Genomic DNA, 72,089 nt, shown 5'->3' with positions numbered 1-72,089 from the left:
CATTGCGTTTCCATACCTTGTAAAAGGGACAGCCCAGAAACAATCTATCCGGATTGCTCCGGGTCTTCGACATGAAAAGGACTGCGTTTTCTCCACAGAAGCACTTTGGTGAGACGCCATGTTTGCTGTCCTTCTCCTTAGGACGCGAGCTCGAGCCCACCTGACCTCCACCTCTTCTCCAGCTGGATGATACCCCTTCAGATGCCATGGAAGGAGAAATTTCCTTTCTGCCACAACTCTCCACTACACCCAGTGCGCCGTCACTGTGCAGACGAGGGATGAGGGAAGACGAATTTCAAAGATTGGGGGAGGAGACGAAACGGCGTCGTTTTCGTCTCCAGGGACTTATATGTCCTATAACTTTTTGCCCCAATGCCACGTTGCCTCCGTTACGTGCCACCTCAGTGCCACCTGTGCCACCTAAGCCTTTTCCGTCGAGTGGAAACAACAGAAATCAACGGAGGGACACAAATGTCCACGTTTTTCAACGGTCAGGGGCTTTAATGTATTTTTCATTGCTTGAGGACGAAAAAGTCCGTAAAAAAAAAGGCCAGGGACAAAAATGTCCTTTACTCTTTTTTTAAATACATGGACTAAATTTACTGTGTAAAACTAAAAAATATTAGTGATTTTTAAATTGTTTTTACTCATAAAAATTAAACGAACGACATATTAGTGTTAACGAGTCACATAAACATATTCTGGAGAGAGATCATTGACAGATGGACTAATCATCAATATCACAAAATTAATTATCAGGGCCAAAATGAGTATCTTTTTTCTTGAAGTCCTCATAGTCCTTCGAAAAAATTATCATTGGACGAAATGGGTTACGTATCCTTAATACATACTGACCCACCAATGATAAAATGATGAAAAAAAGTAAAATGAAAATAAATTTGTTAAAGATATATAATAATTTTTTTAAAGTAAGATTCAAATCCGAGATATTTAGGTGAAGATGGAGAGACTATGCTATTTGAGTTATAGCCCATTAGCATATAATAGGTTTTGTTATTATTTCAAATTTAAGTTCTTTTATTTATCTAGAGTTAGATATAAATTTTATCATTTGTTATTAAATTAAAATTATAATCGATTTATCCATATATAATAAATTCTAACATAACTTATATTTAAATCGGGTCAGTTTTTTTATTCAAAATGTCTTACTACAAAAAATTTGATAGATAACAGTAGTTTTTTTTACGATGATCAACCAGATTTGCCGCAAAAAGAAAACTAGCATCAATTTTGATGAGCACTGCAATTATGTTAGCATTTCGCGGCAATTCAACCTGAACCGCTACAAAAATGATATAGTAAAAAATTAAAACGAGCAATTCTCACCTTCTTTGAGTCATGAAAAATCTGCATAATTTACAGGTCCATTGCCAATTTATAAACAAGAAGAAATAAAAATAAAATCATAGAATATTTTAAAATATTTGACCATAAAGAAATTAAAGATTTGGTTCATCTTTTAAACTTTGCTTTGTCTCCTTAACGCTTTTTAACTGTTTGGATTAATTTCAATTTAAAAAAAAAAACTATGATAATTACTCAAGGTTTCATGTCTTAGGCTTTATTAAAATATTAACTAATTTATAATCCATGTCAAAAAGAATATTAAATTTTAATACTTTTATAGGAAAGAAAATTTCCATACAATGTATTGGAACAAGAGTGAGAACTAATAGTGAAAGACGATGAAAAAGGAGTGACGCTAATGAAATTAAATAAGATTTTTGACTATACCAAAAATTTGGTCCGATAATCTAATAATGGGTAGGGCTGGTAATATATACTCCCACGGATCAACCCGTTTGGATAAAGTTGTCTATCCTACCCGTAGCGAGTAGAGTAGGGTAGGGTACAAATTTGTCTGCAGATAGGGTCGGGTACGGGTTTAGGGTATACCATATTCTACCCTACCTACACTCTTAATATATTATATAATATATATGTAAAAGTTATGTATGTAGTGAAGAAAATGAGTCTTGTACTCACAATCTTTTTCTTATAAAAGCTTGAAATAATCACTAAGTTAGTTGATGATCATATTATTTGTAATTTTATGTTGGATTTCTTTAAGATTTTATTGTTTTTAATTTTAATTTAAACTTAGTTTTTTATTTTCTATTTTATTAATATGTATGAAATTTGGAATGGTTGAATTTTATATTTATTTGAAATTTTTTTTTGTTTCTACAGATAGGGTCAGGTAGGGTAGGGTTTAGAACTTTAGGGTGGGGGTAGGGTTAGGGTTGAGAAATTTTAACCCGCAGATAGGATAGGGTAGAGTTTTAAAAAATTTTTCAACCTGCGGGTAGGGTTAGAGTAGAGTCTAAATCCTACCCTACCCTACCCATTGACAGTCCTAATAATGGGAAAACAAAATGCATCACGAAAACAAAATGCATGTTCATATATATTTTTAGAGAATAGTATTTTAAAGGTTTAATTATTCTACAGGTCCTTGCAGTTTTATCGAATTTTTAGTTAAGTTCTTATACTTTTTTTCTTTTCAATTGAGTCTCTATACCATAAAGTTTTTTTCAATTTAATTCCTGTAGTGACAAAAACATTTAAAATAACAGAATATTTTATTAAAAAACGAATATTCTCACCATTAGAATAGAAGATCTAATTGAGAACACTTCCATATTTTTAAAATACTAAAAGAACCCTTGCCATTTTATTCCAAAGTCAAAGAGTCCTAGCTCTAATTCTTCTCGGAGCTCCCGTTGTCCCATCTAGCCGCATTTCCTATGCTCGTCATCCGTCACGTCTCGTGTCGTCGTCCGTCACATGCTCGTTGTCCCTCACATGCGCCATCGCCATCATTGCTCGCGTGTCTCGTCCACGGGTTGTCCGCCATTGCTGGTCGTCCGCCATTAGTGGACCCATCGCCTTGCTGCACCAGCCTTCGTCCCTCCCTTGCTGCCTGACTTGCTGGTCATCATCCCCATGTTTTTGCCTCTACAATAACAGGTGATAATTTCATTTTTTTTCAGTTTTTTCCAAGGTTGATTCCTTTAATTTAAGCATATGTGAATTTTTTTTATATAATGATTTATGAGCTTATTAGAAAAAAATATGGCACTGGTTGAATTGAAAACTTCAATAAAATGAATACAAACCATTATACTTACTTCTTGTTTTCTGACATTTTATTTTTTTTTATTGCAGATTTTTGTTGGCAATTTAGATGCAAATGTAATAGATGATCAGCTGTGACAAGTCTTTGGGCATTATGGAGAGTTAGTTCATGTGAAGATTCCATCCGACAAGAGATGTGGATTTGTGCAATTTACCGACAGATATTTGATGTTTGGTACTTTGGTATTTGTGTAGCGTTCAATTACTTTTTGCATAAGAAGGTCCTGCCTGTGATATGATTTTTAATGCATCAGGAATTGGGCTAAAGAGGCACTGAGTTTTGAATTGAACACTTTTAGGTGTGGAAAATGTTAGGCTTTCATGGGGACGGAGTCCTTCAAACAAACAGGTAATAAAACTTGCCTATAATTGTTGTCTTAGCTGTATGTGTCGTAATATCTTGCTGATTATTCATGAATTTTACATGATTTCAGACTCAAGCAGACCCAAACCAGTGGAATAGTAGTGGATATTATGGATATGCACAAGACAATGAAATTTATGGTTATTCTCCTGCTGAATAGGACCCCAACATATATGAAAGCTCTCCAGGGTATGCAAATTACCAACCTTCTCAATAGTAGCAACAAAGGGGATATATATAGTTAAGAAGCCAAAACCCGTTTTCCATTTTTTGTTACCATTATGTATTCCTTTGTACTTATTTTCAGTTGCTTCTATGTTCATGGAAAATTAGTCAACTCTATTCCCTTTTTTATTTTTCCTTCTTTTTTTTTGGTTAGTTATCTATGGTTGCTATATTAAGATTTATATTTGTTTTAAACATTTTGTATCAAATCATGCTTGTAGAGTACTTTGTTGATGTTCATATATTTGATGGATTGGTACATTAGATATGTATTTCTAATTAAAATTTGTTTTTCGCAGGTTACATTATTATGGATTTATTAAGTGCAGTAGACTGTTATTTGTTTCTCACTTTTTCTTCATCTTTTCACCTTTTAATTATGTTTATCATTACAATATTTTATTGTATTGTCATTTTATCATGTCTTTTATCTCCTTCGATTAATTTATGTTAAATTATTTAGAAAAAAAACTCGTGTAAATGTCCGTATATTTGAGAGAAGAAGGCATGTTAGAATAGGCAGGGACAGAGAAAGGGGTAGAGGAAGGACTGTTGTTGTTGCATCTTCTTATCCAACAACAACCTCTGTTGCTGCATCTTCACAACCACGTAATTTCTACCACACCTGCTGCTGCATCTTCACAATCACTACCCACCACATCTGCTGTTGCATCTTCTCAACCACCTCTCATAAAAGAGAAAAGAGAATAGAAGATGTACTGAGAAAAGAGAAATCTCAAAGAAATATGAACCTATTATAGGTGGAAGACAAATGTGTTGGGTATATGGTATGAGAAGATGACAAAATCTTATATTTGTGTAGTGGTTTCAAGGCACGATTAGATCGCTTTCTTTAGAGAGATATTTGTCCCCTCACTTAGTTGCTATAGGATTGATGACAATACTCTCCCAGGATACAATGAAACCTAAAAATTTCTTAATTAGCAATAGTAAGAAATTCTCAATTCTCTTGAACAAAGAAAATCTCTTAATAGTTGATTAAAATGTACACTTAGTACTTGTATTTCTGAAATAGTGGAAAATGACTTATTTATACATATTGCACGTAGCAATTATGATTAGTTATGTATACAAATGGTTGTGTCTTTTCTATTGCCAACAGATACAATATTTTGAACATACACAATTCTTAAAGAGTTGTGTTCTTTTAGCCAATAGACACAATGTTTTGAACATACACAATCCTTAAAAGGTTGTGTCCCTTCAACCAAATGGTACTAAACGGTTAGTAACTGTTTATTAATATTAATAATAATATCAATAATATTAATAATATTAATTAATCAAATTTGTAAATGCCCTTCAATCCCCCACTATTTACAAAATTTAACTGTCGTACAAGTATATGCATAAAGAATGTGTCACTAAGATTAAACATTCTTTTAATGTAAATTTTAAAGTTCTAACGAAGTAATAGGTGTCTAATCGATTAAACCTATACTCCATATGCTAGTACCAAAAATCACACACATTACTTATACCCTCCAAGTTCAAGAGTTTACAATTTTAAGCACTTATATGGCCTTGTGCTCATCCTGGTTTTATGAATATTTACGAGAATAAAACCTCTAAAATTCTCGATTAGAGTGGCACCACTCTTATATTCATATAGGTGGAATCTTTTGATAGATAATATTATCATTCCATTAAGAGTTTAAACTCACCCTCCTAATTTATTGTAAATAGCAATAAATCCTATACCTTAGTGCTCCAATGGCTAAATAACTTGTTATTACCCATTAAACCTTGAAACTAGTGGTCTACTAGAATAAGGTTGGGTTCCCATCATTTAGCAATAATAGGTTTTAATCCCATTTTAGCAGTAGTTTCTTTGATTTTATCCCTTAACAAATCTTTAATCAAAGGGTCTGCTAAATTTCCTTGAGATCTTACATAAGTGATGGTAATTACACCATCATCTATTAGTTGCCTCACAAACTCATGTCTCAAACTTATATGTCTAGACTTTCTATTATATACCTTATTATATGCTCGAGACATGGTTGATTCACTATCATAGAAGATTGAAATGACTGTCGTCTGCTGTGGCCACAGCTTTATATCATATAACAAATTTCTTAACCATTCCGCTTCTTTACCTGCGGCTGATAAAGCTACAAACTCAGCCTCCATAGTAGAATGTGTAATACATGTTTATTTCTTTGAGGCCCAACTTATTGCTCCACCACCTATGGTGAAAATCTATCCTGAAGTGGATTTGTTATCACTAAGATTTGTAATCTAACTTGCGTCGGAATAACCTTCTAAAACTGCGGGATAATCACTATAATGTAATCCCAAGTTTATGATTTTCTTGAGAAAACCAAGAACTCTTGTTATAGCTTTCCAATGTTGATTGCTAGGCTTTCCTGTAAACCTTGATAATTTGCACACAGCAAATGCTATATCAGGTCTAGTACAATACATTGCATACATTAAACTTCCTATAGCACTAGCATATTCTAATTGTGCTATAGGTCTTCCCATGTTTCCTTCTAATTTAAGATTAGGGTCATACGGCGTATTGGATTCTTTAATTGTTAGATGATCAAACTTTTCCAATACCTTTTTGATATAATGAGATTGACTTAAAGTAAAGCCAACTTCATTCTTATGCACCTTGAGATGATCAAACTTTTCCAATACCTTTTTGATATAATGAGATTGACTTAAAGTAAAGCCAACTTCATTCTTATGCACCTTTATGCCTAATATTGTATCAACTTTATTCAAATCCTTCATCTTGAATTTAGAAGTTAGATACTCCTTCGTTATACGAATTCCTTCTAAATTTGTTCCGATGATTAACATATCATCAACATATAAACAAATGATTACTCCATAATCTTTAGTAAATTTTGAGTAAATACATTTATCCGCACAATTATGTGAGAAGCCATTTGATAACACCAGTGAATCAAACTTCTCATGCCATTGTTTAGGTGCTTATTTTAGCCCATACAAAAACTTAATTAATTTGCAAACTTTCTTTTCATTTCTGGGTAGCACATAGCCTTCCGGTTGCTCCATATAAATTTCTTGTGAGACATTAGTATCATTTTGAGGATATTCTAAATTAGAAGTTGAATAATTGATAAATTTATTTTCAATAAATTCTACCTCTCTTGATTCAACAACTACATTACACACTAAGTCTAATATTTATATGCTTTAGAATTTTGAGCATATCCTATAAAAGTGCCTTTTATGGCTCTTGGCCCCAATTTGGTTCTCTTTTGATCAGGAATTCGATAAAAGGCTAAACACCCCCACACTTTAAGATAATTTAAATTAGGTTTCCTTCATTTCCAAATTTCAAAAGGAGAAACCTTTCTATGTCTTGATGGTATCCTATTATGGATATGACATGATGTCAATAATGCTTCATCCCACAAATTGTAAGGCAATTTTGCATTTAGTAACATTGAATTAACCATATCCACTAAGGTACGGTATTTTCTTTCCACCAAACCATTTTGTTGCGGAGTATATGGAGTGGAAGATTCATGAACAATACCACATAATTCACAAAAGTTATCAAATTCATTAAAAAAAATATTCTTCACTTTGTAATGATTCAAGGATCACCACTCGTAGATCACGAAGTCTACTTACAAGGATTTGTAATTCATGAATTTGATCCATAATATCATTCATAATAAATTCAAAAAATTTTATCATAATAAACTTATCTGTTCCTTGTCGTTTAGTATTGTACTTTTCTTCCAAAGACTTCTAAATCTCCAATGGTGATTGAATTAACATATGACCTCAACATGCAATAGTATCTGCATCACATTTCTTCTTCAATTGAATAATCTTTTCTTTCTCTTCCGGTGTGGAATTTTCAGCGGCATCGGCAATTGGTGTAGTCTTTGGGTCAATTACATATGCAAGATTGAGAATCGAAAGAAGAAACATCATCTTGTCCTTTCAACAGTTGAAGTTTGTTCCATCAAAGCGATCTAAGTTGACAAACTCTAGATTCGTGACCTTGAACGTGGTGTTTTGATCTTGTGCCATCTTCAACTAATATCTCTCTAAAATTGTTGGGTATATGGTATGAGAAGATGACAAAGTCTTATATTTGTGTATCGCTTTCTAGGCACGATTAGATCGCTTTCTTTAGAGAGATATTTGTCCCCACACTTAGTTGCTATATGGTTGATGACAATACTCTCCCAGGATACAATGAAACCTAAGAATTTCTTAATTAGTAATAGTAAGAAATTCTCAACTCTCTTGAACAAAAAAAATCTCTTAATAGTTGATTAAAATGTACACTTAGTACTTGTATTTCTGAAATAGTGTAAAAATGACTTATTTATACATATTGTACGTAGCAATTATGATTAGTTACGTATACAAATGGTTGTGTCTTTTCTATTGCCAATAGATACAATGTTTTGAACATACACAATTCTTAAAGAGTTGTATTCTTTTAGCCAATAAACACAATGTTTTGAACATACACAATCCTTAAAAGGTTGTGTCCTTTCAACCAAATGGTCACTACAAGAAAAAGCAATATTTATAATAAAAAAAATTGTTACAAAAAATTAAAATTTTGAAACAAAAGGATTTTGTAACAAAAAAAGGTGTCGTTGCAGTATGTCCCGTTACAAAAAGTTTTTGTAACAAAAAATAAAACTGTTACAATTCAAGGTAATATTTTGTAACAAATTTTTCTAATACAAAAAACCAAAAGTCGTTACAAAAGTGATAATAAATTTTGATCTTCAAAATATTTTTGGTGACAATATATTTTTTCTTATCATAAAATTTTGTTACCAAATGTAACTTGACTTTGTAACATTTTTTTTCTTTAGTTACAAAATACTATTTATTTTGTAATAATTTTTTAATACAAATTATACGCATAATTTGCCAAATTATATTATTTTTTAGTTAATTAATATATTAACTAATTTACTCAACAAGTCAACATTCATATATATATATATATATATATATATATATATATATATATATATATATATATATATATATATATATATATATATAAAACATAGATAGTTCAAATATCTTTCATTTAACTAAGATTATTTTATAAATCTTCAACATATAAACATTAAAGTACAAAATAACAAGACACATTGAAGAACCCTAATGAACTAGAAAGATACATAGGACAAGAAAAATAAGGAATTATAAATCTCCAAAATATAAACTACAAATTACAAACTCCATCATATTCATACATCTTCTTTCTCATGGAGAAGCTTCTAATAAGTGCCACACACCTAAAAAGACGACCAACAATAACAATATGATGTCAATTAATGCAATTCTAAAAAATTATCTAGAAAATTTGAGCTTTACTGTCTCTAGTACCTATAGTTTCAAATTGTTCAGTTAGCACAAACATGTGAGGAAATCACACAGTCAACATAACCAAACAGTTCAACTCAAATTAAATGAGACCTGCAACATTAAAAACAAGACACTTTGCAGAGCATGGTTCTTCACGTCCTGTCACCTAAGGTTTGAAACTCCATGAACAATGTCAGAATTTTGCCAATATCAACAATCTGCTGAAATTCAAAACCCTATTGCATTACCAACCAAAGGCATAAGCACATGCTTATCAAAGCATCAATATCATCATCACAGAAACTATACACCCATCCTAAATTTTCCATTCAACAAAAAAAAATCAACATACTTGGCAAAGGAACAAAAAAATTTATAGCAACAAAAGATTTAACTAAGTGATTTTTTAAGCAACACAGCAAATTCAACTATTCAAGTATTAAACTCAACCCAGTGATGTTATCCAGCAACAAAATTCAACCCCGTGATGTTATCCAGCAACAAAATTCAACTCAATGATATTATCAAGCAACAAAAAAATTTGCACAGGTTCAGCAATAGTTCTAAAATACCAAATACTACAACAACAACAACAACAACAACCACCAGTCCACCATCATAAAATTCTAATTTCAAACCCGTGAGAGTGGCATAATAAGTCATTACTTGAATACTTGTTATTAATTTGTCCCTCTATATATAGGAAAATATACTTTTCTTTACTATCTCTCTCTTGTCTGATTAAAGTCTTTACATACAAGTCTCACGTTTTTTTTTAAAAGAAAGCATTTCAATAACTAAATAATTCATTTTCATTATTTCATACACTATTAGTGAAAAAAAGAGATAATAATGCTATAAAATTAGTATAATTTATTATTTTTTAAAACAGAGAAGAGCGAGACAAGAAATTGCAAGGGACTAACAGAATTACTGTTCTCTATGAGTAAATTTTGAAAAAGACCCTTCCAAAACAAAATATATATGGATAATCTACTGTAATTTTCATATAACAATAATATGTGTGATATTTAAATAAAAAATAAAAATAAAAACCTTCATAATCATCCACATGCTATTTGAATGATAGTAATGTCCTTAGACTAACTATTAAGGCCATTAAAGCCATTCATCCTACCCAAAATTATTTATGCCTCTTAATTTGAAGAACGGTAAAACACACACTTATAGGTACACTTGTTACTGTAGAGAAAGATAAGCTGAAGGCAATTAAGTTTTAACTTCGTCCACTCTTTAATTCTTCTATCTTTGGATATCAACTGTATTGTTACATTATTAATTTAGTTTGGGCTTATTAAGTAAAAAACCAAACACAGCAGGTTTCACTATATATTAAAACCCCAGAAACTCTAAAGAACTCCAGCCGTTGGTTGCAGGTATAATTATATTCAACCAATTCAAACTTCAAAATTAATGCAAGGCAGGTAAACAATAGATTCTATCATAACTTACCTCACCAGCACCAACAAGGATATATGATCCTACAATTACATCATGCATAGGAACACTCTTGTACACCAAGTTGAATGTATTAGGAAGCTTATCATCACTGGTGTCAAGAACAAGTGCAAACTCAGGATGATTTTCTTTCAACTCTGAAATTGACACTGAAAGTCTGAAAGAACTGGGTCGAAGGGAGCTCACCTGGGAAGCTGACCAACTGAACTAATGGCCGAAACAAGAAGACCCCCACCACCACTACTCAAGGGAGTAGATGCTAGTTTCGTCTGCTTCTGCAATTCACCATAATGGTATAAAAATAGCAACAAATCAACCCCAAACACTAATAATCAGAAAAACAAAAGCATCAATCAACCACTAAACCTACATATATTACAATGTATCAACAAAATTTGAATGACCTGCCAACAAAATTTGGGAGGATAGTGTTTCTGATGGTATATTTGATGAAGCCATCTAGAACAACAATAATATAAAACAACAATATATTACACTATTGAATAATCTGCTTGAATCAACAAAATTACAATCAACCAAATATAATCAACAACAATAAAGAATCTGTTAGTACACGGCAGAATTGCTTGACTCCAAACAAGAAAAGTAAGGTTGATAAGTAGAAATTGGTTAGAAATTGATTTGATAAATTACAGGTCTGGTTAGTTCTCATCTCAACGTTTCTTATCATACATTATAAAACCTTTACAGAATCGACAGATTAATCAGTTCCTTAGTTAATCAAATTATAACCCAATGAGGCAATAAGTCAATAACTGAATAAATAAAAAAAAATACCTGAGAAGAGAGAGACCAAGCACGGCGAAGCAGAGTCTGGCAAGGGGAAGGCAGAAGCGACGGTGAGCCACGCCAGATGAGGGCGCGACGACAACGACGACGACACGAGACGCTGTCACGCAGAGGAGGCGACGAGCCAGGAAGGAGATGCACAAGGGCCGACGCGAGAGTCACAAGACAAAGCAGAGTATCCCAACGGCGACGCATCAGTGGTGAAGGAACAGCAATCTCCAACGGGGAGCTTGGTAGCGACCAGGGGCGACAGAGCTGGCAGCGTCCTCTCCTCCATTGCGTTTCCCGCAACAGCAGCTCTCTGTCTCAGCGTCTCACTCTCTCCCCTCTTCGTCAATGTCGACGGCGATGCGTGGCACAGTAGCTCCACAACGGTGAGGCGCGACGCCGGCGCGTTCTTCTTCTTCTCCTTCTCTTCTTCTTTGTTTCGCGTGTCTGTGTGTAAGGGTATGTTGTGTGTGTGTTTCTTATGTTGAAGGAGGGTTAGGCTGCGGCTGTTAGGGATAGAAATTGGGGAAATTAGGGTTTTGAATTAATTTAGGAATTAGAGTTAGAAATTAGGATTTTATAAAAGAATAAGGATAGTATGAATAGATATTTTGACAAAATTAGAGAGTAGAGTAATTTTAACATTAAATATATTCCATTCAAAATATTTAAGAACATTATTTATCAACATATTGCTAAATTTAATTAATTATTTCTAATTTAAAATATAAAATGAACATATTAATCACATTCTTATAAAATATAGTTTAAACTCAATATTAACTATTCAAATTAAATGATATAATTTTTCATTAGTTTTCTATTACCGAAACTTTAATTTCAATTTATAAAATAACTAATTATAATAAAAGTTGTACATAAATATTAACTCACTTAAACTTAAAGTATTTATAAAAATCAATCTAATCCTTTCTAATAAATTAATTTCTACGAGTTCAAATTAATAATGATAGAATTTATTTAAATTAAATTATATAATTCTTTCTTATTTTTCAACTACCAAAATTATAATTTCAATTATACCAAATATCTAATAAAGATTATATAAAAATTCTAATTAATTTAAACTCCAATTATTATAAAAATTACATATAATTCCTAATTATTTTTAAATTTAAAGTATCATAAAGCTTTATTTAATTTTTTTCAGTAAAATAATTTTCTTAAAATAAAATTCTCAACAAATATAATAAATTTAATTATTAAAAAACTTGGGATGTTATAGTTGGGTTATGGTGGATTTAGGACTAGTAGAGAGAGAAAAAAAAACCAGAACTCTATATTTTATTCTTAAGAGAATTTTTCAAAATTTTATTTAAATGGACGAGGACGGCAAACAGCAGAATGAAAAATAATGGTGAGGGGTAGAATTAGAATTTTTAATTTTTATATTTGTTTTTATTTTTAAATTTTAATTATTTTTATTTATGTTTAATAATTAATTTTTAATCAATATTTAAAACTTAATTATTAGTAAAATTATATATTAATTTTATAAAAAATATAAAATAATATATATCATTTTTAAAAATAAATCATTTAATCTTTTATTTTTTTATAAAAAATAATTAATTAACAAAAATAATATTTTAAAAAATAAAATTTTTAAAATAAAATAAAATTATCTTAAAGATTTTTATATTTTAAAATAATTCTTTTTTAGTTACAAAAATTCTTGTATTTTGTGACAAACAAATAACTTGTTACAAACAATATTGAATTTTGTGACAAATTAATTTTTTGTTACAAAATAATTGAAGTTTTTGAAACAAATAGATATTTTGTTATAAAATATTTTAAATTTTTGCAACAATTTCATTTTTTGTTACAAAATATTTTAAAATTTTACAACAAAATTCTAGTTCGTTACAAAAGCCAATATAATTTGTAACAAAAAAAATTAAGTCGTTACAAAATATCAAAACGTTTTGTAACAAATTGTATTGTTACAAAACATTATTATTATGTAACAATTACTATTTTTTTTTATAAAAAAATAATTTTTTGTAACAATTTTAAATTTGTTACAAAGTTTTTGTTACAAATATTCCATTTTCTTGTAACTAAACGGTTAGTAATCGTTTATTAATATTAATAATAATATTAATAATAATATCAATAATATTAATAATATTAATTAATCAAATTTGTAAATACCCTTCAAAATGTATATAAAATTTCACAATTCACTAACGTCTTTTTGACGTTTAACGTTAACAGTGATTAAATTGAAAAAAAAAAAAGAAAAAAAGTATAACGACCTAACTGAAAATTCGGTGAAATTATAGGGATTTACCGAAAAATTAAACCAATTTTAATTTCTAAAGAATAATTTTATCCATTAAATTTTTAAAAGTAAGAGAGAAAAAAAGAAAAAAAAATAAAAAATAAATAATTTGAAAGTAAATAAAATTTTTTAACATAATAATGATTAAAAAAATGAGAAGTCTCGCTAGTAAGAAGAATAACCTTCATCAGAAATGGTAAAATGTAATTGTTTTGCGGTTTTTGATACTTCGTTATTATAGTCTCGACCCCAAAACAGAGAAGAACAAAACAAAGAACCACATGACTCATAATACAATTCTCGCTCTTTGACATTGTTGCCTAGGATTAATGATGTTCACAACAGTACATTACATAAACAATAGCAATATACAAAAAAAATACAGCTATATATATTATCACGAGAAATGAAAACATACAAACAAATTCACCTACATACTGTGATCTCTAACATATACTCATTATTGATGCATGTGGTGCAACACCTTGTTACATATTGTTGCCTGCGTCTTTTGCCAGCCAATACCAATTTTTTTGTTTTATGCTTAATAATTCGTTTTGGTGTTAGATAGGTAGTCACAAATGTTGAAGTATGACTAAATCTCTTCGTACTAAAAGATTTCTTGAAGAGGTAAGGATAGATGTTGGCTTAAAACTACTTTCTATACATACTATCAGAATTTGAATTACAAACATTGGTCACCCGTGGCGTTAGAGGAAGAGTACTATATGTTGGCTTTAAAGTTTGCGTTTTGGTGTTAATGATTAATTTGTTGTAGATCTGAAATTCATTTAATGATTTATAACTAACCAATGATCAATAAGTTACTACATATACAAGTCGAAATTCAAACTTCTGACACTTATTTAAGTAGACAAGTAAATTAAACCATTCAACTAACCCAAATTAGTTCGTCTGTTGTTTTTAGGTTTTGCAAAGATAGTTATTCTCTACTAGAATTTTTCTTACTGTATTTTCGTCTACTGTCCTAATATGGGACCACTTATTCATGAATAACCATGTTAGATGTCCAACGAAAATTAGCTATTAAATTAATCATTTATATGAAATATATGTTAAAATATAAAATATATATTAAAAATAAATAAAAAATTAAAACATATGTATTTATACATAAATATAAGATAACTGATTTAGTGACTGATTTTTTATTTGTATATAGTATTTTTGTTTAATACTTAACAAATTTAATAATTGTGTCGTGATTATTTTCTAATCAACATTGTTATATATTATAGAATAAACAAATTTATTGATTAATTAATTTATTAAAAATATTAATTTAATCATAAAATAAAGTTTAATATTTAAGAATTCAAAAGATAATTATCATAGTTGTAATAGTTTCATCCTAATATATATAAATAAAGATTTATCATAATTCATAATTATTATTTTTATATACTTTGAACATCTATTCTTATGTGGATCAAACTTTTTTATAGTGAAAAAATTAGTAAAGTAAAAAATAAGAGATTAATTATTTTTAAATTAAGACATTAATGGGACTCACAAATATTTTAAAAATTATAAATTCAATAATAATTAAATTTTTGTTTTATTAATTTATCAATATTTTTAGGAATTTAATTTTGATGTACTGACATTGTAAAACGTTTTATATAATCGTGTAATTATATCTATTTTTTTGAATGATCATTCCTATAGTCGATATGAAAGATAATTATTTTTGCTATTTGACTTTACGTAATTGAATATACGTATAAAAATTACTTTACACTAACAATATATTAAAATTAAATCCATCTTTTTAGATCTAAATTCTTATTATATATTCTCATCATGCGTAATAACAACCCATGTGATAATTGTGAATACTAATCTAAATTAAATATAATGCCAGTAGTGGTGACACAAAAAGTCTTGTAACTATAATCAAAATGGTTAAACTATTATTTTATTTTGTTTTGACAAACTTAAGAGTGGTAAGTGATGATGAGAAAATTACGAGTGCAAAAAAACAAGCGTCGGCAAGCAGTAATCATCTATCATTTTTATTTCAAATTTTATGGCGATATATATCTCGGCACGTTACTCTTCTACTTGTAAGCAAAGTCAATAAATACAAAAAATCTTCTTACAAGAAAAAAAAAAAAAAATATCACATGATAGCACGACTTGGAGACATACATGAACTTTATGATCTGAAAACTTGGTTCTAATCCATAATATAATGTTTAGAAACTAGAGATAATGGATTAAATCATACTGAAAGCGTAATTTTAAGGGGTTTTTTACATGGTTGTGCTTTTATTCCTTTGTCAATTTTAAAACTCAAACTTTGAATCTAACTTGGCTTCTATTCTGATAATTAAGTAATTGATTTTAGTTGTTTTTATCTTTACTTATAGTTATTTTTGTATTTGTCCTTGCACTTTGCTCCTAGTTGAGCATGAATTAAACAATAAAAAAATAATTATAAAAATCGAAATACTAATATAAACAAAATTTTACGTACATTAAAAACTCATAAAACTAAGCAATCAAATGACCATATCATTAAAGATATAAAAATAACCCCTACCGTAAAGTTAAACACAATATTATTAAGAGTTTAACTATGATAAGTCCATCTATTTCATCCAATAATAATAAAATATGTCATAAAAAATAATTTATTTTTTATTTTAGAGAAGATTAAGTAGAATTCACCTAATCTATATGTATATCTATATCTATACTATATATAGTAAAAATATGAAATGGATTATATTTGTATTCAATTTTTTTCTAATATATATTTTGTTATTTATATAATTCATAAAAAATATTATTTTTAATATTTAAATTTAAAATCTTTTAGTTAAATTATAAACTATTTACTATCTGTTAATTTTTATTATATTTTTGTATACATTTAATAAATTTATATATAATTGTGATATTGAAAAAGTTGGTGTTCAACTTTTTAACTAAAATATTTTCCATTATATATAATTCATAAAAAATAATTATTTCTAAGATTTTGAATCCAAGATTTTTTAGTTAAATTATAAACCACTCGTATCATCTCAGCTAATTCAATTCAATCTTAATTATTTTTAAACATATTTAATAAGTAAAAGAATGAATTAGTCATACTTGTTGATACACTAGTTATATATGATAGGAAGATAAAAAGAATTAATATCTAATTTTCTTTCTTAAAATATTTTTTATTATATATAATTTATTAAAAATATATTTTTTTGTATTATTTTCATATCTTGAACTCAAAATTACTTAACAAAGTTATAAATTATCATCTCAACTAATTCTGTTTTTATTATTTTAATATATAAAAAAAATTATATTGGTAGATATGTTTATACGTACCTACTCATACACTAGTATTATTATGCTTAGTTGCATCATTTTTTGTCGCTACTTAATTGCATATAGTGATAGTCAATAATGACCTTTGTATAAAGATATTACAGTAACTTCTATTATGATAAACACTAAACATCATCAATCCAAATCACGTAAATGAAATTGAACTAATACAAGTCAATATTCTAATCATAAATCAGTCTAATAATATCTATTGTTTATTATCTCTTTGAGGTAGTTTTCAACATAACAATATAGATTATTTAAATATATAATATCATTGCTCAAAATAGACGCACTACAAAAAAAAAGTCTATGGCTACACTTTTTTTTGTCATGCTTTAAAAGCGTGGCCAAAAGTGGTCAATGGCCACGCTTTTGTGAGAGTGACAATTGAATAGAGATTTGGCCATGTTTTTTCTCGCCACGCTTCAAAAGCGTGGCGAAAAGGGTCAATAGTCACGCTTTTGTAAGAGTGGCAATTGATTAAAGATACGGCCACATTTTTTTGCCACGCTTCAAAAGCGTAGCCATAGAGAGAAACAGGGACGTTTTAAAAGCGTGGCGACAGGGTTTCATTACAGTAGCATTTATAAAGTGTGGCCATATCCTAGTACTCTTTTGGCACACTTTAAAAGCGTGGACAAAAGGTTTTTTTTTTAAAAAAAACCCTAATAACCCAGCCTTTAACACAATAACCCTCAAACTAGGCCAAAAGCTTCAATCGGGACTCTCTCACTCTCATCAATGGCAACCCTGGAAGAGCTCAGATCCCCGGCAATACTTCCCACCTATCGCCACGCTTTTAAGCATGGCAAGTTGTAAAAAGCGTGGCAAAAAAAAGCATGGTGATAGGCTGAAAAAAGCATGACGATAGAGCAACCGCCACACTTGCAGACGTTACCCTTTCAAAAACATGGCGGTAGCTCAAAAAGCGTGGCAAAAAGCTATCGCCACGCTTTTTTAGTTTTTCGCCACGCTTTAAAAGCGTGGCAATAGAGCTGTTTTCTTGTAGTGACGGCTACGAATTTCTTATTAACTTGTTATAATAATTTTTTATCAAGAGGAATGCTAGGGAGCCAGCAACTTTTGTCATTTGTAGCCATCAAATATCCATCAATGATGGTTTTAATGGTGTGAGATTAGTGTGAGATTTCATCCAATGGCTCACTTTTTTTTGCTGGTTACATGCTGGCCAGAATTTAACAAAGTTGCTGGCCCCCTAGACTTTTCCTTTTATCAAACTTCATGCAACAAACTAAATCACTAGAGTTGAATTACTCGCAATCGTTCTCACTCCTCCTCACGCTGTAAACCCTATCTCGCTCCTCCTCAGACCTCAATCATCTCTTGCTCTGCCTTCAGATTCAAATTCTCAATTTCATTCTCCACTGCGGTAAGCATTTTCTCTCTTTAATTTTTTTCTATTCACGGAGTTCTTCAATTTCTCAACTGTTGCTGATTTCGATCCAGATCTGAATTATTTGCTGCCTCTGCTTGCCGCGTTAGCTATCATCATTGTCACCGTCGATGTGCAGGTAGGCCATCCGTTGCTCCTGGCTTTGTAGTCATCGCAGAACCACCTTCGATATCGGTCACCGCCCTCATGCATTGTCTTTGTCACCACAAACGCGAACGTCGCTGCTGATGACCCCACGAGAAAAGCGGGTTTGCTGGACTCGTTGAAATATGTTCTGATTTCTCTATTATTGTTGCAATCTGCTACTTTCTTCTTAATTGTTTCTGAGAGTAAGTGATTTTCTGGATTTAGTGTTAAATTTGATTGAGTTTTGAAATTGGATACTGAAATCCTGCTTGATCTGACATTGCTGTTGATTCGTGTTGTTGTTCCGGTTGAAATTCAAATTTGAAATCTGAAATCCCTTTCATAGATCATATCTGTGTTACCATGGCAGTAATGTAAGTAAGCAAGAGTGTGATCCATAAACACTTAAGCTCATTTTTAACTTTTTTGCATCAAATTAAGAATAAAAAAACCAACATCATAAACATATAAATGTATTAATTAACAGTTAATTAAGAGAGCACCAGTGCAGAGCTTTATTTTATTTTCTAAAAATCTATTTTGATACTTATATCGTCATGCCTGTTCTTCTAAAAGCTTAATAGTTGGATAGATGCATTTTAATGATTTTATAACTAACATGCAGTTTCACAAATAGTCTATTGGAGTTGAAGCTAAAGCAATGCATATGTTCAGTTTACCTTCTTTGAAGTTTAATTTATATTTAATCTTTTTTCAAGAATGGTAGGCAACAATAATCGAGTTCAAGATTAATTGGTCAAAGAGACTTTGATACTATGTCATGAGTTATCTCTCGAAAAGGTTTATTGGTTTAAGCTGTAAGCTAAAGTCTCAAGAATGAATTTAATGTGTAATGAAGTTAGTATTGTTTGCATTCAGCCAGTAGACTATCTCCTATTGCATTTGGATTTTCTTTTTTTAGTTATCTCATGTCAGTAAAATTTTATATAAGTTATATTCTTTTTCTGTCGTGCACAAAGTAATTAAAAATTGCTATCCAAATAATGAAATAATATATTTTCTTGTTTAAGATTCTAGATTTTTGATCATGTTTCTGCAGTATGTGCCCCATGCAGAAGATTCTGTCCTTGGAATTGTTGTAGACTCTAGATCAGATGTAAGTTGACTTTCTGCTGTTATCTTCTAGCTTTTAAGTCTTTTAGTTTGCTAGTCAAACTGCATTTTTTTATGATTGCATATGCCCTCCCACCATCATTTTCCATGCTTCAAAGTTTAATGTGAGTCAATTCTTGAGCATTTGTTTCTAATTTCTGATTGCAAGTCTTTTTAATTAACTATTTGAAACTTTTTATTTGTTAATTAAGCATGCAAAAAATTAAGCATGCATTTCCTAATTAATTTCATTTCATTCCAACTGAACCTGTTGATTCTTCTACTAATTGTTTGGTAGAAACTTTTGGGAGGTACTTCTCCTATATTTAGCCTTGAGATTTTATCTTACGTACCTTTTATAGTTGTTATAGTGCTATGGAAAACAAGAAAGACAAAGCTTTAATGTCAATCAACTCAATGAGAGATATCATCTATGAACAAGAAGAGCAAATTGAATTAGGTCCTCGTCAATCCCAATTAATATCATCTGTGAAGAAAAGTAGAGGATTGGAAATGTGGTTCTATGGTTAATATCATTGGTGAGCTAGATGATACTGCATCAAACTCTTCACATATTTGGTGGTAGGCTACCAGTTATAGTTGTGTCATTGAGGACTTTTATGGTAACACATATTTGGCTTTATTATGTTAACATTCCAGAACTTAGAGTGCTTAGCTAGAGGTTAGCTGCGATCACCAAAAATGTTGATAACTATGAAACAAATCTAGAGCTGAAAAAGATTCGTGAAGAACACGGTTACTCTTACATGGTTTGTTATGCCAATGTTCATTTCCATAATTTCATGTGCCACACTCTCATTTAGAACTAACTCCTAAACTCAAAACTAATAACCATATGCAAATAATAATGAATAAAATGCAAAAACATGACTTTATGATCATCTAAATAATGCACGGGTCATGTCAAATATGTGCATCCTGAAATTCTTGCTGTATGTTAATGCCTCTTTTATAGATTGACTTGAGGCACATTTTCTGCAATATGTCTGTGAGGTCTGCCCAGAGAAATTTCCAAACTATGAAGAGAAGATCAAAAACTTCTTTGAAGAGCATCTTCACACCGATGAGGAGATCTGCTATTGTGTTGCTGGAAGTGGTAGGTGCAATTTTCTTTTGTTTTTCATTGTTCTCTGTCAATACCTAGTGACTTTCTTTACCATGTTGCATTGCTAAAGCCTAAATCTTTACTTCTTCACCTTAGGGTACTTTGATGTGAGGAATTGTAATGATGGTTGGATTCGTGTGTGGGTGAAGAAAGGAGGTCTGATCATCTTACCTGCTGGAATTTATCTGATTGCTAAACTTTTTGTTAGTTGTATTCTTGTACATCCCTTAAGAATTAAGGTGATGATTTGCTACTTTTCCGTTTCATGCTTGTTCCAATTTATTTTTACTTTTGTTCCACAAAATTGCTTGCAGAAGAAGAGTAGCATTATTTTAATATGATCATAGTGTGCGTTTCAATGTTTTAGACTTGTTTATAATAATAATAATAATAATAATAATAATAATAATAATAATAATAATAATAAAAAAGAACAAGAATTTCATTTTGTATAACTAAAATTTTCACACTTATGTGTTTGAAATGTTTAGGGTCTTAGAGAGAAAGTGCCAACAGCACCTAGTGCTCCACCTGCTACAACAACCCAGCCTGCCCAGTGAGTATTATAGCTTATGATTACGCCATAGTTGTAATTTGTGTATGATGTTTTTTTTTAATTAAATAGTCAAATGTATATCTTTTGTGTAGAGCAACAAAGAAATCCAAGAAGTAACAATTAGCATTTCCAGTAAACTAGAAAGATGGTGAATCTTTGATGGTTCTAAGTTCTAGAAGTATACACTCTCATATATTAATTGAATTTGATCATGTAAGTGCAATTTTCTTCTTCATATCTTGGTTATCATTTTTCAATGTTTCTTCCAATTCTCGCTTCTTTGTTGAAAGTTCTGTATTTTTATTTTCTTTCCTGACCCCCACACTCACTCACTCTCGGCTCGCAATCTTCATTGTCTTTTTCAGTAGTCTTCTAGTAGTCTTCTGGTCTCATTCTGCTTCCCCTCACTCCATTTCAGCCGTTCTAGTTTTGTTCTTCTCTTGCTTGCCCTCACCGCGCGCTACCCGTCACTGGTTGTTGTCAATTCTGGTAAGGTTTGTTCTGCTAGCTTTTTATCTTGTGATTTTCTAAATTTTCATATGTAATTTTCTTAAGTAATGACATTTGTGGTGTCTTGCTATTTGCTAAGATGTGGTTGTTAAATACTTAAACTGTGCAGTATCTTTAGTAAAATCTGCTAAAAAACGAAAGAACTATGAGAGAAAAAGGAATGTCTTGTTACAGTTGAAATTAGTTGTCTAACGGTTCTGAAAGTCAAGGTATTGATATTGTTTTCAATTTATTATTTTGAGTGTATTCTACTGAAGAGTTCTTCAAATTTGAGCAATATTGGAAAGGTGTGTGACTTTCCTCCGATAATGGAGAAACTGTCCTTCCAGCTCTACTATCTATTTATGATGATTACTTTTTTCTTCCTGTGATTTATTTGCAGTGAGGAGAATGTATATCTGCTTTGCAGGGTTGGGTTTGTTATTCTCTATATCTTAATAAGTGAATGCTTTTCTTGTCTATATCTTAATAAGAACATTCATTAGGACTTTCATCTCTGCTGTCAGATCCTAGTGCTAAGACACCAGAGGAGGCATTGGTATACATATTTAGCGAAGCTAGAAGAACCACGCTATCAATTTTCTATTTACCACAATTTGATGTTTGGTGGAAAGCTGTAAGTGCATATTTTAATTATTTGTATGTTAAATGGAAATTATCTCCCTGCCCAAAATTTATATTTTGTACGTATGTGTTCACTTATGTTGTGGGACTGCTTCAATGCTACCTGAGTTTGATTGGTTTTGTAATCCTAGAGGCTCATGAACAACTCAGAGCTGTTCTCCTGACTTTGCTAGCCGAATTGCCATCTGACATGCCTATCCTTCTACTGGAAACATCCTCAGTTGTGCTAGCTGAAGTTAAAGATGTACCACATTCAGTTTTCGCTCATCGTTCAGTGTATGTTTGATCTAATTCACAACAAAACACTGATTTTTTATATGGAATGTTAATAGAGTTTAAGTGCTATAAGTATTTTTTTTCTTTTCTCATTTTATTTGCATCACGAAGAAAATTTTTACAATGATTATTGATTAATGAAAGTTTGTGAATTTGTGAATTTAATGAAATATTTCATGTTGTAGTAATTAATATTAGTATATTTATATTGTGTATAATATAAAATAAAAAATAGTATAATATAATTAAAAAAATGTTACTAAATATCTTTTATAACATTTTTTAAGTGTTACAAAAAATATCTATGGTAACATTTTTTTAAGTTTTACAAAAAATATCTATAGTAACATTTTTCTAAGTGTTATATAAAATATCTATTGTAATATTTTTTAAGTATTACAAAAAGTATCTATGGTCACATTTTTTAAGTGTTACAAAATATATCTATTGTAACATTTCTTTAAGTGTTACCAAGAAAAGTCTATTGTAATATTTTTACTAAATGTTATTAAATCTTTAGAAAAATATTAGTAAAACTCTTTAGTAACGTAGGGTATATTTAACGTTTGTTAAAATGTTACTAATATACATAGGTAACATTTTAATATGATTTGGTAACATTTTTTAAAAGTTAGTAAAAGTCAAGTATGTAATAGTGCTCATTTGTCAATGTCAGGGTCTCACTTGCCACATAAGAATTAAGAAGTTTTATTTGCCACATTACTCTTTTTTATTAACATAAAACTTTTTAGTTCACATATGTATATTTTTGTAATATTTTTAAATTATTTAAAAATATTTTTATTGGTAACAAAATTTGAAAATATTTTTGTCAACAACAAATATTTCGAATGTATTTTTGGTGGTTTATCATTAAATATATTTTAGGAACATAAAGAGTTTATGAACACAAGGAGAACAAAAGAACAAACAAACAAAAGAATGAATGTAGTTTTCACCAATGGAAAGATGAAGGTATTGTCCCAGAATTATAGGAATCAGTTTTTATTCTATTTTCTTTGGTGACTGAAAGGAAAATAAACAACAACCAAAAGAAAAAACAAATAAGAAGCTGCTTAAGAAAGACAATTCCACTGAATACTACTCTTAAACTCTTTCCAAGGCAACAGAAGTTCTACTTAGGGAGAAAGGGTCCTCATTGCAGTCTTTGCCATGATGTCTGCTACTGTGTTTGCGTCTCTCAAGATCAACCGGAGATCAACACGCCATTTCCAAGACATGATATCTAGGATTTTCAACACCAAAGGATCAATAAAACCAGAGCAATCCTGTAAATTATTGACAATAATAAAGGCCTCCACACAGTCTGTCTCACATATAATATCTCTTTGTCCCGAGTTCCAGGCTAAAAGAAAGCTTCTCCAAACAGCAAACAATTCTCCTTGCAAAATACTATGACTCTCAATTATTCCCAGACAGTTTTGTTGCCACCTTTTCTTCCAATCTCTGCTAACACAGGTAAAACCAACCCGAGCACCATTGGCAGGATATATAGCATCACAATTAATCTTAAAGGTACCCACCGAGGGGGAATCCAAGAACCACTAATGGTGGAGGGGATAGACACTCGTTGCAATTCAAAAATATTCCGGAGCTCCTTTTCCAAGGACAAAACCATACCAGTCACGTTGTCCACGGTCCAAGGCTCATGGGGATGAAAGATCTCGTTATTCCTCGAACGCCAAATCCACCAGAGACCAGAAAAGAATCTAAAGCGGCGTTGTTTGCTATTATGTAAGAACCAACTCATCAAATCTAGTGGTTGACCGTAGATCCCCAAAGCTTGCCAAACTAGCTGGGCTTTTGGACAATCCCGAATGCAATGTAAAACTGATTCATGACCTGAGAAACATCGTGGAGAACTATCCGTGTGCGAAACGCGCCTCCTAAAATGAAATGCAGTAGTAGGAAGAGCCTCCGGAAGACATAGCCAGGCCAAGAATTTGTGCTTTTTCGAAACATGTTGATGCCAAAGCCAAACCAAATTCCCCCTATCCTCCCAACCAAATATCTTCTTACTGCGTCACAAATAACCAGTACAAACGTCATAAACCTTTGAAGCCACACCAGTCCAACACTAACCGACCTCTGAACCAGTTTTTATTTTATTTAAATATATGATAATAATTATGTAAGTAATTTCTCCTCAAATTATTAATAATTCAAAATATTTTAATTTTGTATTTTATGAATGCTTCGAAATTAAGCAATGTTTTGAATATTGTCTCTCATAGTAACTACTAAAAGGATAGAAAATATTGTGTGTGTCTCTCTCTATGTTAACATGATTATTTAGGTGTCATTAATATTTCATCTTTTTACCTATCTTGTGAAATATAAGGATGAAAATATTTTTTTAATTAAACTTTTTATACTAAAATAAATGTTTTTTTGCACTATTTTAATTTAGTATATGATATATTATTTATTTTATAATTTAAACCAAATCGAACATTTTATTGTCATAATTATATAACATGAGAATCAATTATGTTACAAATTTTTTTATTTAAATTAATTAAATATATTATTTACCAAAATTTATAATACATAAAATATTTATTGATTTACGCAATTATATATATATATATATCGGATACTGAACTCCAAATTTTTATTAAACAAATATTCCAAATACACAGTCACTAAAATATGATACAACAAAAATATGATATATTCCGAATATACCCGGGATATGATACAAAGAAAAAATCGGATGCTCGATACCCGGAATACGCCCGTAAAGAGAATGGGGTCATCCGAGATATAAATGCACAACTATATATAATAGGTACATCCCAGACATGTGAGTTATTTGTTAAATTTTTTAAACTAAAATTTTTTTCTACATCTTTAATGAAGTACTTGAAGTATAAATGGCTCTCTGAGAATATATGTGTGACAGGAACATCAATCGGTTAAATGCGATGTGGCACATAGTTGGAGTATTAGATTTTGAGGATGGTTTCGGTCTCTTTTATGTTAATACATATTTAGATTTTATTAAGTCAGTTTACATGTTAGGATACCTTGAATAAATTAATTAGAAGATATGTAAGAATAATGACAATTTATATTATTTTGATTTACATAATTTTATTCGACATGTTAGGATAATTCGATCTAAGTATAGATAACGTGTTAAAATATTGACATGTTAGATTAGATTGCTTTGCATTAATTAATTAGTATCATTGGATTTAAATTAGTTAGAAGATCATTAGTTAGTATAAAATATTCAAAGGAGAATAATTATTTTTTTAAAATTACATGATTTTTTTTATCGAATATTTAGGATATTACTAATTAATATTAATGTTGTTTTATGATCGTATTCATAAAGTAGAATATTTTATTAACGAAATTATTTATGTACTTAACTCTAATATTTAATTACAACAAACATTAGATATCCATGAGATATAGATAAGATTAATCTGGAAGATTAATGGTTGCTATTCTTGCAGAGGTCTTAGTTGCTTTTGCCATGTCGTGTGACATTGTCCATCCCCTCGCCCGATGTCCTATTGTCATACATTAGAGAGGCTAGATTTAGACATGTAGTAGAGTTAAGGAATTTTATATTTAACATGCCTTGCTCTTTGCATTTGTTGAGCGATGGAGGCCAAAGATTCATAATTTTCATTTTTCCTGGGGTGAGATCACCATTACACCGCAGGATATCACTTATCATCTTGGTTTGTGAACGGATGGTGAGCTGATCAGGAGTTGTACCAGAGATTTCCAACAATATCATTGGCACCCCACATGGCAGTGGGTTAAAGATTTGCTCAGCGACAAACCACCACTCCAGCCAAAGGACAGGAAGCAGACCTTTGCCTTTGAGGATGACCTGGCTGAGAAATAGAGTCTCACACATTTTGCCTTCCTAATCACCACTATAGTAAAAACGCCGAGTACCGTCGGATTTACCGACAGAAAAACGGAATTAATCCACCGATAATAAATTTGCCGTTGGATTTTGTGTCAGTTCTATCCGACGATGTAAACCTCACTGGTAAATGTTTATCATCGGGCTTTGTTGTCCGCCAGTAACTTACGGCGGATTTAGTTTTTAAGCTATGAATATCTGATGCTAGTTATCGACAGATTTTTTCGACGGTAAATTTGGCGCCGAACTGTTTTGTTCCTGCATTTTACCGTCAGATATTTCCGCAGGAGAATCCGACAGTAAGTTCAATTTTTTTAATAGTTTTTTATGACATTAGTGGTGAGGTTCTAAATCTTTTATTTAATTTTTTTTTGTAAAATTAGTAGCCAAATACTAAATGGGAGCCACTCAGATAAAGATGTTTAAAACGTCTTTTTTTAAAAATATTTTTTAGTAAATAAAATTTACTACATATAACTGATTAAACTGTATTATTTTATCAAAATTAGATCAAAACAAATTGATTTAGCCAAAAAATCGATGAATTAAATCTTGAACTGGTCTAAATAAATATTTTCTTATAAAAAGTAACTACAATACTCTTATTATAGAAAATGATAAAATACTCTTATATATATATATATATATATATATATATATATATATATATATATATATATATATATATATATATATTAATTTTTGAGAATCTTACATCCTAACTCTTTTCTTGTCTCTGTGTCGTTATGGGGTTATGATTCAAAATTTATATATATATGAGGATTTTAGTTATTTTTTATAATAGGGGTATTGTAGTCATGTTTTATATAACAAAAATTAATTTAGACTAGTTTAAAATTTGGTTCATCGATTTTTTTGTTAAATCTATTTGTCCGATCTAATTATGACATAAATAATATGGTTTAATCGATTACATATGTTAAATTTTAATTGTTAAAAAATATCTTTAAAAAAAGACGTTTTAAGCGTCTTTATCTGAGTGGCTCCCATACTAAATACTAGAAGTTAAATATGTTAAATTATTAAGTGCATAAATAAAATGAAAAGTCAAATAATAGAGGATATGATACAATCAAACAGTGTATCAAAAAATCCAAGCCACTAAAAGTCATCGTTGTCGTCTTCGTCGTCCACCTGGTCCTGTTGCTGAGGCAACGACCTAGGTGGAGATGTCTGTGCCCCTCCAGCAGTGCCGCTGCCACCAGTGCGCATCTGATCTTCGTATGGTGCCATGTTCCGCTCCATCTGTTGAAGCTGCTCCAGGTCCCGCCTCCACTTCATCCTAAGGTCATATGTGCTTGTCATGGGTGAGAGGATCGCTTGATACCTCTCCTTAGACTCCTGCAGCTGTTGAGCTTATTGGTGAAGGCACCGGGTGAGGAGCAACACCTGCTCCTGCAAATCGACGCCATCCTCAGGATCGACGGGCCGACTGGTGGCAGAGGCGAATGAATGTCTTAACGTGGATGTGCGGAGGTTGTCGGTAAAGAATGATCCGAGCCCGTACACGTGATTCTTGTACGGCTCGGATGTGGCCTCACGCCAAACCCTATCAGAATCGACGGTTGGTGTGACGAAATTGTTGCCATCGTTTCGAGTACGCTGAGATTGTTGGGTTGAGGCCTCCAATCTCTGCGTGTAGGAGTCCTGTGTAACACATTTTATGATTAGGGTTGCAGTTAATTTAAAAATGGTATATCACATGATGTTTACTCACATAATGATCCGCGGCCCGCTGATCGGCAAATCTCTCTGTGTTGTCCTTCAACGTGTGGGTATACTTGAAGGTCTCCCCCATCGTCGCCTCATGATCCAACGACTTGGACTACACATTTTGAAACCATATGTTAAGTCAAGTAATAATGACATTATATTAATACTAAACGAATTTAATAACAAAATGAAACAAGTTACTTACCAGCCTGGCCTTAGTCTTTAAGAATATTCTAATAAAAAAACGAATATTCTCACCATTAGAATAGAAGACCTAATTGAGAACACTACCATGTTTTCAAAATACCAAAATAATCCTTGCCATTTTATCCCAAAATCAAAGAGTCCTAACCCTAGTTCTTCTCGGAGCTCCCGTTGTCCCATCTAACCGCGTTTCTCATGCTCGTCATCTATTGCGTTCTCGTGTCGTTGTCCGTCGCGTGCTCGTCGCCCCTGACATGCACCATCGCAATCACTTCTCGTGTGCCTCGTCCATGGGTTATCCACCATTGCTGGTCGTCTGCCATCAGTGGACCCATCGCCTTGCCGCGCCAGCCTTTGTCCCTCCCCTGCTGCCTGAACTGTTGGTCATCGTCCCCATGTTTTGCCTCTACAATAACAGGTGATATTTTAATTTTTTCCCATTTGTTTTCAAGGTTGATCCCTTTAATTTAAGCATATGTAAATTTTTTTGATATAATGGTTTATGAGCTGAATAGAAAAAAATATGGCATTGGTTGAATTGAAATCTTGAATTGATTTATGAATATGAATATGAATATCAATTGTAATTTGAACATGAAGCTTCATACCAAAATCCTCAAGGGGCACAGAACGAAAATGATCCAAATAATACAACTGTGCGTTCTTCTTTGCAATATACAAACCATTCTACTTACTTCTTGTTTTCTGACTTTTTATTTTTTTTTATTGCAGAATTTTGTTGACAATTTAGATGCAAATGTTGCAGATGATCACTTGTGACAAGTCTTTGGGCATTATGGAGAGTTAGTTCATGTGAAGATTCCATCCAGCAAAAGATGTGGATTTGTGCAATTTGCCGACAGTTATTTGATGTTTGGTACTTTGGTATTTGTGTAGCGTTAAGATTTATATTTGTTGTAAACCTTTTGTATCAAATCATGCTTGCAAGTACTTTGTTGATGTTCATATATTTGATGGATTGTCCATTAGATATGTATTTCTAATTAAAATTTGTTTTTCGCAAGTTACGTTATTATGGATTTGTTGAATGCAGTAGACTGTTATTTGTTTCTCATTTTTTCTTCATCTTTTCACCTTTTAATTATGTTTATCATTACAATCTTTTGTTGTATTGTCATGTCTTTTATCTCCTTCAATTAATTTATGTTAAATTATTTTTAAAAAACTCGTGGAAATGTTCATATTTCTGAGAGAAGAAGGCAGGTTGAATAGGCAGGGACAAAAAAAAGGGATAGACGAAGGACTACTGCTGCTGCATCTTCACAACCACGTATTCTCTACCACACTTGCTACTGCATCTTCACAATCACTACCCACCACATGTGCTACTGCATCTTCTCAACCACCTCTCATAATTGCTATTTCAGATTCTCATATTGCAATTACAGCTACTGGTGCTGCAAATTTTGAGGTTCCTATAATAGCACTTCCTGGATCTTCACAAGTTGTATAAGAGGAAAGTAAAAGAGAGTAGAAGATGTATTGAGAAGAGAGAAATTTCAGAGAAATATGAACTTAATATAGGTGGAAGACAAAGGTATATAAGTAATTTCACAATTCACTAATGTTTTTTTGACGTTTAACGTTAACAAGGAGTAAATTGAAAAAAAAATTATGATATAAGGACTCAATTAAAAAGAAAAAAAGTATAGTGATTTAATTAAAAATTTGCACTACAACATTTTTGGCCTAAGGTAACCCTTATTCGAAGCAACATTTAACAAAAGTTGTCTTAGATAGACAAAGACAACATTTTTGACGAGTTACTTTTGAATAAGGCTAAGATAACCAAATTTTTGGCCACCCACAAAAATTGTTGTCTTTGATATCTAAAACAACGCTCAAAAAAGTTACAATATAAAATATTTAAGACAACATTTTTAAATAAAAATATAACATTTTATAAAAGTTATAAAAAAATTGAATAAATAACATTTATAAAAAGTTGCCTAAAATTATTCACAGTTACAAATTTTAGAGAGAAACTTTTCATATTCCCACCAATTATTTTCCAATCAAATAACTTAGAAAAAAAAAGAAAAGACATAATTGCTTCATCAGTTCATCACTTCCTTCATCACTTAGCTTCATCACACCATAACCCTAACATTTGAAAGGAACCACACAGACAGCCACACACCCTCCACCGATCGCGGCTCTCCTCCACAACGACCGCAGCTCTCAATCGCAGTGCTGTCCACTCCAAACAGCGACGGCGCGGTGCTCCCTTCCACGGTCGTCGGCACGTTGCTCTCTTCCACAGGCTTCTGTGCGGTGCTCTCCTCCACGGGTGTCGGCGCATGCTCTCCTCCACGGGCGTCGGCGCGGTGCTCTCCTCCACGCACGCTGCTCCACGACTCCTCCTCTTCCTGTCTCGGCTCCACGTACAGGGTCTTCTTCGAGAAACCCCTCTCCTTCTCCCACTTCCACTTCTTCCCCTGTCTCGCCTTCTTCTCTTCGCAAGGTCTCACAATACTACACGCAGCTGTAACCCCCCTCCTCCTCCTCTGTTTATTGGTAAGAAAGATTCTAAATTTTACTATGGAATGAAATTTCTGAATGCATTGATTATGAATCAAGATTGGGAATGTTCTGAATTTTAGTATGAAAATGGAATTTCTGAATGCATTGAATCTTAATTTTTGGGGCTTCTCAATAATTCTGATTTTGGGGGTTTCGTTTCAATTTTTCTGAAGTTTTCATGTGGATCAACATCTTCCTGGTGCTTTTTCAGTTCCATCTTTTTGACCCTGGTTAAACAAATTTCCACTATTATATTTTTCTTGCAGCTTCTGTTCTAAAAGCTGTGTTAAGGTACGGAAAGAAGTAGTTTGCGGTTGATGAGACCAGGCGTGATACTTACAATTATCCAGTGCCTTCACGAAATGAACCACCAGTATTGACTACAGTTGAAGATGAATTCAAGCAATTAACTACTTGCGGTATGAACTTTTCTTATTACTTTTTCTCTTTTTCTTGTTTTTGTGAACTAGATAAAACAAAATTGGAAGCATATATCAAGTATAGAGTCATCTTTTGCTTCTTACTTAGATTTTTTCAACATTAGGTTGGTAAGAAAGCTTCTAAATTTTACTATGGAATGAAATTTCTGAATGCATTAATTGTGAATAAAGATTGGGAATGTTATGAATTTTCGTATGAAAATGGAATTTCTGAATGCATTGAATCATAATTTTTGGGGCTTCTCAATAATTCTGATTTTAGGGGTTTTATTTCAATTTTTTTGAAGTTTTCATGGTTCTGATTGTTGCTTCTTATGGTTTTCTGAATTTTTCTACATTTTGATTATGAATTTCTGAATGCATTGAATCTTAATTTTTGGGGGCTTCTTAATAATTCTGATTTTAGGGGTTTTATTTCAATTTTTCTGAAGTTTTTATGGTTCTGATTGTTGCTTCTTAGGATTTTTTGAATTTTTCTGCATTTTGATTATAAATTTCTGAATGCATTGAATCTTAATTTTTGGGGCTTCTTAATAATTCTGATTTTACGGGTTTTATTTCAATTTTTTTGAAGTTTTCATAGTTCTGATTGTTGCTTCTTAGGATTTTCTGAATTTTTCTGCATTTTGATTATGAATTTCTGAATGCATTGAATCTTAATTTTTGGGGTTTTTTAATAATTCTTATTTTAGGAGTTTTATTTCAATTTTTTTGAAGTTTTCATGGTTCAGATTGTTGCTTCTTAGGGTTTTCTGAATTTTTCTGCATTTTGATTATAAATTTCTGAATGCATTGAATCTTAATTTTTGGGGCTTCTTAATAATTCTGATTTTAGGGGTTTTATTTTAATTTTTCTGAAGTTTTCATGGTTCTGATTGTTGTTTCTTAGGATTTTCTGAATTTTTCTGCATTTTGATTATGAATTTCTGAATGCATTGAATCTTAATTTTTGGGGCTTCTTAATAATTCTGATTTTTGAAGCTGTTTCCTGGAGAAAAATACGAGGATCTACAAAAACTGTTATGGTACATCCTCTATATGATTTCACAATTACTTTTCTTCTTGTCAAAATTCTCTAAATTGCTGCGGTGAATGCTATGGCTATAGTTTCATACTTTTGGGTTATTGTAGCCAGCTAATATCATCAATCATCATCCTGATTTAGAATATGACTAAAAATTCCAAGGTTTATCCAATTTTATATTATAAAATACAACCATGATTTCTACTAACATTAGTAGAATTGCAAAATATGCTGATGTCCATTGTTCTTGTTATATTTATTGGACTTCTAAAGATTTATGTAACGTAAGTCAGTATAATTTTATCTTTTTTCCAACTGATGGCCAAATTTCATGTTGGAGGAAAAGATATATCACAATTCAGACCTTATTTATTCTTCTGAATCATATTGCTGTGCCCGTACTTGTGTTCTTGATTGTATATATGGTTCTGAATAAAATATAATGATACAATGGTATTTTCTTTTACTTCATTTTAACCAAACGTTTAACAGTTTCTTCTTAACTCATTAGGTTAATAGCTTGCTGCTAGGTTAGTAGCATTAAATTTTGTTATGTAAATAAATATTGTGAAAATCTGGAAAAGATATATTGAAATTGATATGACCTTGTAATATGTGATGGTGAAAGTATATGAGAGAATTAATAAATTAGTAGTAAATATTGCAAAACTGATTTATGATGAATAGACCTTTTCTTTTCTTATGATTAGTTTGGATTTGCCGTATAACCTGCTTTAGAATCCTCCAACAAATACTAGTGCATGAGCAAAATTTATATTATATAGAGTTTAAAATTTTGGTATGAAAAATTGGTTAATTGTTATTATATAGAGTTTATAACTTTGTAATTATTATCTTGGTCTGTTGCGTGAGAAAAAAGAGAACAAAGAGGAACCAAATCAAGCTGAAATGTTTGTTGCAACTCGGAATGGACTAAAAAGAAAAACACTTGATGTAGAAACACAAGCTGTTATTGTAAGTTACTCTATAATTTTCTTGTTTTAGTTGCAGTTTTATGGCTGTCATGGATGCTATTTTTTTTTGTTGTTTTATGGCTATCGTGATTGTTGTTATGGTATCTATTTTGTGGATATTTTATGGCTGTTTTATGGCTGATTTAGTTGCTGTTTTATGGCTATTTTATGTCTATTTTATGGCTGTCATGGCAGCTATTTTATGGCTATCATGGATTGTTATTTTAATTGCTATTTTATGGCTGTTTTATGGCTATCGTGGTTGTTGTTTTAGTATCTACTTTATGGCTATTTTGTGGTTGTCATGGTTGCTGACTTGCTGTTTTCTTTTTTATGGCTGATTTAATTACTGTTCTATGGCTATTTTATGGCTATCGTGGTTGTTGTTTTAGTATCTACTTATGGCTATTTTATGGCTGTTTCATGGCTATTTTATGGCTGATTTATCTGCTGTTCTATGGCTATCATGGACTGCTATTTTATGGCTGATTTAATTGTTGTTCTATGACTATTTTATGCATGTTTTATGGCTATCATGGACTGCTATTTTATGGCTCTTTTATAGCTATTTTGGATTGTTGTCCCTATTAGTTATCAATAGGTTTTTGGATTCTTTCATTGAATTTTTATCACTAAAAATAGACATATAATATATTTGTGTGTATAGGATAAACTTGATGATCTCCAAGAAGCTGGAGAAACTCCTACTAATGCATTTCAAAAAATTTTTGGTAAAGAGAATCCAAGAAGAGTTTGATGTTATGGAAGAACTGTTACAAAAACTTCTCTTAAGAAAAATAAAGAAATAGATGAAATCAAAAAATTAACAAAGTGAAGAGAAGGTAACAACTTTAAAAACTGAATCAGACGACCATAAGCAACGACTGCAAGGATTGGAAGATATTGTGAAACTTATGTTGCAACAAACTTCTCCTGGTATGAATGTTGATGAAGCGCTTTCTCTCTTGCGATCTAAGCAATCGTCTGCAAATAGTGCACAAGATCCAAATTTAGTTCCTTGGCATTCTCCTCCATCGACTCATATACCAAATCATGATTAGGTATCTGTGTGCTAAATTGTTGTACCACTTGAGTATACATGTTATTGTATAGCTGATGTTTTGACTATAATTTTTTTGTTCATTTAAATTTGACTGCAGCTTTCTTATTGTTGGATGAAGTTTTCTGAAGACATAAAGGCAATTCTTGGCACAATGGTGAAGCACAAAGTCTTTTTGGTTTTAAGTGGATAACTTAGTTTCTTTTTTGTTTAAGTTCATTAGCAGAAAAACATGTATTTTGCTTACTTAGGTTTATTATTTATTTGACTTGGTAACTTATTAGCAAGTATATATGTTAATTGGTACTTGGAAGACCTTTCTATATATATATATATATATATATATATATATGCAATATATATTATTAGCTTATTCAAATGTGGGTGTTATATATTCTTCAAATGTCATATAAATATAACAAAGGTAAAAAAATATTATTTTAGATATTAAAAAAGAGAATCTAAGAAAAATTAAATAAGGTGTTGCTTTAGGTATTAAAAAAAGACAACTGCAAATAAACCTACATAAGTGTTGCATTAGGTCTATAAAAAAGACAACTTAAAAAAATCTGGACAAGTGTTGCTTTAGGTATATGAAAAGGCAACTTAAAAAAACCTGGACAAGTGTTGCTTTAGGTATATGAAAAAATAACTAGAAAGAACTTGCACAAGTGTTGCTTTAGGTATATGAAAAAGCAACTTAAAAAACTCTGGACAAGGGTTGCTTTATGTATTAGAAAATACAACTCGTAAAAAGTGTTGCCATAGCGTCTCATATAAAGCGTTGTGCTTGGGTGCTCTAAGGCAACCCTTTCACGGAGTTGCTTTATTTGTAGAAAAGGCAACGTTTTTTGAAGGTTGCCAAAAAAAGGGTTCCCTTTAATATATACAAAAGCATTGCCTTAAACCAAAGGTAACGCCCGTATAGCCAACCCCAAAAAGCGTTACTTTTTGTCGGAAAGTGTTGTCTTTTATCAAAGGCAACACTTTCTCTTATTATAAGCAACGTTTTCAAAGGGTTGCCTCAGCCCGAATTCGTTGTAGTGATTGGTGAAATTATAGAGACTTGCAAAATAATTAAACCTATTTTTAATTCTAAAGAATAAATTTATTCATTAAATTTTTAAAAGTAAAAGAGAGAAAAAAAGAGAAAAATAATAAATAAATAAATAATTCAAAATTAAAAAGTTTTGATAAAGTAAATAAATTTTTGTAACATAATAATGATTAAAAAAATGAGAAGTCTCGCTAGTAAGAAGAATATTAAAAAAATGAGACTTCTCTTGCTAGTAAGAACAATAACCTTCATCAGAAATGGTAAAATGTAATTGTTTTGTGGTTTTTGAAAGTTCGTTATTATAGTCTCGACCCCAAAACAGAGAAGAACAAAACAAAGAACCACATGACTCATAATACAATTCTCACTCTGACATTGTTGCCTAGGATTAATCATGGTCATAACATTACACAAACAATAGCAATATACAAAAAAAATACAGCTATATATATTATCACGAGAAATGAAAACATACAAACAAATTCACCTACTATGATCTCTTACATATACTCATTATTGGTGCATGTGGTGCAACACCTTGTTACATATTGTTGCCAGCGTCTTTTGCCAGCCAATACCGAATTTTTTGTTTTGGTGTTAGGTAAGTAGTCACAAATGTTGAAGTATGACTAAATCTCTTCGTACTAAAAGATTTCTTGAAGAGGTAAGGATAGATGTTGGCTTAAAACTACTTTCTATACATACTATCAGAATTTGAATTACAAACATTGGTCACCCGTGGCGTTAGAGGAAGAGTACTATACGTTGGCTTTAAAGTTTCCGTTTTTGTTGCCTTTATTCTTTTTTCATGGGATTTTCTATTTCGACAAGTTGATGATTAATTTATCGTAAATCTGATATTCATTTAATGATCTATCACTAACCAGTGACCAATAAATTACTACATAGACAAGTCGAAATTTAAACTTTTGACACTTATTTAAGTAGACGAGTGAACTGAACCACTCAACTAACATAAATTAGTTCGTTTGTTGTTTTTAGATTATGCAAAGATGGTTATGCTCTAATGGGATTTTTCTTACTGTATTTTCGCCTATTATCCTAATATGGGATCACTTACTCATGAATAACCATGTTAGGTGTCTAATGAAAATCACTATTAAATTAGTCATCTATATAAAATATATATATTGAAATTAGGGGTGTCCGCGGGTCGGATCGGATCGGATATGGCCGAAAATTCGATCCGATCCGCACAATTTCCATCGGATCGGATCGGATATGATATCCGCACTTTTTAGTGCCGGATCCGATCCGATCCGATCCGCACATTTGCGGATCAGATCGAATATCGGATATCGGATATATCCGCATAATTAAACCTTCTCTTTTTAATCATATTTCTATGTAAAAAAATCGATAAAAATATTTCTTTCATACTTTTAAACTTATTTATTCCTAAAATATTTTTAATCAAACTCTCTCTAAATAACAAAAATAAAATAATACAATATATGAATAATAATTACTAACTAAAACATACAACAAGTAAATATAATACCAAACATATATATATTTATTTATTTTTTAATTATTACAGTGCGGATCTGCGGATCGGATACGCGGATGTAGAGCAGATATCCGCGATCCGATTCGCAAAGGGTGCGGATCGGATCGGATCCGATCCGATCAATTTGCGAATATATTTATCGCGGATCTGCGGATACGATCCGATCCATGGACACCCCTAATTGAAATACAAAATATATATTAAAAATAAATTAAACAACACATATGTATATACATAGATATAAGAAAGTTGATCTAGTGACTTATTTTTTATTTGCATATAGTATTTTTGATAAATAAATACCTGGCTTGGGAAAAAAATGTCAAGCCTCTTGGTTTTTTTTTGTTTAATACTTAACAAATTTAATAATCGTGTCGTGATTATTTTCTAATAATCAACATTGTTATATATTATAGAATAAACAAATTTATTGATTAATTAATTTATTAAAGATATTAGTTTAATCATAAAATAAAGTTCAATATTTAAGAATTTCAAAAGATAATCATCATAGTTGTAATAGTTTCACCCTAATATAAATAAATAAAGATTTATCATAATTCATAATTATTTTTTTTATATACTTTGAACATCTATTCTTATGTGGATCAAACTCTTTTATAGTGAAAAAATTAGTAAAGTAAAAAATAAGAGATTAATTCTCTTAAATTAAGATATTAATGGGACTCCTAAATGTTAAAAATTATAAATTTAATGATGATTAAATTTTTATTTTATTAATTTATCAATATTTTTAGGAATTTAATTTTGATGCATTGACATTATAAAACGTGTTACACAGTCGTATAATTATATTTATTCTTTTGAATAACCATTCACGCTTACATTAAAATTAAATTCATCTTTTTAGATCTAAATTCTTATTATATATTCTCATCATGCGTAATAACAACCCTTGTGATAATTGTGAATACTAATCTAAATTAAATATAATGCCAGTGGTAACACAAAAAGTCTTATAACTATAATAAAAATGGTTAAATAAACTAGGGTAAAGTATATTTTTTGTCCTTAAAATTTTCGAAAAGTTTCAAAAATACCCTTAAGTTTTAATTTATTTCAATTTTATCCTTAATGTTTTAAATATGCTTTAATTATATCCTTTTTGTTAATTTTTTGATAGTCAACCAATAGTCAACTTTTTATTTTCAATTTTACTCTCTAATCCTGACAGTGTTTGGCACACTGCATAATCCCTTCCAAGGCCTCTCCCTGTTCTTCCCAGCTTCATTCCATTCCAACACCTCCACTTTTCTTCCGAACCATCGCTCATCCTCTCATCCATCTCTCTCGCTGCAACCACCGGCGCCACCACCAACCACCACCACCAATTTCTATCTCCGTCTCCCATTGTCTTTTCTCTCATGCTAACTCTCATTCTCCCTTGCTTCTCATTGTCTCACCAACCACCGTGCACAGCCACTGCCACTCATCCCTTCTTCTCTTCGTTGTGCCGCCGCACTTGGTAGGTTACAATTTTCAATTTTAACTATATTCTACAAGGCAATAGTTCAAAAAATTCAGCATAACCCTTTATTTTAGACAATAAGGCATTGACTATATATTCATGTTGCTAATCACAGCCACATATGTTAATTGTTTCAGTATCCTAAGTGTGGACAAACTTTATCAATTCACACATTTGGCTCAATTGCAAAATGAAGTACCAAAGCTACAGCAACAGCAACAAGTTGAAAATACCAAAATTGAATGTAAAAGGGTGATATTGACAAACTAATAGAAAATCATTTAGACAATTGAACCCTAATTGTAGATCTGAACAAGAAATTAAACCTCGTCACTTTCCATTGGGCTGTTTCTGAAACCAGTTAATGTTCAAGATCTGGACACGGGTAGAGGGAGAGGGGGAGTTAAGGCTGTCGGAGAGGGAAGCCATAACACACATAACGGCGGACCTCGAGGCACAGTGAAACGCGGACGGTGGAGCTCTGAGCGTGGTGAATCGTGAGCGATGGAGATCCAGGCGCAGTTAATCGTGGACGGTGGAGCACGAGCTTGAGGCGCCGTGAATGGTGATGTTGTATGAGACTTGAGTGTGTTGGATTGGGAGAAGAGAAACGTGATGCGGGATCGGTATTCGATCTCTGTCTTTTGCTGCTTATGATCATGAAAATGGAGATGGATGAGTAGTGAGGAAGTTGGATGAATGATGTTGGAGACGAAGATGGAGATTGGTGGTGGTGGTGGTGGTTGGTGATGGCGCTGGCGGTTGCAACGAGAGAGATGAAGAGGGGATGGGTGATGGTTGGGAAGAAAGGTGGAGGCGTTGAAATGGGTTAGGGCGTGGGCCAAACATAGTTAGAATTAGGGGATAAAATTGGAAATAAAAGATTGACTATTGGTTGACTATCAAAAAATTAACAAAAAGGATATAATTGAAGCATATTCAAAACATCAAGGATAAAATTAAAATAAATTAAAACTTAAGGGTATTTTTAAAATTTTTCGAAAACTTTAGGGACAAAAAATATATTTTACCCAATAAACTATTATTTTATTTTGTTTTGACGAACTTAAGAGTGGTAAGTGATGATGAGATAATTATATGGGATTTTTTTGAAATAAAATAAAAAATAATTATTTTTTAAAATTTGATTTTTGAACTTTAATTTTTTAAATAATTTTTTTTTCTTTACATTTAGAGTAAGTTTGTCATACTTCCAACAAACTTGCTCTAAATACAAAAAAAAAAAAATCATATTTAAAAAATTAAAATTCAAAAATCAAGTTTTAAAAAATAATTATTTATTTTTATTTTATTTAAAAAAAAAAACCTAATTCCATGAGTGCAAAAAAACAAGTGTTGGGAAGCAGTAACCATCTGTCATTTTTATTTCAAATTTTATGGCGATATATATCTCGACACGTTACTCTTCTACTTGTAAGCAAAGTCAATAAATACAAAAAATCTTCTTACAAGAAAAACAAATAAAAACATCACATGATAGCACGACTTGGAGACCTGAACTTTATGATCTGAAAACTTAGTTCTAATCCATAATATAATGTTTAGAGACTAGAGATAATGGATTAAATCATATTGAAAGCGTAATTTTCAGGGGTGTTTTTTTTATGGTTGTGCTTTTATTCCTTTGTCAATTTTAAAACTCAAACTTTGAATCTAACTTGGCTTCTATCTGATAATTAAGTAATTGATTTTAGTTGTTTTTATCTTGACTTATAGTTATTTTTGTATTTGTCCTTGCACTTTGTTTTGCTCCTAGTTGAGCATGAATTAAACAATAAAAAATAATTATAAAACTCGAAATACTAATATAAACAAAATTTCACGTACATTAAAAACTCATACAACTAAGCAATCAAGTGACCATATCATTAAAGATATAAAAATAATCCCTACCGTGAAGTTAAACACAATATTATTAAGAATTTAATCATGATAAATCAATTTATTTCATCCAATAATAATAAAATATATCATAAAAGAATAATTTATCTTTTTTTAGAGAGAGTTAGGTAAAATTTACCTAATCTATATCTATATTTACTATATACAGTAAAAATATGAGATGGATTATATTTGTATTCAATTTTTTTTCTAAAATGTCTTTTGTTATTTATATAATTCATACAAAATATTATTTTTAATATTTAAATTTAAAATAATTTAATTAAATTATAAACTATTTACTATCTCAATAACTAATTTTAATTTTTATTACTTTTATATATATTATTTAATAAATAAAAAAGTAAATCAATAAGTTTGTTAGTGCTTATTATTGATACAATAATTTATATATAATTGTGATATTGAAAAAGTCGGTGTTCAACTTTTTAACTAAAATATCTTTCATCATATATAATTTATAAAAAAATAATTATTTCTAAGATTTTGAATCCAAGAATTTTTAGTTAAATTATAAACCACTCATATCATCTCAGCTAATTCAATAATCTTAATTATTTTAAAACATATTTAATAAATAAAAGAATGAATTAGTCATACTTGTTGATACACTAGTTATATACGATAGGAAGATAAGAAGAATTAGTATCTAATTTTCTTTCTTAAAATAATTTTTATTATATATAATTTATGAAAAATATTTTTTTTTTGTATTATTTTCACATCTTGAACTCAAAATTACTTAACAAAGTTATAAATTATCATCTCAACTAATTCTGTTTTTATTATTTTAATACATATTTAATAATTAAAAAAATTATATTGGTAGATATGTTTATACCTATTGATACACTAGTATTATTATGCGCAGTTGCATCATTTTTGCCGCTATATACTTAATTGCATAGTGATAGACACTAATAACATCATCAATCCAAATCACGTACAACGACATTTAACAATGAAATTGAACTAATACAAGTCAATATTCTAACCATTAATTAACTACTTGCTTCATAAATACGTAGTTGGATATGTTACTTGAATGCACATAATATAATTTAGTCCACAAATAATTTTTTTCCCCGGAAATTTTTGACTTGACCCACAGAGTAAGAAAAAATTAGCATATATATACTCTCATGATGGTTTGACTACTGAACATCAAATTTATTCCTTCAACATTCCTCAAATAGTACTATGTACTTGAATAATGATTTTTATTTAAACATCCTAGTTAAATAAGTTTTTATTCAAATATGCTACCTTAATGTTTTAGTTGAATGTATTCATCATTTTCATCACCTAGCTAGCTAGTAAATATTATTTCCAAACAGTCTTAAATATGATATCGTTGTATTTATTATGAACATAATAATTTTGTATATGGTATGTGTACTAATTAGTTTAAAATGATAGCAAGCATTATAGGGATGTCAAGAGTTACTTTTAGGAATAATATATTTGTTCTATATTCTTTAGATTAATCTATTTTAAATATAGTAGGGTAAACCATAAAAAATACATTAGAAACCTGGTTTCTTTTGCCATGTCATGTGACATTGTCTATTTCCTCGCCGATGTTCTATTGTCATACATTAGAAAGGCTGAATTTGAACATATAGTAGACCTAAAGAATTTTATATTTAATAACGCCTTGTTCTCTGCATTTGTTGAGCGATGAAGACCAAAGGCCCATAATTTTTATTTTTCTTAGAGTGAGATCACCGTTACGCTGCAGGATGGCTTATCATCTTGGTTTGTGAACGGATAGTAAGCCGATCAGGAGTTGTACCAGAGATTTTCAACAATATCATTGGCACCCTACATGACAGTGGATTAAGAATTTGCTCGGTGACAAACCACCACAATAGGAAAAGGACAGGAAGCAGACCTTTGCTTTTAGGATGACCTAGCTGAGAAACGGAGTCTCACACATTCCACCTTCCTAATCACCATTACAGTAAAAACATTGAGTACTGTTGGATTTATCGACAGGAAAATAAAATTATTCTGCCGGTAATAAATTTGCCATTGAATTTTGTGTCGGTTCTAATCCAACAGTATAAACCTTACCGATAAATATTTATTACCGTCGAACTTTATTGTCCACCGGTAACCTGCGACGGATTTAGTTTTTAAGCTATGAATATCTGGTGCCAGTTACGGGTGGATTTTTTCAACGGTAAATTTGGCACCAAACTGTTTTGTTCCTGCATTTTTACCGTTGGATATTTTTGTAGGAAAATTCGACAATAAGTTCAATTTTTTTACTAGTTTTTTTTTTTTTACATTAGTGGTGAAATTCTAAATTTTTTATTCAAATTTATATTTTGCGCAATTAGTAGCCAAATACTAAATACTAGAAGTCAAATATATTAAATTATCAGGTGTGTGAATAAAATGAAAAGTCAAATAACGGAGGACATGACACAATTAAACGTGTATAAAAAAAACCCAAGTCACTGAAAGTCGTCGTCGTCATTGTCATCGTCATCGTTCCACTGGTCCTGCTGCTGAGGCAGCGGCCTAGGCGGTGATATCTGTGCCCCTTCAGCAGCGCCGCTGCTACCAGTGCGCATCTAATCCTCGTACGGCACCATGTTCTGCTCCATCTGTTGAAGCCGCTTCAGCTCCCGCCTCCACTCAAGCCTGAGGTCATCTGTGTTTGTCATGCGTGAGAGGATCGCCTGATACCTCTCCTCAGACTCTTGCGGCTGCTGAGCTCGTTGGTGAAGGCTCCGGGTGAAGAGCAGCACCTGCTCCTGCAAATCGACACCATCCTCGGGATTGACGGTCGGACTGGTGGCAGAGGCGGATGAATGTCTTAACGTGGATGTGCAGAGGTTGTCGGCGAAGAATGATCCGATCCTGTACACGCGATTCTTGTACGACTCGGATGCGACCTCACACCAAACCCCTATCAAGAACGACGACTGATGCGGCAGAGTTGCTGCCATCATCTCGAGTACGCTGAGATTGTTGAGTTGCGACCTCCAATCTCTGCATGTAGGAGTCTTGTGTAACACATTTTATGATTAAGGATTCAGATAACTTAAAAATGGTATATCACATGATGTTTACTCACATAATGATCCGTGGCCAGCTGACCGGCAAATATCTCTGTATTGTCCTTCAATATGTAGGTATACTTGAAGGTTTCCGCCATCATCGCCTCGTGATCTAACAACTTAGACTACACATTTTGAAACCACATATTAAGTCAAGTAATACTGACATTATATTAATACTAAATGAACTTAGTAACAAAATGAAACAAGTTACTTACCGTCCTGGGCTTAGTCTTTATGAATATCGTTGATCCACTAGTGTACTTCGACAACCTGGCCAATGTTCTGTTAGTTCTGTTGGTGAGACGGCGACGCTTGATGTAAGGCCCACATCGGTTGGAGAGGGGAACGAAGCATGCCTTATAAGGGTGTGGATACCTCTCCCTAACATGACGCGTTTTGACGAGTGAGTGTGGGGGGTTTAGGCTATCATCCCTATCGTTAAAGACAAAACTGTGAGGCCTTGTGTGCCAAAGCGGACAATATCATGCTAGCGGGTGATCTGGGCTGTTACACATGGTATCAGAACCAGAACCCGGATCATGTGCCAGCGAGGGCGCTAGGCTCCCTTAGGGGGGTGGATTGTAAGGCCCACATCGGTTGGAGAGGGGAACGAAGCATGCCTTATAAGGGTGTGGATACCTCTCCCTAACATGACGCGTTTTGACGAGTGAGTGTGTGGGACTTAGACTATCATCCCTATCGTTAAAGACAAAACCGTGAGGCCTTGTGTGCCAAAGCGGACAATATCATGCTAGCGGGTGATCTGGGCTGTTACACTTGAACCCCTCATCAGTCTCCCAATAATACTTAACGTTCATTATTATTGCAGTGAAAAATAAAAATGAATCTTTTCTATTTTTTCTATTGATATTGTTAATTGTTAAGTGTATTTTTTATTATATAATATATTCTTTTATATTTTTTCTATTTTATTTAAAATAGCATAATAAAAAATTACACTTTATCATATTTATTTAAAAAAATGAAAAATTTATTCCCCAAGTATAATTACTATTCTTACTAGTGATCTTTCTATGATAATTAACTTCCATATATTTTTAATTTTTATAAAAATTATTTAGGCTGGGTTGATTTTATTAATTATTCTCTTAAAAAAATAGTAATTTTTATTATCTTGGATTTTATAAATTTGGGAAAAAATCTGAAAACTAACTTTAATTAGCTACAATTCGTTTAACTTTATTGTAAAATAAATTTAAAGAATCAATTTCCCTTTAAAACAAGTTATAGAGAAAAAAATGATTGTATTACTATTATTATTCAAAAACATAAAATTTATCTCTATTATTAAAAAAAATAAAATTATTCTTTTATGAAATACTTGTATATATATAAGAATGAGAATGTTATACTAAAATTTAATCAATAAAAAAAATTAATTTTCAAATTTTAAGATATTATTTTGTTCTTATATATTTTTTAGTTAAGAATGAGATTAAAATTAACTCGTATGTACTAATAAATATATGTTTCAATAAATTAAAATTGTGTGATAAAATGAAAAAAAATGTGCTTTAAGATTTATGGAGCAATAAAAAAAAAGCTGGCCTCAACCCAAAATGCTTTCTTTTGTGCAATAAAAAAATACTCTAACACATTATAATTAATCATGATAAATATAATTATTTAAACTAAGCATTAAAATTCTAATGTGAAAGAGAGAAAAAAAATCTTTGCACTCCACTTTTAAGATTGTATTTTCCCTGCAAAATAACAAACTTTGTTTTCTTCTCTTTTAAAGACACTTGTCAACTATTTTTTGTGATAGCAAAAATTTGCATGTATAATTTTTTCTTTGTTTTTTACCATAAAATTCACTATATATTTATTATTTAACTTATTTTTAAAATATATAAATAATTAATTTAATGATTGATTTTATATATGTATGCATATAACATAATTGAATATGAAATAACAATTTGACCAAGGACGGTGCTTTCACGTATTTGGGGAATGAAGCAGGTCTTCCTATCTAGACTAGACTTTAGAAAGATATCATTAAAAGGGTAAAGAGTAAAAACATTAAATAACAATTGAATTCGATCCAGTTCCACTTAGACTTTAATTATTATCCAAGTATTCAATGAGTTTTCCTTGAACTTTCGTCAGTGCTAAAATAGTGCCATCGGCGTTTGAAAGTTTTATATTGATGATGCTGCCAACTTATCAAAAATGGAAAACTTGATCATTATTGAGACATTGAATTCGAATTTCACTATGATTTATATAGTAAAGTGAATTGATTGCTGAGATAAAAATAATAAGTTGCTAAATGTTCACATTATTGAGAAACTTTGATTGAATACAAGAAACCGCATCCTAGATCAATGACCAAATTGTTATGCGTATAACTCTAGATAATTTACAAAATTTTACAGAAGAATAATGTATATACTCAATAATTAATTGAAGACAACAAAATACAAAATATTAATGTAGAAAAAAGGAGAGAAGGAGAGGAGAATGAGAGGAAACAAAAATAGGAAAAGATTTTCAAAATTTTTTGTTGTAACTAAAAAAAAGAGAAGAGCGGATGATAAGAATAAGAGAAATTCATAATTTTTTTGGTCATACAACTCAGGCTAAAGACTAGAATCCAAATATAATTTTGAATGAGACACAAGTACAAACCTCAAACCACAAGAGAAATCCATATGAACTGCTAATTGGAAGACAAAAAAATGGGCCAGGAGAGACAAAGAGGAGAATAAGAGAAATTGTTTTTTCTAGAGCTCCACTTTTGCAATTCAAAAGAAAAAAAAGATAGTAAGGCATATAAATCTTTACTGGCCAAAAATATCCAATTTAATTAAGTAGAGTTTCAATCGAAACAGGTTGACAATTTAATTGGATAGAATTGCGGTTGTGGGCTTAGGCCCGGTACTCCAACCAAAAACAAGAATTGGGGTTGGAGTATTTGACTAATAATTCTATGCTTCTCACAGGTAAAGATTTGAATTTAAATTATTTTTTGGCAAAAATACTTGTTGCTGTTAGATTAATAATTTCATTGGTTAATATAATATATAAATAATATTTGATATTTGAATGATAAAAAAATTAAATCTTGAAGTTAATTAAAAATAAATTTAGAGTAAAATAATAAATAAAATTTTTTACAATTTATATTTTAAAATTTAGAAGATTAGTATTTAAAAAATAAAATTATTAATAAATTTTTTACAATAGTAACACATTATTTCTAAATTACTTTTATAACAAAGGTTAAAAATCTTAATTTAAATTAAATTATCTGTCTTTCATTGTAAAAAATATATTTTTTTTAAAAATTAATCTACTCGTAAATTTATTTGTTAGGTGGAATTAAAAGATTTAGAGTACGAATTGAATACATATAGTTCATATGTTAAGGAAGTGAATTTGCAAGTGTTATGAAGCACAAGGTTGAAGGCACTTTTAAGATTTATTATTTTATTTTATAACACAGATTAATTGTAGCACATGACAATCCTACTTGAAAGAATAAACCATACAATGCTAAAGAGAAATTAGTTAAAAGCTAATAGAAATTAAAGAAACTTATCAGAAATACTGTAGAATACAAACCTGACAACCTAACAAAGAGTATATGCTCATATTAAAAGTTCGCTGCTTACTGACGCCTGGACGCGTGTCATTCTCGAAGTTGCGTTGCGTGTCTTACTCATGTTTTGCCACGCGTGCACCGCACGTGTCCATGCATGGCCACGCTCACTGTTCCTTTCTAAGTAGTTGTCACGTTCTTGATTTTTCCTCCTTACTAGCGAATAATTTTAGCATTGATTATGCAATACAAATTTGTTGCCTATATAAAGCCTCATCAATGACCATGTTAGCATATTGAGCAAAGAGTCAAGTATAATCAACTAAATTATTGCATAGATATAAGTTATAAGCATGGCATCTAAGCAACAAAAACAAGAGCTTGATGAAAGGGCAAAACAGGGAGAGACTGTGGTCCCTGGTGGAACTGGTGGCAAGTCTCTTGAGGCTCAGGAGCATCTTGCTGAAGGTTATTATTATTATTATTATTATTATTATTATTATTATTATTATCTCAATAATAATATTACGTTAAATATATATAAATGAATATGCAACTATATGGCATAAAAATGTTGTTTCACTATCAGGAAGGAGCAAGGGAGGGCAAACAAGGAGGGAGCAGTTAGGAACAGAAGGATACCAAGAGATGGGTCGCAAGGGTGGATTTAGCACCATGGAAAAATCTGGAGGAGAGCGTGCTGAAGAGGAAGGCGTTGAGATTGATGAGTCCAAGTTTGTCACCAAGAACCTAAACAAGTAGTACCATAATCTTATTATAATCCTAATCATGTATGCTAGCTTCTAATGTATGTGTGCTTAGTTTATTAGTACTAGGTAGTGATGTTTAGGGTTAATATATAACAAAGTATTTAGGTCCAGTGTCTAGAGTTCTCTAATAATAACTAGCTAGCATATATTGAGAGGTTATGCTCATTATTACTAGTGCTTCAGTTGTTTTATGCTTCAGTTGTTAATATGTACGGTTTGTCTGCATGATGTGTTTAATGATGTAATGAGAAATCTAATATTTTCCTTTGGAGAGTTGAACAGTGGTTTATGTTGTAGCATAATAATGCCATTACTTATGATGGGTGCAAATATCATTTCATCTTTGCTAAAGTAACAAAGTATTGCAACCTAAACATTAATTTTGTAATGTTTAGTCATGTATTTGCCAAAATAAAATTATTAATCTTTGCCGTAATATTTCTAATTCCTAGTAGATTTGCCCAGTTGTGCGTTGAAAATTGACGAGAACAGAGAGGTGGTAAGAAGAATTTAACTTTAGTTGACTGAAAAGTGACGAGACAAAAGAGTCTGTCATTGGCACACTTTGCGTTATATAAACTGTGCTGCTTGCATTTCTCATTTCATATTTTCAAGTCCTGAATATCAGCATATCGAATCAAAGTACAACATGTTGTCCCTTCTTAGTTCAAACAGTGTGAACTCAATCTAACTAGTTACTTTGAGTACTCTTCGGATACTTTTAGATACGATTTTAGTTCTAATTTTTAAATTAAAATCAAATTAACAAACTTCTTCTAGAACTAAATTTTTGGAAAGAATGTTTGGGCTTAATTTTGGACAAAATTTGCAAGTATCATCTTCTACAACAGTTATGATGTTTCATAATCAATACAAAGAAATTTGAGAGGAATTCAGCGGGGAAAATTTTTTTAAGAACCGACGAATTGCGAAAGTGTCAAAATGGTGCCTATTTGTATTTGGTTTACTTCAGTTTTTAATCTAAAGCCATTTATGGATATTGGCCATGCAGAGAGACACTAATTTTAGATTAGATTTTTATAAATTTAAGATTTTACTCTTTTAATCTTATTAATTCATATTATTTACAAATGTTGTTGGTTGCTTATATATTTTTTTATAGAGAGAGAGAGAGTTAATTTTTTATAAAACAATATTTTATATATAAAATTTGATAAATTTTATCTCTTTTTTAAAATAATATGTAAAATAACATGTTATTTTAATTTAATAATTAATTATATTTATCATTTGAGTTAGTTTAATTTAATAAAAATTAATATCTTAATTGTAGTAGAATTATTTTATAATTAAATTATTATTTAAAATAATAATATATTTTTTTAAAATATTAATAATTATTTTTTTTTCAGTTCACTTTTTCTTACAAAAACAATTTTGAATTTCTGTTACTTGAAACACATGCATTATTTATTATCACTTAGCTAAAAAAATTATATTAAACATATACATTATTTCTTATCTATGTATAAAAGGTGTATTTTGTGAAATTAAAATTAGTCATTTTCAATATATTTTTATCAAATTATAAATCGTGTAAATTTTTAAATAAAAAAATTAGTTATTAATATTTTAAAATAATATATAATTATTCATTTTAAATAATAATTTAAATTACAAAATAATTTTATTATAATTAAAATATTAACTCATTTAATTTTGAATAACTCAAGTGATAAATATAGTTAATTATTATCGTATACTGACACATCATACAAAATAAATTATATATTGTTTTAAAAAAAATATAGTAAAATTTACCATAAAATTTTTATAAAACAAGGCTGTGGAGTATACACTACTATATACCTTCATTTTGATTCCGTTTAATTCAGACGTCCTATTACAATCAGTTTGGGTGGGAAAGAAAACTGAAAATTAATAGGTTAATTATTTTGTTTAAAAATTAATTTATTCGAAAGATAAATATTGGATGAAATTTGTTTATCATTTTACTGATAAATATTGGAATTGAAAAATTTAGAGTACGGATTGAATACATATAGTTCATATGTTAAGGAAGCGAATTTGCAAGTGTTATGAAGACCAAGGTTGAAGGCACTTTTATCACACAGCTTAATTGTAGCACATGACAATCCTACTTGAATGAATAAACAATACAATGCTAAAAAGAAATTAGTTAAAAGCTAATAAAAACTAAAGAAACTTATCAGAAACACTGTAGAATACAAATTTGCCAACCGAACAAAGAGTACATGCTCATATTAAAAGTTTGCTGCCCTATTCCCAAATAAATAACTGGACGTCGTGTCATTTTGGGAGTTGCGTTGCGTGTCTTACTCATGTTTTGCCAGGCATGCACCACGTGTCCATGCATGGACACGCTCACTGTTCCTTTCTAAGTAGTTGTCACGTTCTTGATTTTTCTTCCTTACTATCGAATAATTTTAGCATTAATTATGCAACACAAATTTGTTGCCTATATAAAGCCTCATCAAGGACTATGTTAGCATATTGAGCTAAGAGTCAAGTATAGTCAACTAAATTATTGCATAGATACAAGTTATAAGCATGGCATCTAAACAACAAAACCGACAAGAGCTTGATGAAAGGGCAAAACAGGGAGAGACTGTGGTCCCTGGTGGAACTGGTGGCAAGTCCCTTGAGGCTCAGGAGCATCTTGCTGAAGGTTATTAATTATTATTATTATTATTATTATTATTATCTCAGTAATAATGTTACGTATGTATATAAATGAATATGCAGCTATATGATATAAAAATGTTGTTTGATTATCAGGAAGGAGCAAGGGAGGGCAAACAAGGAGGGAGCAGTTGGGAACAGAAGGGTACCAAGAGATGGGTCGTAAGGGTGGATTCAGCACCATGGAGAAATCTGGAGGAGAGCGTGCTGAAGAGGAAGGCGTTGAGATTGACGAGTCCAAGTTTACCACCAAGAACCAAAACAAGTAGTATCATCATCTTATTATAATCCTAATCATGTATGCTAGCTTCTAATGTATGTGTGCTTAATTTATTAGTACTAGGTAGTGAAGCTTAGGGTTAATATATAACAAGGTATTTAGGTCCAGTGTCTAGAGTTCTCTAATAATAACTGCTAGCTAGCATATATTGACAGGTTATGCTTATTATTACTAGTGCTTCAGTTGTTAGCCTTTGATAGTAGGAGTATATGGTTTGTCTGTAATGATGTGTTTAATGATGTAATGACAAATCTAATATTTTCCTTTAGAGAGTTGAATCGTGGTTTATGTTGTAGCATAATAATGTCATTACTTATGATGGGTGCAAATATCATTTCATCTTTGCTAGACTAACAAAGTATTGCAACCTAAACAGTCATGTATTTGGCAAAATAAAATTATTAATCTTTGTCGTAATATTTCTAATTCCTAGTATATTTGCCCAGTTGTGTTGAAAATTGACGAGAAGAGGGAGGAGGAGGAGGAGAGTAAGAAGATCTTAACTTTAATTGACTGAAAAGTGATGAGACAAAAGAGTCCGTCATTGACACACTTTGCTTTGCGTTATATAAACAGTGCTGCTTGCATTTCTCATTTCATATCTTGCTTTCATGTCCTAAATATCAGCATATCCATGAAGCAATGGAATTAAAGTACAACATGTTGTCCCTTCTTAGTTCAAATAGTGTAAACTCAATCTAACTCATTATTTTGAGTTCTTGTATTCGAAGAATATAATTGTTTTGGGTACTCTTCGGATATTTTTAGATACGATTTTAGTTCTAATTTTTAAATTAAAATCAAATTATCAAACTTTTTCTAGAACTAAATTTTTGGAAAGAATGTTTGGGCTTAATTTTGGAAAAAATTTGCAAGTATCATTATCTCATCTTTTCTAAAATAACATGTAAAATAATTTGTAAAATAATATGTTTTAATTTAATAATTAATTATATTTATCATTTGAGTTAGTTTAATTTAATAAAAATTAATATCTTACTTATAGTAGAATTATTTAATAATTAAATTATTATTTAAAATAAATTATTATATATTTTTTTTAAATATTAATAATTAATTTTTTTCAGTTTATTTTTTCTTAAAAAAATCACTTTTAAATTTCCTTTACTTGCAGCACATGCATTATTTGTTATCACTTAACAAAAAAAATTATATTAAACATATACATTTCTTATTTATGTATAAAATGTGTATTTTGTGAAATTAAAATTAGTCATTTTTCAATATATTTTTATCAAATTATAAATCGTGTAAATTTTTAAATAAAAAATTTAGTTATTAATATTTTAAAATAATATATAATTATCTATTTTAAATAATAATTTAAATTACAAAATAATTTTATTATAATTAAAATATTAACTCTCATTGAATTTTGAATAACTCAAGTGATAAATATAGTTAATTATCATTATAGACTGACACATCATACAAAATAAATTACATATTATTTTAAAAAAAAAATATAGTAAAATTTATCATAAATTTAAAAATAATATAGTAAAATTTACCATAAATTTTTTATAAAACAAGGGTGTCGGATATACACTAATATATAACTTCCTTTTTATTCCGTTTAATTCAAACATCCTATTACAATCAGTTTGGGTGGAAGAGAAAACTGAAAATTAATAGGTTAATTATTTTGTTTAAAATTTAATTTATTCGAAAGGTAAATATTGGATGAAATTTGTGTATATTTGGGCGCTATTATTTTATTAAAAAAAGATTTTTTTCAATGAAAAAGATCTTTTTAAATTTTTTAACAATGTTTGGTAAATTTTTAGTAATAAAAGTAAAAGTATTAGTAAAATAAAAAAAAAAAAGATTTTTTTGAGAAGCTGTAATTTACATTTTTTTTAAAAAAAAAATTTTTAAAAAAAAGATGTTTTTCATGTAATAAATAAATAAAAAAAAATTTATATTGTTATATCCAAATATAATTGATAGATAAAAAAATCTTTTTTATATGAGATATCCAAACATAAAATTACTTTTACTTATCTATAAGATCTTTTAAAAAAAATAATTCGAAAAAAGATCTTTTCTTAAAAGCTCACCAAAACAAGCCCTTTGTTTATCACTTTACTCGTAAATTTATTTGTTACAGAGTTGTGTCAAGTAAGATGGAATTGAAAAATTTAGAGTATGGATTGAATACATATAGTTCATATGTTAAGGAAGCGAATTTGCAATTGTTACGAAGACCAAGGTTGAAGGCACTTTTATCAGAGATTAATTGTAGCACCTGACAATCCTACTTGAAAGAATAAACAATACAATGCTAAAGAGAAATTAGTTAAAAGTTAATAAAAACTATAGAAACTTATCAGAAACACTGTATAATACAAACCTGCCAACCGAACAAAGAGTACATGCTCATATTAAAAGTTAGCTGCCCTATTCCCAAGGACGTCGTGTCATTTTCAGAGTTGCGTTGCGTGTCTTATGTTTTGCCACGCATGCACCGCACGTGTCCATGTATGACCACGCTCACTGTTCTTTTCTAAGTAGCTGTCACGTTCTTGATTTTTCTTCCTTACTATCGAATAATTTTAGCATTAATTATGCAACACAAATTTGTTGCCTATATAAAGCCTGATTAAGGACTATGTTAGCATATTGAGCTAAGAGTCAAGTATAGTCAACTAAATTATTGCATAGATATAAGTTATAAGCATGGCATCTAAGCAACAAAACCGACAAGAGCTTGATGAAAGGGCAAAACAGGGAGAGACTGTGGTTCCTGGTGGAACTGGTGGCAAGTCCCTTGAGGCTCAGGAGCATCTTGCTGAAGGTTATTAATTATTATTATTATTATTATGTCAGTAATAATATTACTTATGTATATAAATGAATATGCAACTATATGATATAAAAATGTTGTTTCATTATCAGGAAGGAGTAAGGGAGGGCAAACAAGGAGGGAGCAGTTGGGAACAGAAGGGTACCAAGAGATGGGTCGCAAGGGTGGATTCAGCACCATGGAGAAATCTGGAGAAGAGCGTGCTGAAGAGGAAGGTGTTGAGATTGATGAGTCCAAGTTTGCCACCAAGAACCAAAACAAGTAGTACCATTATAATCCTAATCATGTATGCTAGCTGCTAATGTATGTGTGCTTAATTTATTAGTACTTGGTAGTGATTAGTTTAGGGTTAATGTATAACAAGGTATTTAGGTCCAGTGTCGAGAGTTCTCTAATAATAACTAGCTAGCTAGCATATATTGAGAGGTTCTGCTTATTATTACTAGTGTTTTAGTTGTTAGGGTTTGATGGTAAGAGTGTATGGTTTGTCTGTAATGATGTGTTTAATGATGTAACGACAAATCTAATATTTTCCTTTAGAGAATTAGAATCGTGGTTTAGCATAGTAATGCTTTCTTATGACGGGTGCAAATATCATTTCATCTTTGCTACTGAACTAACAAAGTATTGCAACCTATACATCAATTTTGTAATGCTTAGTCATGTATTTGGCAAAATAAAATTATTAATCTCTGTAGTAATACTTCTAATTCCTGGTAGATTTTCCCAACTGTGTTAAAAATTGATGAGTAAAAAGATTTTAACTTCAGTTGGCTGGAAAGTGATGAGACAAACAAGTTTGTCATTGGCACATTTTACGTTATATAAACGGCCGCTTGTATTTCTGGTATCATGCCTAGCTTTCATACCTTGCTTTGAAGCCCTGAATATTCGATGAAGCATATCCATGAAATAATGGAATCAAAGTATTGCACACTGTCCTCTGTTTTTAGTTCAAACTGTGTAAAGCCAGACTCAAACTAATTATTTTGAATTTTTGTGCTTGAAGAATACGATTATTTTGGGTTCTCCCTGAGTATTTTTTTGGTGCAATTTTAGTTCTAATTTCTAAAACACCAAATTATCAAACTACTACTAGAACTAAACTTTTGGAAAGAATGTTTGGGCCAGAGAGATGAGAAAATTAAAATTTTGGACAATTTCTAAATATTATGTTGTACAACAGTTATTGTGTTTCATAATTTATATTAGAAATTTTGAGAGGAAATCAGCCCATCGAAAAATTTTCTATGCGAAGGTGCTAAAATGGTGTTGATTTAGTTTACTTTAGTTTTTAATCTAAAGCCATGTATGGATATCGGCCATGCAGAAGGAGATATCAGATACTTTTATATTTTTATAAAATACATTTTATATTTTTATAAAATACAGAGATATAGTTAATTTTTTATAAAACACTACTATATATATAAAATTTGGTAAATTCTATTCGATTTTTTTAAAAATAATATACAAAATAATGTTATTTTAATTTAATAATTAATTATATTTATACTTAAGTTACTTTAATTTAACGAAAATTAATATTTTAATTATAGTATAATTATTTTATAATTTAGTTATTATTTAAAATAGATAATTATATAATTTTTTAAATATTAATAATTAAATTATAAGATAATTTTTTTATAATTAAGATATTAACTTTCATTAAATTAAAATAATTCGAGTTTCAAATATAATTAGTTATCATATTAAAATAACATCCAATTAAAAGTTGGTATATTATAAAAAAAAGTTAAAAATTTAGTAAAATTTAGAGAAATGTTTGGTAATCAAAGAAAATTAGGCAAAAACAGTCATAATTTGTCTTATTTAGTATTCATTAATTGTTATAATAATTAATTAATGCTAAATAAGACAAGTTCTAGCTGTTTTTTTATCGATCTAGCATTACCCAAAATTTATCATAAAATTTTTATGAAACACGGTTGTCGGGCATACACTACTATCTTCCTTTTTATTCCGTTTAATTCAGATATCAAGCAGGATTAATTCATATCTATTCTTAATATATAAAAGTAGATACATAAATTTATCTACATTAATTTAAAGTTATTTCTCTTCTTTTACTAACGCTATGTCAGCAATATTATTTACTTGGCAAAATGTTAGAATCAACCACTCAAATTTTGTCAAATCAATTATTATTTTTAAATTAACAAAAAATAAAATATACAAAAAAAAAACTAAAAAATATAATACAATAAATTTGTAACGTACAAATAAATTGAATTCATATTCCTATATTTATTATATCTTACCGTTATAAACAGTTATAATTCCGATAATTAATTTATTAATTTTTATAAATAACTTACTAAAAGTAATAAATATCCATATTACAAATGTCATAATAATATTGTTAATTATAATAAATTTTACGTTACAAGTATTCAAATTCCATACTATTTGAACTACTTATGTAAGTCTCTTACCACTATTCTTTCAAATAACATCAAATTTAACACACAAAATTTATTTCTAAATTAAACATCTCAAACTTATTCAATGGAGCATCATTCTTTCAAGACAGAATGATTAGAAATTGAATAACTATCCAAGATCTAATAGCCATGCAACGAGAATCTGATGATCAGGTATGACAAAAAAAAACTCACAACATGCATCATACATTCATACTTACTCAAATACCGTGTACCTAATGAATACATAAATTGAATATTGGAATAGGAAAAGATCTTCACAATTTTAGTAACTATACGAAATTGATGACAAATTTGTATGAAATTATGTTGAATGTGAAAAGTGTTCGAAAAAAGCATATAAAAAAAAAACTACATTTGTGGCACATATAATCAAACACCACAATATCCAACAATAAGGTAATTCTATATACTTTTCATAATTCTATCTATCAAATTATTAGTTACTAATCCAATACTTATTTTAGATTCAGAATTCAATTAAAGGTTTCAGATTAAAGTACTACAATAACTTTTGTATTATTTGATGGCGAAGCAAAAAATTATTAGGCACAATTGCTTCAAATCTAATGACACTCTAGAAAAGTAATGGCATTGAAGTACCACTCCATCAAGAGATTAAGAAGAAAGAAAACCATACAAATTCAAGACATATATTCAGAAGAAGAACATACATGCAAAGATGAAACAAACAACACAATAGAAAGTGCATCCAACTCAACAATTCATAAAGAACATGCCTTTACAAGAATCTATGACAGAAAGAAGAAAGTAACAACTCTAACAACAACCAATAAAGAAAAAAGAAGACGAGCGCTACATAAAAAGACTAAGTCCATCAACTAAAATAAATGTCAAAATCAAACCACCAAATAAAAATGTCACTTTGTACAATTCCTAACATCCAAATCTTTTGTATTATAAATTATTTTAAATAAAACACCTTTTAAATTTAACTTTAATTTACACCTATTTAATTTATTTTTATAAAATATAACAATTTCTAATATTTATTGTATACTATCATTAATTTACCGTTTCGCGCAGTGCGGGCATCATTCTAGTTTTGTAATTAAATTTGAATCAAACCATCTTATTACAATCAGTTTGGGTGGGAAAGAAAACTGAAAATTAATAGACAAGTGATTTTTTTTAATCAATTTTGGGAAACATAGCTAATAATTGGTTTCAGCCTAAATGTAAAGAAGATTTAAGATGAAATTATCAATGAAGGTTCAACAAATCATCTTCTTTTTGGTGATATCAATCATCCATTATTGCATGTGTATCAGAGGTCCTTGTTGCTTCAATTCAAGAACAACTTCACGTTCGACCATCAATATTCCACCAAGTTGAAGACATGGAATCAAAGTATTGCATGCTGTGATTGGAGTGGCGTATCTTGTGATCATGATGCTCATGTTATTGCTCTTGATTTGAGTGAGACAATTCAAGCAGCCTTGTCAGTCTCCAACATCTCCAGAGTTTACTTCAATTCTTCCGTTCCATCCAAATTCAACAAATTGGAGAACTTGACTTATTTGAACTTGTCACATGCTGGCTTTGTGGGACAGTTCCACTTCCCCTTTCTATTGGTAACATGCTGCATTTATCAACAGGTGACATTGTGTCTAACTAAAAAAGGACAAATAAATAAGATCTAATAAATTTTAAATATTTTACTTTTTATTTGAAAATATTTTATTTTTTCACTTTTAAAAATAATATAGAATTCACCTTATCAATATTACTTCTTTATAGCTGCAAATTTAGTGGAACAATTCCTACTTCATGGCATCTTGCAACTTGAAAACTTTCCCTGATTTCTTGAGGTACTAATCTGGATTACATGATTTGAACCTCTCATATAACCAGATTCAAGGAACAGTATCCAACTGGATTTGGAGACTAGATAGTCTTGACTATCTTGATATCACTCACAATTTTTTAACTAATTTTGAAGGGCCATTGCAGAACCGTACTCATAATTTGTACAGCCTTTACCTTCAATTCAATAAACTGCAAGAGCAGATCCCAGGCTTTCTTCATTATGCTTCCTTTGTGGATTACTCGAGCAACAATTTTAGCTCTGTTATCCCAGCAGATATTGGTCATTACATGTCTGATACAATTTATCTTTCTCTCGCAAACAATAGTTTTCACGGCAGCATCCCTCATTCCTTGTGCAATGCTTCAAACCTTCAAGTTCTTGACCTTTCCAATAACAAAATATCAGGCAAAGTTCCCCAATATATTTCCAAGTTCTTGTGCTCTAAAGACTATTGTTTTCAATGGAAATCCATTAGCAGGGCCACTTCCAAAGTCTCTGGCACATTGCACTGCCTTAGAGGTATTAGACATTGGAAGAAATAAGATCATTGGGGGCTTTCCTTGCTTTCTAAGAAAGATATCCACCGTTTGCGTCCTGGTTTTGCGGAACAATAAATTCCACAGTCCGATGAGATGTGTAAAAGACAGTGGTGTTTTGGAAAAAGATTCAGATTGTTGATGTGGCCTTTAACTATAAATTTCCTGGAATATGGTTCAGAAATTGGAAAGCCATGATGTCTAATGTGGGAGAAGATCAATCTAAGGTAGAACATCTTGAATTTCCAGTTGGTGATATATATTATCAGGATTCAATAACAGTCACAAGCTAAGGTCAACAAATTGTTTTGGTTAAAATCCTAACGATCTTCATTTCCATTGATTTCTCACACAATCAATTTGAAGGGCCAATACCAAAGGAATTAATGGATTTGAATGCACTGTATGTGCTCAACTTGTGAAGTAATGGTCTTTCGGGTAGAATTCCATCAACCATTGGAAATCTGATATAGCTTGAGTCATTGGGTCTGTCAAACAACTCGCTTGAAGGAGAAATTCCCAATAATCTTGCAAGTTTAAGCTTTCTCTCAGCCTTAAATCTCTTCTATAATCATTTGATTGGGAAGATCCCACCAGGTACTCAACTTCAGTCATTCGAAGCAAGCTCATTTGAAGGCAATGATGGGTTGTATGGACCTCCACTCACCAAAACTCCAGATCATGGAATGCATACACTGCCACCACTTGCAATGCCACCATGTGGAAGCCTAGCTTGTGAAGTTCACTGGAATTTAGTGAGTGCAGAACTGGGATCGGTTTTCGGACTCAGAATTGTGATTGTTCCCCTCTTGTTTTGGAAGAAATGGAGGCTGCAATATTGGCAATTTCTGGACAGAATTCTTTGCCGGATATTTCCTCTGCTGTGTGTTGAGTAGAAACTCGTGGAGGAAAGAGTTACAAAGTTCTGATATGGAGAAGTTACTAGTCACTATTTAGTATGCTATGAATAATGCAGAAGCAAGAATAAAAAGGAGAGAAGAAAAACATTTCTGGAACATTGTATACTTTATTGCATTCTCAGTGTATATTTCTTTTTCGGTTTTTAATGCATCATGTATGTGCTTGCTATATGTTTCTTGAGCAGTTTTTATTTCTTTTACTAAAATAGTATCACATGTTATCTCAGCGAGCATGAGTCATTGGTCCTTTCATATATATATATATATATTTGAAATGCTTGTTTGATACTTAATATAAGTTCATTGTTCAAACAAAGCATTTTGTAGTCAACTTGATTTTATATTAAAATATAAAAAGAATTTATAAAGACAATCAATTGTGTATTGTCAGTCGGTGAAAGTAATTAATTTTCAAACACACTTCTTTAAAGTCATCTAAACGCATGAATCTGATTAGATAATCATGTAAAACTCTTTACACTGTCACTATATAAAAATTAAACTCTTATAAAGTACTAAATTCAATTTTACTTCATGAATCTGGAAGGTCACAAGTTAAAACAACAATGCTAATGGTAAACCAAAAGAAAGTTAACTAATTAACCCATCATTAAATTTCTTGCACAAATAGAAAGCCTAATTCAACCATTTGATGTTGGACAATGGAACCAAATTTTCACTAGTGTGTTTCGTGTAAAGTTACAGCAAACAACATTTTGTACAATAAGTTTCTTCTCAACTAAACAATAATAAATCATCAAAACTTAGTGGATTAGAAAAAAGAAAATAATAAACCAAAAATATATTTTTTTATATAGATAAAAAAGAAATTTAAATAAGCACAGCAATGGACCAGCTAGCCTTAGATCATAACTCAATCCATGCAGATGCAGGGTGTCAAAAGGCAAAGAAACTATAGAATGTATCTAAAACATGTAGGTTCCTAAAGAAATTAAAGCAACTCTAATATTTGTTAATTACTTTTTTTTCAATAGTGACTCACTTCCTTTCATCTTTAATTCTTCTATCCATATCAATATCAGAAACTATTCACATTAAAGATCAGTGGCTTGTTGCAAGAGCAGTAACCAGAAGACCAAGCACCAGGAATGGCTGTGCACTAGCCTGAAACATTCAAATGATACATGTTTTAAGTTTATAAATAAAAACTTAGGAAATTAAGAATTATAATAGTTTTTAAATAAGAAAATACCATGGTCCATGAAACCCCATAATAAAATACTATAGTCTCTCATGCTTTGTATATATACTTGTTCTACTATCAATATGAATAAAGTCAGTTTCTCATATTTTATTCACAAAGCTTTCTATTCTCTAAATCTGTTCCTCAAGTCCCATATTATATTGATTATTTTTTATGTACATACCTGATATTTAACATCATACTTCACAGGGTCCTTGAGAAAGTATTGGAACTGCAAGACATAAGATGAAGTGATCATGAATCATTTTTAGATGTTAGCATGTAATACTATTAGCTGTCATAACATTTTGTAGAAGATAGTTAACAAAATAAGCAACAACAAGAATGGTGTAATTGTGTGCTTTACCTGAAATACGACTTGCGGAATTATCAAGCCGAGTAAAGCCAGTGCATAGTACTGTTTACCAGTCGCAAGAAGATACCCTGCAATGGTAAACGTCAGCAATGAAACGCAAATTTTCATAAGGGCAAGGACGAGGACGTGCCGATGCTTTCAAGACAAAAAAAAATTCATCTGCCGGTATTCTAGACCATCGATTTCATACAAGTGGCAGTTTGACTTTTGACAATTCTGATACACTAATAAATTCAATTCTTATATACATTGATTTGTGTGTGCGCCAAAAATGTCAAAAGGACCATCTAGAATGTAGAGAGTAGACACTATTCTTGACAAAAGCATGGCTTAATATGATTTAGACCTATTGTAATATCAATGTTATAGTTTTAAATGCATTTTTATTTCAACTCTATCTTGCATAAGTAAATTTAACTGTCAAGGTTACAACCCACAAATAATAAAGATACACAATAATGGTTTAGTATGATGAATAATTTCCAGATAGAGTACAATGTATATTAAAACGAAAAGGAACCTTCGAATGCAGATCAAATATCTAAGTATTGGAGGGATAAAAAATATACCAGCAACAGATAATTGTGTAATGTCAATAGCACCAACACAAATCCATTTTGCAGTTTCAGTACCGAAAGCAACCGGAAGAGACTGCATATTAGATTGCCAATAGAAAAGGTCAGAGCATCAACTTCAGTGTTAGTGAATTTGCAAGACCAAAATTTCTGAAAAAAATTGAAATTTCATGTTACAGTAATGGAAAGGAAGAGGGTAACAGAATTGACCTGAAGCCCAAGAGCTCTATCCCCTTCAATACTCTTGAAGTCATTGACAATGGCAATGCCCAACTACAGTGTAACACCAAAAGTATTAGCAACAAATCTATTGCACCCTCTTAACATCACATCATGACACTATGCTAAGTAATATTGTATTTCAACGAAATGCCATGTAGAATTTACTACATACTCCAGCAATGCTGTATAGCAACGTCAGGACAATAATGTCGGGTGTGAGTGTCCCAAACAAAGCCTGACCAGCCCACCTGCAGCAATAAAATGATTAAGAGCTTGTCAAAGACAGTTCAATCATAGAAATGATGCTTTAGAAACAAATCAAACATGATCAATCTAATCATGAATCAAGATCAGCAGATAGACAAACAAAGCCAATGAATTAACTAAATCAGGTTATCGGTTAAAACTACAAAACTCATAATGTACAAATATTATATAAGTAAAATGTACTGTACCATGGTAAGCTGATGTAACTTGCTCCGAGGGCAAAGTTTCCGATCCATCCATTTTGTTTTAACTAAATTGTAAGTGAAACTTAGTCAAAGAACCACAAAAGTAAAAAAATAAAAAATAATATGACATATTAACAATAATGGAAAAGAGAATGAGAAGAATTTAAATGTTTACCTTCAAAGGAGGAGCAGAATATATGTATGACAGAAGTGATCCACCCACGGCAAGGTAAAAAACTATGGGGAAGTCATGTCCTGCCTATAACAGAAATATTTTAGCAACTACCCTACAGGAAATTGATGCTAAGGGTATGTTTAGAATCGGGGTAAAAACGATATGAAGATTTTTATGAATGAGCTACATGTGTGTAATTATACACATCAAACTGGAAAATTTTTAATCAAATGGATCTCAAGACTAAGCAGTACCTACCCATACGTCTAATAGGCCTGCCAAGCCAAGACCTCCTAGTAGCAGCACCCATATTTGAGTGATAACCTGTGGGATTTTGAGTGAAAAAACGAAATATGTGGTGACCAAACAAGTAAAGAACATAAGAAACAAAACATCAGTCTCAGATTTAACACACCTCGTTCTCAGATATAGCCCCAGAAGGAATTGGTCGATAAGGTTCATTTATTGCATCGATCTCTCGGTCATACCAATCATTTATAGTCTAAAGAAAAACAATAGCAAAATCAAGGTTATATTGGTCCGAAACTTCCATTCACTACTGGCAGGCTAGTAAAGTGTAAAACTCGATAACAAAGTTATTACCTGAGTATATCCTGTTAGAAACGGGCCAGACATCAACATGCACACAATTGATTTAGCAACATCCTCAATAGTCCAATGAAAATTTCCTGCTCAGACAGAAGATTGATGCAGAAACATCAGTAGATCAGAGACATTAATGGTATCTATGCCCTTTGAACATGTTTAATGTACTTGATGGTATCTATCTCCTTTGAACATTCGTGTGCCACATTGTAGCGCTAGCTTATCTTACTAAGCCAGTAACTTGCACCTAAGTTGGATACAGTCTTCCAACTATATAACTTATGCTTTGCATACACACTTAAATTTCCTTGAATCTTGTCTTGAACAATTACATCCTACTTTTGACAATTATGTTGATCAGTAACGTGTTGTTACATGTTAAATGTTAAGTTAGAAGCACTAAAATGTTATGTTAGGTAATTACATAAATAAAGGTGTGTAACAACTATAAATTGTGTACGTGCAATGCACATTTCAAATATTAATCCATACAATCCAACAATAGATACAGAAACAAAGAAAGAAAAAGAGAAAGAAAAGAAAATCTGAGAAACAAGCTCATGCATATTCTTGATTGTTTTAAGTTAATAAATCACCTCTGGAATACCACCAAGAAGTTATAATTCTACTCATCTACAGATGTTTTCCTTTTTTAGTGTAATACTCAGATGATCAATAATGGAAGCATTGCCTATTGTTGTCACTTAAGATGTTCAGAATTAATGTAAATCATGTAACGTACAATATCAGTTTCAGATTAATTCAGAAATAACACTGTAAAGATACTCCTTGCCCGTGGATACTGTCATACTGTGATTATACCTACCAAGGGATGAGGAACCCAATAATAAGGAGAATTAAAGAGAGAACAATACTAGCAACATTTCAACAGAATACTATTAATCATATCAGTTTTTTCTAGGCCATGAATATCACTTAATGAGATTAAACTAAAATGTAGTACCAGAAGCAGCGGCGCCACAGACTACACCCCAAACCAACGGAGGCCAAGTGACAGGTTTTGTAAGTTGAAGGCGAATCTTCCATTTATTCTGCACAGCATAAATAGAAAGAATAAGTACAAAACCAAAGTTGTCTCATCATTTCATAATCTTAACTAACAAGTACACGTAAACAAAGCAATAAATTTTCAGTGGCCAAAAACTTTCGGGTTAGTACTTTATAAACAGATTCAAACTTAATTTGTTTTCAACATGCTCAACTACATTTTCAAGAATGTATGAATGGCAGCCTAATACACTAGGCTCCCATCAGACTGCGCCCTAATTTACAAGGTTGTGCATTGTAGTTCACCCTCCGCATGAGGAGAGAGTTTACAAAAGTAGAAACAAGTTTCAAATAGCATCAAGACTGTTAAGAAACATATATAACTTGGGGTAAAATACGCGTCGTGTTGTGGTCAGATTTGGAATATTTTGTCAAGAACAGTATGAAGAATTAGAAATTTTGTCTAGAACAACTACACTTGCTTGGCATTCATTCTTGAACTCCTACTTCTCAATTTTAAATAAGTGAAGAAAATAAAAGTGAATGAAATTGTGGTGCTAATCAAGCTTTATTTATTAAATCTAATTGAGATCATTTTGTGCATTCATAATGAAAATTGAAACCCAAATTTGTAACCATCACAACTCAACAAAAAACACAGAGTTGATTAACTCACTGATTCTTGAGCAGCTCCTTTAATACCAAGAAGCTGATTGATGCTTGAACCGTCTTTCGAAGGAGCCTTATCCGGTGCCTGAGACTTAACTGCTCAATCCCAACCCCCACCCCCCAACAAAGAAAGAAAAACATGACCAATTGAAAAAGGAACATCAAAATAGTAACTCAAGAAAGCACAAATTACCATTATTTGTATCGGTTTCTGTTGCTCTAATAGTTAATCTCCTCCCTGAAATCAATTTTCACACAAAAACACCAAAACCATTAGACCCCATGAAGCCACAAGCACCAAAAAAGCCTAAAAATAACAAAATTGAGTGTCATTTGATTCATGAAAAACTAAACATAAGCAAATTAGTGCATGTTACATAAGAACACTAAAAATGGTACTTTGCAAAACCCAATGTTGTACTCTTTCAACAACCAAGAAAACCAGAAAGTGCTGTGGTGAGTCAACCTACTAGTGAATGAGAAAGGAAGTGAAGGCACCCTTGTTCTTGTGCATGAGATTGTTGTTGTTCTTGGTGGAACTGAAACCATGTTGAGAGAAAGTGAAGCCATTATTTTAGAAAGATAGGAGCTTGTAATTCTGAAACTGAGGAAGAAGCTTCAAAGGTTCCACACCCGGAACACTATAGAATACAAGTGGTGTGTTCTATGCTCTAAGTGATAAAGTTTTTGTTTTTTTTTTTTATTTATTTTATGTAGACATTAAACAAAGCTTTTAATGAAAGGGTAAGGTACTTTTAAGTTTACGAGATTTGTAGTGTTTATGCTTATCTGGCGTCATTTGATTGCTCTGTTTACATATATTAAAATTAATTATTAATATAAAATATATATAAAAAATAAATTAAATAATATATATTAATATATAATAATTAATTTTAATAACTAATTTTAATATATAAATAATATTTTTATACTGAATTATATAAGGTCTAGTTTATAAGAAATAATAGTAGGTTTTGGAAACAATTTAATAACTGCTCTAATAATTTTAATATCGATTAATTTTTTATTTTATATTTAATTTTAAATATTAAATATTATAAATAAAAAATAGTTTTTATAAATATTTAAAAAAATATATACTAAATATGTTTTAAAAATGTTATGTTATAGTAATAACAATTGTTATTAGGTTTGAAAGTAAGTAGAGCAGAATCGAGCTAGACGAAGCTCAAGCTCGACTCACGATAATTGAACTTGGCTCACGACTCAACTTATTAACAATCGAGTCTATTTTTGATGTTCAAGTTCGACTCACCAAAAATTCACGAGTTGACTCAAATAATAGGAATATCATCTATAATTTTATATTAATAAATTATAACTTATATATTTTAAAAAATATTTAAAAAGATCAATTTTATATATTCTGTATCTATCAATAAATTATAAATTTTTTATTTATATCTTACATCAAAATTATATATAAAAAATAAATCTGAAATTTTAAATAATTAAGATCATATATATATATGATCTTAATTATTTAAAATTTCAGATTTATTTTTTATATATAATTTTGATGTAAGATATAAATAAAAAATTTATAATTTATTGATAGATACAGAATATATAGTGAATATGGAGAGACTATGTCATTTAAGCTATAGCTCGTTGACAAATCATTAATATATATATATAATATTAAAAGTATAAATTAAATACACATAGAATATGTGTATTAATAATTATATTATATATAGCTTATCCAAACTCAAATTTGACTCATTTAATTTATGAGTTCAATTCTAGGCTCACTAACTCACGTGTTCAACTTATCAAACTATTGACGAGTCAAATTCGAACGGGCTTATGAGTTGATTTGACTCACTTCTAGCTCTAATTGTTATACATCACAATTTTCTTTAATTATTTATATAGGAATAAAAAGATGTATTATTTATACTAAAATAAAGAAAAAACTACTAAATTTATATAAAAATTGTGCTCCATATATTAATAAATTGAAGTAATATAGTAGTATGTATTTCTCTGAATAATAAACTTTAGTTAAAATATCATTATATTAATAAATAAAATACAATTTATCTAAATATTATGTAAATAACTAAATATACAATAATTTCTGATTAAAGAAAAAGAAATACTCATTTTTTTGAGAGAGCAATTTTTTTCTTTTTTTCATGTTGTTCGTTTACCACAAAATACGTTGTGTGGATCCACTTGTTTGTATAACGTTCAAGAAAATTTTCGCTAAAAACTTAATTCAGACGAAGAATTTTGTATTATGGATGACATAAATACTTTTTGAAGGTGTATGTCAAGAGGCAAAATGAATGAAAAAGAGAAATTGCTTTAAGAATAAGACAAGAAGTTAATGCAATGGCATCATAAAAAAGAAACTTCATGGAGGAAATAAAAAGGATGAGTTTAAGATTTCTAGGTTCTTTACCTAATAGTATTTGAAATTTTGAATATCGAATCCTTCTACTTTAAGATTATTTGTTTTCGTATTGGCCTATTATCAGGGTTGGTAATGAAAATTTAGACTCTCAATCTTAATTATAAGACGGATTTTATTTTAGGGAAAAGTATATTTTTTATTAACAGGGTTGGTAATAAAAATTTAGATTCTCAATTTTGATTATAAGATGTATTTTATTTTAAGAAAAAGTATATTTTTTATTTTTTAAGTTTGTTAAAAATTTTAAAAATATTTTTAAATTTTATTTTATTTTAATTTTGTCTCAAAAAATTTTTATTTGTATTAAATCTATCTCTAACAGTTAATTTTTTAAATATTTAAAACCAATTTAGTAATAATTTTACAAAAATAATATTTAATACGAGTAAATTAGACATAATTAAAATGTATTATTGTTGAATTAGTTTTAAATTTTTTAAAAATAAAAAATATATTTTATCACTTATTTTAATAAAGTGAATGTGAATTATTATGTTTTTTTAGGTATTATGTGATTATTAGTTTATCACTATACCCACCACTTTTTGGTTTACAATATTTTGATTAAAAAAAAAATAAAAAGCTTTTGGAGTAGTCAGGTTTTGCTTTCCAGCACTAGGACACCTTTTACTTAGACTGACGGCAAAACCAAATAAGGTTTTTTGTTCGAAAATAATTAGCACATATAAGTCCATACCATAATGGCCCAAGATATATGCGGTACTTGAAAAGGAAATTTTAGCATATGCCATATAGCAAGTTAGCGAACTTTTATTTTTGTATATTGGATTATGAGTGGTGAAGTCTTTAAAAGTGATCTAAATTAGGTGTTAAACGTTATTGTGGGTGTTTACAAAACGTCAGTGACGTTTTCACTTTATATAATTAAAATAATATTTTTTTTACAAAACGTCAATGACGTTTTCTCATTTTATAATTAAAAAATATTTTTTTACAAAACGTTGGTGACGTTTTGTTTTTTTATATTTAAAAAAATATTTGTTTTACAAAATGTTAGTGACGTTTTGTACTACCATCATAGCATTGTAAAATACCAAAATGAACAAATATTGTCGTATTTCACATTAAAATTATCCATATCTAAAAATTTTAGCCGCAAGTTAGCAACACATTATAATCGGGTTTAATTATTTTCTCAATTTTTATAATTTTATTAAATTATTTATTAAATCTTTATATTTTTTAATTAAATTTTTATACCATATCAAATTTTTTAATTAAGTTTTTACTATCAAAAAATATTAAATTAATAGAATATTTTGTTAAATAAAACGAAATATTCCGTTAATTTCAATATTTTTATTATGATAATAATTTAATTACAAAATCTAATATAGTAGAGGGACTCAATTGAAAGGATAAAAAAAACTGTAACACCCCAATTACCCTAAGCCAACCGTAAGGCAAAGGTTAATCAGAGGTTACGACAATCCTAAAGCTTATACATATTTATATATAGAAGGAAATAATATAATCTAGAAGCCTGATGAAGGAGTAAGCTCAAAATAGAATTTCAAAAGCGCGAAACGTTCACACGAAGCTAACGCACAAGATACAGGATATAGATGCAAAAGAATGAAATAAATATATAGATATGAAATATATAATCATAGGAGACTAGTCGCGACTTGCGGAGTTTAAGTCGACTAGTATATATACAGACATACAGAGTTTGGAGTTAAAAATAGCTTATACAACTATTCTCTCAAATAAGCCTCTAAGGCAATAAAGATAAATATACAAAGATGTGAGAGCAACTAAAACAAAGAAAAACATAAATAAACCAAGGAGGAACCATACTCCGCTCTGTCACCATATCCGCAATCTCACCGAAGTAGATTACGACCTGCATCTGAAAAACAACAACAAAGTATGGAATGAGAACCGGAGGTTCTTAGTATGGTAACAGTGCCCAATGATGTAAGATGTAAGGCTCCGGGACGCCGAAGACAATCCTAGAACTTCACATCACATACAGATATTCAAGCTTAGAACAAAACAAATAAATATATATATAACGAACTTAAACCATAAACTGGGTTATCTAAACTTAGGAGAATTCTAACTAAAACTAATCACACCACTGTATCCCACAGCCCTCGCCTACCTAACTTCCGTGTGATCCAATCGCCACTGCCTACCTAACCTCCTCAACACCAGACAATCACAATTAATACAAACAAGTAAAACACAATAATATTCATATACAACAAGTAGTTCAAGAAGCAGATAGGCATGTTATTCAATTAGGCAAACTCAAGCAAACAAATCAATCAAACATATAGAAGATGCACATGATGAATGTCTGCCATATTGGCTGTGATATCACATGTCGGTTAATGCCAAACCCGACAGAAAATTCGATCGACAACTCCCGGATTAGTCTTTCTATTGCGCATAAGGAGGAAAATTTCAAGGGAGAGAGCCCTACCACCTTCTCCTTTCAGAGGAAAATATTTCGAGGGAGAGTGCCCTACCACCTTCCTCTGGTTGTCGCATGATTTCGTGGGTTAGTGCCCTACCACCTTGCAATCAGAGAGAAGTCGCATTTTCAGGAGGAGTAGTTCCGAGGGATGAGTGCCCTACCACCTTCTCCTTTTAGAGGGAAATATTTTGAGGGAGAGTGCCCTACCACCTTCCTCTGGTTGCGAAAAGTATGAGTGAGAAGCCTAACTTCACTCTCACATAGGCGGGATTCTGCCACAGTCCCTACGACGGATAATAATGCATATTATAATTACATATTCAATCTCAGAGGTCACTCCTCATAACATACTTCCACTCATACTCATTCCATCAACTTAGCCATTCACCATTTTCACTACTCTTCCTTCTCTCTCAACCAAACTCAACATCAATACATCAGAAACCTAAGCCTCTGTTCTCTAACTTTTCAATATAATCATCAACTAAAACCCTTAGCCTATTTCCTTTATTCTCATACTCAAATCTAAGCCCAAAAGCCTTAAAATGGTGTTATAGAAGCTTACGACCTTGTTGAGAAGGTGAAGTAGTTGAAAACAAAATTTAAAATTATGAAACAGGGCGTGTGCGTCCGCACAGAGGTGTACGTGCGCACGCCCAGGCAAATTTTGAAAGTGTGCGTACGCATAGGAGTGTGCGTACGCACAGGTACTAAAATATACAAGCCTGTTCACTCGCACAAGCTGTGCGAGCACCCCAACAGACAAACATTCCCGACTTGTGCGTGCGCACAGGTCGTAATTCTTCATTGATGTGTGCGCGCACAACCTATGCTAGCGCTGCCACCAGAGCCCTTTCCCCTGCCTGTGCGTACGTACAGGTCTGTGCGTCCGCACAGAATAACATTTTTGCAGGGTTGTGCGTGCGCACAAGGCTGTGCGTGCGCACAAGACTGTGCGTGCGCACATATCAGAAAATTCTGAAATTCTGCAACTTTGCAGAATTTCAGATTTTCAACACCAACTTTGAATGACCATAACTTCCTCTACAAAATTTCAAATTTCACAAACTTTATATCAATTTAAAGGATTTTCAAAGATCTTTAATTCTAGATAAATTTCATTTGATTTTGAAAATCGAGGCAAAAGTTATGATCAGACAAATTTCACCAAAAATCCATTTTTATCAAAAGCCTCAAAACTCAAATTTTTCCAAAACTCACAATTCAAAACCAAACCAACCACAACCCAAACATTACCAAAACAACATAAAAGCCCATACCCTTCCTTTTCCAACTCAAGCATCCATAATCCCGATTACACTACTCAATACCATCAAATTCCTTAATTATCAACATCCAACATCATCATAAATAATCTTTAATCAACAAACAAACATCATCAACCACTTCAAATCCTCACCACTTAATCTCAACATTATCACTCATATCCACATTCATATTATCACACTCAACCCACGCACTCTCTAACATCAACCAATATCAAAATATATAATTAACACCAACAACATAAATATTCATCATCAGTTATCAACATACATCCTGACACATCAAATCATCAATATCCTTTATTCCAAACCACTACAACATTTTACATTAACTCATTACCTTAAATTCTCATAATCTTCAATATTAACCAATATAATTAATCACCATGAATACTCATCAATACCAACAATCTCCAACAATTATCATCAACCACACTAATCCCACACAACTAACAATTACATCAATTCACATATAATTATTCATCCACCAACAACATTCAATCCTATCTTAGGGTTAACTAGCCTAAGTGTCCAGAAACATTACATATTACATAAGGAAACCGAAATCATACTTTGGCCGATTCTCAAAATGTTCCAAACATCAAAACAAAACCACCAAACTTGATCTAAAACTTCAACCAACTCCAACAAACACCAAAGCTCAAACTAACAACACATATATCACCAAAATCAAAACCTAATATACATAAAACAACTAAACACAAGGGTTTAGAGAAATTTTACCTTATTCAACTAGATTAGGGGTAAAATCTAACATTTACCTGCTACTAGAGATCACCTAAACAACTAAAACCACAAAATCTACTCATAAACTATACATGAAAACGCACATAATCTAGGGATGGAAACTGGGATGTGAAGAGAGAGATCTTACCAGATTTCTTTAGATAAAAATGTAGAACTCAATGAGAGCTTCGCGTGGCCATAAACGGCTCGTCAATCGGAACTCCGGATC

The 72,089-nt window shown here is 30.6% G+C and overlaps 5 protein-coding genes and 1 pseudogene across 5 annotated transcripts; 5 read left to right on the top strand and 1 right to left on the bottom strand.

Annotated features, from left to right (window-relative positions):
- The first annotated feature begins 20,743 nt into the window (after positions 1 to 20,743).
- Positions 20,744 to 22,806, top strand: LOC148575201 (ATPase family AAA domain-containing protein At1g05910-like). Its single transcript, XM_088503775.1, has 5 exons — positions 20,744 to 20,821; positions 21,322 to 21,386; positions 21,766 to 21,875; positions 22,370 to 22,512; positions 22,654 to 22,806. Exons 1-5 carry the CDS (start codon positions 20,744 to 20,746, stop codon positions 22,804 to 22,806), a joined length of 549 nt encoding a protein of 182 aa, XP_088359901.1.
- A 24,809-nt stretch (positions 22,807 to 47,615) lies between these two features.
- Positions 47,616 to 48,382, top strand: LOC107625779 (em-like protein GEA6). The gene is made up of 2 exons (XM_016328489.3): positions 47,616 to 47,799; positions 47,921 to 48,382. The coding sequence occupies exons 1-2, from the start codon at positions 47,685 to 47,687 to the stop codon at positions 48,091 to 48,093; spliced, it is 288 nt and encodes a 95-aa protein (XP_016183975.3). The 5' UTR covers positions 47,616 to 47,684; the 3' UTR covers positions 48,094 to 48,382.
- A 2,201-nt stretch (positions 48,383 to 50,583) lies between these two features.
- On the top strand, positions 50,584 to 51,334 carry LOC148575200 (protein SLE2-like). The gene is made up of 2 exons (XM_088503776.1): positions 50,584 to 50,772; positions 50,883 to 51,334. The coding sequence occupies exons 1-2, from the start codon at positions 50,655 to 50,657 to the stop codon at positions 51,053 to 51,055; spliced, it is 291 nt and encodes a 96-aa protein (XP_088359902.1). The 5' UTR covers positions 50,584 to 50,654; the 3' UTR covers positions 51,056 to 51,334.
- A 2,362-nt stretch (positions 51,335 to 53,696) lies between these two features.
- LOC107625778 (protein SLE2) lies at positions 53,697 to 54,437 on the top strand. Its single transcript, XM_016328487.3, has 2 exons — positions 53,697 to 53,884; positions 53,986 to 54,437. The coding sequence occupies exons 1-2, from the start codon at positions 53,767 to 53,769 to the stop codon at positions 54,156 to 54,158; spliced, it is 291 nt and encodes a 96-aa protein (XP_016183973.1). The 5' UTR covers positions 53,697 to 53,766; the 3' UTR covers positions 54,159 to 54,437.
- A 2,053-nt stretch (positions 54,438 to 56,490) lies between these two features.
- Positions 56,491 to 59,674, top strand: LOC107627680 (receptor-like protein 6; annotated as a pseudogene).
- Positions 59,675 to 60,438: 764 nt separating this feature from the next.
- G4 (UbiA prenyltransferase family protein) lies at positions 60,439 to 65,719 on the bottom strand. Its single transcript, XM_016328486.3, has 15 exons — positions 65,406 to 65,719; positions 65,129 to 65,173; positions 64,943 to 65,031; positions 64,223 to 64,310; positions 63,256 to 63,341; positions 63,068 to 63,154; positions 62,911 to 62,976; positions 62,653 to 62,736; positions 62,481 to 62,542; positions 62,198 to 62,273; positions 62,014 to 62,076; positions 61,798 to 61,879; positions 61,220 to 61,296; positions 61,037 to 61,084; positions 60,439 to 60,773 (listed from the first exon to the last, which is right to left on the bottom strand). The coding sequence occupies exons 1-15, from the start codon at positions 65,503 to 65,505 to the stop codon at positions 60,711 to 60,713; spliced, it is 1,116 nt and encodes a 371-aa protein (XP_016183972.1). The 5' UTR covers positions 65,506 to 65,719; the 3' UTR covers positions 60,439 to 60,710.
- Between the last annotated feature and the right edge of the window lie 6,370 nt (positions 65,720 to 72,089).

Source organism: Arachis ipaensis, chromosome B2 (genome assembly GCF_059453495.1).
Source record: "Arachis ipaensis isolate K30076 ecotype BB chromosome B2, ASM5945349v1, whole genome shotgun sequence".
In the NCBI taxonomy this organism is placed as follows: Eukaryota; Viridiplantae; Streptophyta; class Magnoliopsida; order Fabales; family Fabaceae; genus Arachis; species Arachis ipaensis.
Note: the sequence above shows the minus strand (reverse complement) of the source record. Positions and strands in the feature narration are given on the sequence as shown.

Excerpts from the sequence above, each read along its gene's own strand:
- LOC148575201 (XM_088503775.1), top strand. The coding sequence starts at position 20,744 with ATGAAGAGAAGATCAAAAACTTCTTTGAAGAGCATCTTCACACCGATG. Across the intron at positions 20,822-21,321 it reads CTATTGTGTTGCTGGAAGTG|GGTCTTAGAGAGAAAGTGCC; the intron begins GTAGGTGCAATT and ends TGAAATGTTTAG. Across the intron at positions 21,387-21,765 it reads ACAACAACCCAGCCTGCCCA|TCTTCTGGTCTCATTCTGCT; the intron begins GTGAGTATTATA and ends GTCTTCTAGTAG.
- LOC107625779 (XM_016328489.3), top strand. The coding sequence starts at position 47,685 with ATGGCATCTAAGCAACAAAAACAAGAGCTTGATGAAAGGGCAAAACAG. Across the intron at positions 47,800-47,920 it reads TCAGGAGCATCTTGCTGAAG|GAAGGAGCAAGGGAGGGCAA; the intron begins GTTATTATTATT and ends TTTCACTATCAG.
- LOC148575200 (XM_088503776.1), top strand. The coding sequence starts at position 50,655 with ATGGCATCTAAACAACAAAACCGACAAGAGCTTGATGAAAGGGCAAAA. Across the intron at positions 50,773-50,882 it reads TCAGGAGCATCTTGCTGAAG|GAAGGAGCAAGGGAGGGCAA; the intron begins GTTATTAATTAT and ends TTTGATTATCAG.
- LOC107625778 (XM_016328487.3), top strand. The coding sequence starts at position 53,767 with ATGGCATCTAAGCAACAAAACCGACAAGAGCTTGATGAAAGGGCAAAA. Across the intron at positions 53,885-53,985 it reads TCAGGAGCATCTTGCTGAAG|GAAGGAGTAAGGGAGGGCAA; the intron begins GTTATTAATTAT and ends TTTCATTATCAG.
- G4 (XM_016328486.3), bottom strand. The coding sequence starts at position 65,505 with ATGGCTTCACTTTCTCTCAACATGGTTTCAGTTCCACCAAGAACAACA. Across the intron at positions 65,174-65,405 it reads ACTTCCTTTCTCATTCACTA|GGAGGAGATTAACTATTAGA; the intron begins GTAGGTTGACTC and ends AATTGATTTCAG. Across the intron at positions 61,880-62,013 it reads ATAGAGCTCTTGGGCTTCAG|TCTCTTCCGGTTGCTTTCGG; the intron begins GTCAATTCTGTT and ends TCTAATATGCAG.